Source organism: Mobula birostris, chromosome 2 (genome assembly GCF_030028105.1).
Source record: "Mobula birostris isolate sMobBir1 chromosome 2, sMobBir1.hap1, whole genome shotgun sequence".
Taxonomy (NCBI): Eukaryota; Metazoa; Chordata; class Chondrichthyes; order Myliobatiformes; family Myliobatidae; genus Mobula; species Mobula birostris.
The window spans coordinates 226,254,121-226,326,209 of NC_092371.1; the positions used below are offsets into that span (position 1 = coordinate 226,254,121).

The window sequence follows — 72,089 nt, forward strand, 5'->3', positions numbered from 1 at the left end:
ATAAACGGGGACGATATAAAACAAGTAAACGGGGAAGATATAAAACAAGTAAACTAGTTAGGAAGCTGGGTGACATCAGATGGCAGGTGCAACATGCACATCAAAAGAAGAATAGGGACGGCAAAAGACACCTTTAAGAGAATGAAGAGTATACTGACCAATACTAAACTAGGCATGACAACCCACCTCAGGGTACTGAAATGTTACGTTTATCCAGTTATGTTATATGGATCAGAACGTTGGACAATATCTAGTAACATGAGGAAACAAATTGAAGCAGCAGAGATGTGGTTTTTGAGGAGGATGCAAAGAATATCATGAACGAAACGAATATTTAACGAGGATGTCATGAACAGAGCAAGCACAAAAAGAAAAATAATGTATGAGATCATGAAAAGGCAACATAACTTCATTGGAGCAACACACATAAAAGTTGCTGGTGAACGTAGCAGGCCAGGCAGCATCTCTAGGAAGAGGTACAGTCGACGTTTCGGACCGAGACTCTTCTTCAGGACTAACTGAAAAAAGAGCTAGTAAGAGATTTGAAAGTGGGAGGGGGAGGGGGAGATCCGAAATGATAGGAGAAGACAGGAAGGGGAGGGATGGAGGGATAGTTGATTGGCAAAAGAGATATGAGAGGATCATGGGACAGGAGGCCTGGGGAGAAAGAAAAGGGGGAGGGGGGAAGCCCAGAGGATGGACAAGGGGTATAGTGAGAGGGACAGAGGGAAAAAAAGGAGAGAGAGAAAAAGAATGTGTGTATATAAATAAATAATGATGGGGTACAAGGGGGAGGTGGGGCAGTAGCGGAAGTTTGAGAAGTCAATGTTCATGCCATCAGGTTGGAGGTTACCCAGACGAAATATAAGGTGTTGTTCCTCCAACCTGAGTGTGGCTTCATCTTTACAGTAGAGGAGGCCATGGATAGACATATCAGAATGGGAATGGGACATGAAATTAAAACGTGTGGCCACTGGGAGATCCTGCTTTCTCTGGCGGACAGAGCGTACGTGTGATGAGGAAAAAGGAGTTAGAATGTACGGTAATTATGGGAAAGATTGTAGGGAAGAAAGCAAAGGCAAGACAAAGACAAATGATGATGGAGACAGTAGCCAGAGAACTGGAAGTGAATACCAATGAATTGATCCACTTGACCCGAAACAGGAGTGTGTGGGCCATGGCAGTCAAAGCTCAATCTGGGCATGGCACCTGATGATGATAATGATATGGCACAAAATTTGTTGATTTTGTGGCAGCAGTACAATACAATACATAATAACAGAGAAAAAAGTTATTAAATAAGTAGTGCAAAAATAGAAATAAAGAAGTAGTGAGGTAGTGTTCATGGGTTCAATGTCCATTCAGAAATCTGATGGCAGAGGGGAAGAAGCTGTTCCTGAATCATTGAGTGTGTGCCGTCAGGTGCTGTACCTCCTTCCTGATGGTAACAACAAGGACAAAGTATGACCTGGGTGATTTGGGGGGAGGGGGTTCCTTAATGGCAGACGCCACCTTTTTGGGGCATCACTCCTTGAAGATGTCCTGAATATGAAGGAGGCTAGTTCCCATGATGGAGCTGAATATGTTTACAATCTCTGCTGCTTACTTCGATGCTGTGCAGTAGCCACCACCACCCCTCCCCACCCCATGCCAGGCAGTGATGCAGCCAATTAGAATGCTCTTCATGGTACTTCTGTAGAAATTTTCAAGTCAAAGTCAAAATAAATTTATTGTCAAATTATATACGGTGTATGTTACCATACGCTTTCTTGAGATTCATTTTCTTGCAGCCATTTACAGGACAATGACTTAAATAAATTAAATGACTTACCACAAGATAAAGAGCTTTAGATACAGCATTCCTTCCACAAAGGATGTGACATGCCTGTCAGAGAATTATAAAACAGCAATCCAACTGAGTATTTGAAAAGGTATTTTAATCCATGAGGGCGAAGCTCAGTTTATCATTTCCAGCTGAACTTAAATGTCAGCGTGTACTTTTAATCAAGCAAAAGAAATAGAACTTAACACAATTTAACTCTTCGACAACATCTTCAAATACAAACAGGTAATTCAGAGAAATTCACAATGATACAGGAAAGTTTGAATCCACTTTCCACTTCGGAGAACATGCAAAATTTTTAGTATTCACATTCTACCTGCAGCAAAGAATACAATTTTATCTTGAACTCCTATGCTCAGAAATATGAATGCAGAAATCAACTCCATGGAATTCTCAGAATGCAACAGTTAAAATAGATGCCTTCAAGTTGTAGAACTGGTTTCAATAGTCTGAATTCATCAGCAAATGGTTCTGAAGAGAACTACCAGCTGTTTTCAGCTCTTCACATCTGGGATCTCCGCATGAACATTGTGAAAGGAGGAAGACCAAGATGAGTTGGAAGTCAGTTGTTGGCACATTCGACAATCCATCCTGTTACTGGACCATCCACTGAACCCATCACCAGAGCAGCGACAGAGTTAAGAGACGCCTGGACATCAGCTGGGAGGAAGACCATTCCATCCATTTGTTGAAACATCTTATCCTTGACCTTCCATAGAAGGTAGTTACTTCATTTTGATGTTTTAAATATTAATTTAAAAGTTTAATAATCATCTTTAATACTTCTAAAATACTCAAAGATTTTACCTTCATTACTTAAATCACTTGATTGTCTGTTTTTTAAACATTACCCACTATCTGAGACATCTTGAGAAAGCAGTGATCTGTTGAAGGTTGTAAGTGAACTTCAGGGTGCACTAGCTGGGATTGATCCATCACTCAGATCTTTTCCCCCTCACAGGATGACTCTTCCAGTGCAAACGTTTGGCTCAATTGGCTTCCACATAAAGGTAAGTGGGCAAAGCAGGAAGCGGGATTAGGTACTGGGCTAAATACACTGGGCAATTAAAACCATGCTTGCATACTATTCTTTTTAAAACATGATCTTAAGGTGGAAAAACTCACCTGGTGCATTGGTGGCATCATTTAAGATTTATTTTAAAATGCAATCACCAAGTACTCTACTTTTCCTTACGGTTATGGGATCACATTCCAGGATGACACTCTTCTGTGGCATACATCCAAATAAAAAATGGAACTTATTACACTACATTTGTTTTTTTTTTAATTTTTGGTTTGAACATTTGTATTGCCATTACTGGAATCACTCAATTTTTATTTCCCTACTTTTTCAAAAGCATCTCAATAAAAATAAATTTTGAAGAACTGAAGCTCTGCTTACACACAGGACAAAATGGCAATTCCTTTTAGTACTAGAATATTGGAAGGAATCACTGTTATGGTATATTGGCTATGATGTCATTGCAATTCTAGGTGAAGGTTAAAATACTCTTGGAAATGTGTGTGTATTTTTTCTTATAATTACAAACTCCTTAAATGCAAACCATTTGTCACTCAGAAATCTTCTTCAGTAGCTATCATCTTTCCAGTTTAATTTAACTGGTAATATTTTAAGAACATTAATACATTAAGGATTTACTGGAAATAATGTTTAATTCAGAAAGGATTCATTTTAATAGAGAATTTGAATTGACCACATAGATTTTCATGACAAACTGTCAAGAAAAGACAGTTTTAGAGAAGTCCAATTTATCACAGGAATTGCATGACATGATTCTCTCAATGTTATTAAAATGGTTCTGAGAAAGGATTAGTTATTCAATAACCACGATAACCTCAACCAGAAATTCTAATTCTACTACCATGCAACAGTCCTAATAAAGTTAGAACTTAAATAAGTCAAATGGTAAAAATTGCTTGCATAAAATAACATTTTGTCAACACTACATTCTCCTCTATTGTAGGTTTACAATTGCAGTCTGTGATTAATTGCATTTTTTGTAACTTTACTCTTTACTGAGTCTTATTTAGACATTTAATATTGATATTGCCAAGAACCATTCCAGATACATTACATACCTTATAAGTCATTTCATGTTCATTTTGGCATGTAGCCCTTATTTGAAAAGTGTAACAAAATTAATTTTGTGTAATTTTGTATTCCAAATGGGAATTTTACACAATTGCACAACATTCAGTAATTAACAACATATAATATTCTTCAATCCTTCAAACATTTAGATTGTTGTTTAAGTAACTATGGATATATTTTCAAAAATACAGGCTCTAGTATTTTAGTTGTCTATTCCCCCTGTGATGTTGCACACTGTGAGATGGCGTTTCCTTTTAGCTATATCACATTCAGAAGAACGACGCAGTTAACATTTTGCCTTGCCTCACTATATCTAAAATGGCAGCAGTCTTAGTTTGAATAAAATATCTTTACCTCTGATCAGGACCTAGGTTAGGGTATGTGAAATGATGACCTACTACATAATTTAATAGCAAGGCCCAGAAGCTATCCTTAACTGTGGGTTTCTTTAAAGCAACATTATAGAAATATTATCTGTTGCATAGCAAAGAGCCTTACTTCTTAGGAGGCTGCTTATCTAAACGGAAATTGAAGTGTTATGCCTTGGGGAGAAAGACATCCAAGGGAACTCCGATAGAGCTGACAAATTATATGATCATGGCAGAAATCTTACCTCAATAATTTCACATTCTATGATCAGCATAAAGCAGATAGACTGGAGATATAGAGTTGTAGAATAATACAGCACAGAAACAGGTCCTTCAGTCCTACTGGGCAATGCTGACCATTCTTAGTTGCCCACATTCGATCCATAACTCTTCAATATCCTCCCCTCCAATCTATCCATTCAAATGCCTCTTAAATGTTACAACCTTACTTTTCCTCAGCAGTTCATTCCAAGTACTCACTACCCTCTGTGCAAACGAGTTACAGCTCAGGTCTCGTATATTTCTCCCCTTTTATCCTGTATCTATGCCCTCTAGGCTCCCCAGCCCTGGGGAAAAGACAATGAATGTCTGTCTTGTCTATACTTCTTGTTATCGATTCTGTACATCTTGTCAGTGCAGAAATGGGGGATTGACGCTTCTCTGGAATAAAATCAAAGATACTCAAAGGTTCAAGATATATTTATTATCGAAGTGTGTACACAGAACACTTCTCTGAGATTCGTTCTCCCACAGGCAGCCACTAAACAAAGAAACATCATGGGACCCATTCAAGAAAACACCAAGCACCCAATGCGTAAAAAGTGCGTAAAAGTTCGAACATCAAACTGCAATTCCAGTCGTACTCAGTTTAGTTCAGTTCAGTGCCGCACCACTAGTGCACTGCAGACTGCTGGGCCATTCTTCGCCAAAGTGCCCCAGCCCACATTCATCACCCTGATCAAACTACTTTAAAACAACACAAACAAAGAGTAACTAGAGTCCAGAAACACATGCCACGTTAACCTCAAAGTCCCACAAGATACCTCCACAACCTTACAGATCAATCCTTGTAACATGGTTTCCAAGACTCCTCCATTTTCCTCCGACAGCAGCTAGTGAGAGGGAGAGGAAGACCGGTCGAAAACAGGCAGATGACACCCAAAACCCGGGCTGCTCTGCTCCCGTCTTTGTTGACTTTAAACTTGCTCGACGCCTCAGTCAGAGAGAAGCAATGAAATCGACCCATGGTCTCGTGCCCTCGTCTCCAGGCCACACAGTCAGCTCCAGACCTCACAGAACTCCCTCAGAGACAGTAAGGTGTCAGATCATTTAATTGGTTCCAAAACACACCATCAAAATGTACATCACAGGTTCCAGTTGCACACAGCCTCATGGCGGAATCATGTTTGAAAGAAGAAAAGATATCACCCGCAGTGAAAAAGGAGTGATGAAACCAATTGTTCGAAGGCTGATATTATGAGTGAATCAAAATCACAACAGGATTATTGAACTCTCAGTGTTTTAGTTGCCCGGGATAACTAGAACACGGGTACATCTTCAAAAGGGTAATCCATGGAATTTGACAATTGTATTTGAATCCCACAAAATCTGATGTGCTCGCCAGCTAATTATGCAGCTCTATATTCTTCAATGATGAAACAGTGGATAATGAATATTGTCTGCAGTAAGACAAGACTAATATTAAAATTAAGTTTATTTATTCAAATAAGTCCATTATATTTCACTGAGTATTAATTTGTTACCTAATTGTTCTTTCTCTAAGAGGGTTCTGATTCAACAACATTCAGCAGTTAAGCAGTATCGAGCTCAAGTAGTCAATGTAACAACTTAGATAATCAGTGTCAATACAATCTTAAGAAATGGACTAGATCACACTGGGCAGGACGGTGCTTCTCCAGAGAAACCCCAACCAGCTGCAGGACCGACATCAAGGATCAACTTGACCCGCTGTAACCATTTATACATGCTAGGAATTTGCTGTGGTGTGTTGGTCATGACATGACATGGCAACAAAAGACAACATTCAATAATTATAGGGAATAAAGAATTATATAACAATAAAGTTAGAGGTTAAAGGATAGATATGGAATAAAATGGAGATACATACACAAAATTCCACCATGTGTTTACAATGTAAGTAACATTATAAAAAGTGGTCTGAAGTGTCTACAGTGCAGCGCAGTGATGGGCTAACTAGAATAAGCTGATCAGATTAACTGCCTGAGGGAAGAAATTTATAAAATGGCATAACTTTTTTTTTGTTTTAATAGTCCCAGAACACTTTCTAGAAAGGAGCTTTTGGAAAAGGCAGTTTGCAAGGTGGGCAGTCTCCACAATGATTTTTCCTGCCCATTCTCAGCTCCTGGTTTCTGTAAATGTGGAGTCAGGGCATTGTGAAACACGGTGAATCAAGGAGCCAGATATATTTCTCAAGTGGCCCTCAGCTAGCACATCTAGTATGGATATAGTATCGAGCATATCTGGCATATCTAGTGTGGCTCCAAGAATACTGCTGTCAAACGTTTTCAAAAGCTGCATGAAGATTAATAACACACACATGTTGCTGGAGGAACTCAGCAAGTCAGGCAACATCTACGGAGGGGAATAAACTGTCAACACTTCAAGCCGAGACCCTTCATTCCCACCATTGGCTGCATCTCTTGTGTTTGTGAAGATAAATAACTCAATAGCTTAATAGTTCCATTTAATATTGGAGAATTTATACAATATGCAACCCAAAGTTCTTTTTCTTCCTAGACATAAATAACTTGCTTTTTAACTTTATTTTAACTTGCATTAGTTTTTATAACTAATTTATATCAACTGGTATGGGAACACTAATGCCTTTGAGCAGAAAATCCTACAAAAGGTAGTGGATTCGGCTCAGTATATCATGGGTGAAGCCCTCTCAGCCATTGAGCACATCTACAGAAACGTTGTTATAGAAAAGCAGCATCCATCATCAAAGATCCTCACCACTCAGGCCATGCTCTTTTCTCATTGCTGCCATCAGGTAGAAGGTATTTGAGGTGGTACACTTTGGAAGGACAAACTCCAAAGCAGAGTACAAGGTAAATGGCAGGATACTTGGTAGTGTGGAGGAGCAGAGGGATCTCGGTGTACATGTCCACAGATCCCTGAAAGTTGCCTCACAGGTGGGTAGGGTAGTTAAGAAAGCTTATGGGGTGTTAGCTTTCATAAGTCGAGGGATAGAGTTTAAGAGTCGCGATGTAATGATGCAGCTCTATAAAACTCTGGTTAGGCCACACTTGGAGTATTGTGTCCAGTTCTGGTCACCTCACTATAGGAAGGATATGGAAGCATTGGAAAGGGTACAGAGGAGATTTACCAGGCTGCTGCCTGGTTTAGAGAGTATGGATTATGATCAGAGATTAAGGGAGCTAGGGCTTTACTCTTTGGAGAGAAGGAGGATGAGAGGAGACATGATAGAGGTGTACAAGATAATAAGAGGAATAGATAGAGTGGATAGCCAGCGCTTCTTCCCCAGGGCACCACTGCTCAATACAAGAGGACATGGCTTTAAGGTAAGGGGTGGGAAGTTCAAGGGAGATATTAGAGGAAAGTTTTTTACTCAGAGAGTGGTTGGTGCGTGGAATGCACTGCCTGAGTCAGTGGTGGAGGCAGATACACTAGTGAAGTTTAAGAGACTACTAGACAGGAATATGGAGGAATCTAAGGTGGGGGCTTATATGGGAGGCAGGGTTTGAGGGTCGGCACAACATTGTGGGCCGAAGGGCCTGTACTGTGCTGTACTATTCTATGTTCTATGTATTGGTGCCTCAGGACTTGCACCGCCAGGTTCAAGAACAATTACTACCCCTCAACCATCAGGCTCTTGAGCAAAAGGGGATAGCTACACTCCTTTAAGGACTCCATTATATTGTTATTTCATGCTCATTGTTTATTGCTATTTATTTATACCTGCATTTGCACAGTTTGCTTACAGTTTACAGTTACTGTCCTATAAATTTGCAAGGTATGGCCGCAGAAAAACAAACTCAACGTACTCTGATAATAAGTTTACGTTGAACTTTGAATATGTTTACAAGTTAATTATTTTTAATTGTCTCTAAGTGCCTCTCATCAGGCACAGTTAACTTGATTCCACAAGAGGTCAGGCTATTAGAGTTGTCTGCACCTAGGACTACACTTTTGACATTTCTCACTCCCCCCACTCCTCACCTTATAGGTCAAATGAAACAATAATGATGGCAGCATATAGCCACAGACTGGGTCAAGTGTACTCCAGCCCTTTGTAATGGTAGCATCACAGCCAAACATGAAACAAACCTTGTCCAGTCTCCACAACTTCTCAAGTTCTGGTAAGGTCAATAAGGCAATATTAGATCATTTTCCTTTCTCTAATCAAAATGACCTGTGAAGCAAGATGGCGACAATGACCAACGCTACCAATGGTGACGTCCTGCAGACAGTTCACAAAACAAGTACTTTTTCTTCTTCTTTTAAATATGCTTCTACTACTACACTGTGCGCAATTTGAGCCTGTGATTTACATTTTGATTAAGTGCTTTGCGCTTTCTGAGTCATCTGGCACTTTTGTTGTCTCTGGGGGAATTTGACGAGGTTGAGAGCAACGTGAAGTAATGGTGGAGCGCAAACCCATGATTGGCTCCAACACTCCTTGCCGATTAAAGCGTCAAGCAAGATCGAAATAGACAGGACAAGAGAGTGTTCAGCGATATCTGCCTGCATTCAACTGATCTCCCTCTCCCTCTCACTCATTGCTGCCAGAGGAACGTGCAGGAGTCTTGGGTCTCACAGTGCAAGTTTGATCAGTGTTGCTTAAGGCTGTGGACATGTTTTGGAGGACTCTGGTTCATGTTATTTGGGTTTCTGGGTTACTTTTTTTTGCTATTTTGCCTGATTTGATTGAAGACCTTAGGCGCGGATTGGCTTTGTAGTCAATGACCTACACAGCTTTAACCTGAACTGAATGGAGCTAAACCGAAAACTCTTAGATTGTTTCAAGGACTCTGCGGTTTGATGTTCAATATTGTGTGTGTTGTTTTTTGCATTTTTGCATTTGGGCAATTTGTTCTTTTCTTCACGTTGGGAGTTTGACATTTTCTTTAAATGGGTTGCAGGGTGTTTCTTCACTTCATAGCTGCCTGAGGGAAGATGGATCTCAGGGTTGTATTCCGTATACATACATTGATAATGAATGTACTTTGACGCTTTGAACTAATGACAAAAATCCTCAAGGTGGCAAGGCAGCCACCTCAGTAAGCTAAGGATCCCAAAAAGGGACTCCAAATATTCAAAGCAACTAAATGTGGAGAGTGCAAGAACTCTCATTGTACAAGAAGAAAATGCAACTGTTAGTATTTGCAGAGAAGGTTCTAGAGATATACCATAGAGAAATGCATCAATTAAAACTGTACTCTCAAGAGCAAAGATGGACTAAATGGGAATCCCTTGAGAAATGGTAATACTGATTGAGCTTCTCTTATCCGAAATGCTTAGGGCTGGAAGTGTTTTGGACTTCAGAGCTTGGAATATATGCATCTACATTGTGAGATACTTTGAGCATAGGACCCAAGTCTAAACACAAAGTCCACTTACATTACATATACAGATGGCGTGAAGCTCACAAAATGAGCAGTCTGCGCAGTCACCCGCTCCACAGCAACTACAACAAGAGAGGAGTGGGTAGTTTTATATAACATTTTTTTAAATTTTGTGCATGAAACAATTACATCAATTTTCAGTTCTTTATGATAGATCTTTGCTTGTTTCATGAACAGCATAACATTAAGCAGCATATGTTCACTGCGACGCTGATTCTCTTTCAGTACACAATTGAGACCTTCATTTTTCACTTTATGCAGTGCATTTTCTATTTTTCATTACATATGTGAGGACACTTCTCAGAACTGTCTGCGTTTCGTAGAGACCTGCACATCGCCTGGGAACTTTCCCAATGCCTTGTGGAATTTTCTATTTGTGACATCATCTCAAAAAAAATTCAAATTTTTGACTTCTTCAGATTTTGGAATTTTGGATAAGGGGTATTCAACCTGTACCAAGATACTTCGGTTTAGGAACCAAATCCTTTCAACACCCTTTTATGAATAATTACTTGCATTTGTATATCTGAAAAGTGAAATTGTTGCATCACAACTAACAGTGTAATTGGCTTAGTAAGTCTCATGAGAACAGAATTACTGTTAAACGTAAGAAATATAAGAAGTAGGAGCAGGAGTAGGCCATCCGGCCCATCGAGCCTGACCTGCCATTCAGTTAAATCGTGGCTGATCTGTCCGTAAACTCAGCTCCATCTACCTGCCTTTTCCCCATAACCCTTAATTCCCCTATGTAAAAATCTAACTAACTGTATCTTAAATATTTAGTGAAGAAGCCTCAACTGCTTCCCTTGGCAGAGAATTCCACAGATTCACCACTCTCTGGAAAAAACAGTTTCTCCTCATCTCTGTCCTAAATCTTCTCCCCTGAATCTTGAGGCAATGTCCCCTAGTTCTAGTCTCACCTACCAATGGAAACAATTTTCCTACTTCTATCTTATCCATCCCTTTCAAAATTTTGTATGTTTCTATAAGATCCCCTCTCATTCTTCTGAACTCCAGAGAGTATAGTTCCAGGCGACTCAATCTCTCCTCATAGGTCAACACCTTCATCTCTGGAATCAACCTGGGGAACCTCCTCTGCACTGCCTCCAAAGCCAGTATATCCTTCCTCATGTATGGAGACCAGAACACTGTATAGTTGCAGCATTACCTCCCTGCTCCCTGCTGTTGTTCATATCCTCAGACTATCTACATCTGAGGTGTTTGCTTGGAGCATTGTCTGAACTGGGATCATTGCTCTACATGCTGTTTTCAACTAGGGGAATTTGCATCACACATTATCTGATCTTACAGCTACTTGAAATATGCACATCTGAACACTTGGGAGAGCTAAGACTGTAATGCAAGCATGGCTACCATCTCTGCATTATCAGTCAGAGCTTGTAGCCTTCACTGCCTGCCATCAGTGTGGCAAAGATGGTCAAGTTGTAGTTCTGCAAGTAAGTTATAGAGACAAATGTTGTAATCATTTATGCTATAACCAAGCACTGTTTGTTCTCCTTGCTCTAGAGCAGAATGAAGTACACACTTGTGTTCTGAAGCTCTTAGAGTTTTAGAGTTCTTTGGGAATCATGGCACACTCACCCCTCTCACAGCTCCTTTTCCCATTTCAAATGCACAGAAACAAGTGATAAGGATTATTCCCAACATAAACACCCAACATAAACAAAAGAAATTCTTCAGATGCCGAAAGTCCAGAGCAACACACACAAATCGCTGGAGGAACTCAACAGGTCAGGAAGCATCTATAGAGAAGAATAAAGAGTTAACATTTCAAACTGAGACCTCTCACGCTGATGAAGGGTCTCAGTCTGAAATGCCAGCTGTTACTCCTCTCTATAGATGCATGCCAGCTTTGATGGGAAAAATTGTTTAAACAAAACTTGTTGTGCCACCACTCCTTCAAAGTCACTGCAGGTCTGTGAGGAAACGTACCATGGTTATGAACCAGATACGGCCGCTTCGCAACTTCTGCGTGAGGTAGTGGATTTGCCACCTGCCTCTTGGTCTCCAGGTTGTACGCTCCGTTTGAAACCTCACCGAGCTCCCTCGGAGACAGAAAGGCACTAGGTCACTCAATCGGTCCAAAAACACAACATCAAAATGCAAATCACAGGCTCCAATAGTAGCAGAATCATACCTGAATGAAGAAGGAAAAGAAATAGCTTTGTGAACTGTCTGAAGGATGTCACCTTTGTTTGCTGGCACCACCTTCAATCAAACACCCAACGTGTGAAAAATATAACAAATCATGCAAACAATAGAAGTTAAACAAATAACATTAACTGCAGAGCCCCCAAAAGTGATGGCTGCATAGTTAAGCAACACACATCAAAGTTGCTGGTGAACGCAGCAGGCCAGGCAGCATTTCTAGGAAGAGGTACAGTCGACGTTTCAGGCCCAGACCCTTCGTCAGGGTCTCGGCCTGAAATGTCGACTGTACCCCTTCCTAGAGATGCTGCCTGGCCTGCTGCGTTCACCAGCAACTTTGATGTGTGTTGCTTGAATTTCCAGCATCTGCAGAATTCCTGTTGGCTGTATAGTTAGTTCAGTGCTGTAGTGCCCAGATCAAATCGGAAAAATAGTAAAAAAAAACATGAACTGCAGAGTGCCTGAAGCAAGTCCACACTGTGAAGTGCGTTCAATGCCGAGGCAAGCCCATTCAGAAGACCAATGTTTGCAAGTAATACTACTCCTGAAGCCGATGCGTGGGATTCAAGACTTCTGCACCTTCTCCCCACCAACAGGAATGAGGCAGACCAGTCAAGTGCAGGCAGACGATGCTGAACATTATCTGCTCTTGTGCTCAATAATTTTAATCTTTCTGGATGTTTTAATCGGGGCGGAGTAATGGAGCTGACTGCAGGTTCATGTTCTGCCATTAGGAATCAACATAGAATCTCATCCACATCAAATCGCCCAGGAGATCGCAGCTTAATGTGAAAACGACTAAGGAGCTGGTGGTAGACCTGAGGAGAGCTAAGGTACTGGTGACCCCTGTTTCCATCCAGGAGGTCAGTGCGGACATGGTGGAGGATTACAAATACCTAGGGATACGAATTGACAATAAACTGGACTGGTCTAAGAACACTGAGGCTGTCTACAAGAAGAGTCAGAGCTGTCTCTATTTCCTGAGGAGACTGAGGTCCTTTAACATCTGCCAGACGATGCTGAGGATGTTCTACGAGTCTGTGGTGGCCAGTGCTATCATGTTTGCTGTTGTGTGCTGGGGCAGCAGGCTGAGGGTAGCAGACACCAACAGAATCAACAAACTCATTCGTAAGGCCAGTGATGTTGTGGGGATGGAACTGGACTCTCTCACGGTGGTGTCTGAAAAGAGGATGCCGTCTAAGTTGCATGCCATCTTGGTCAATGTCTCCAATCCACTACATAATGTACTGGGTGGGCACAGGAGTACATTCAGCCAGAGACTCATTCCACCGAGATGCAACACAGAGCGTCATAGGAAGTCATTCCTGCCTGTGGCCATCAAACTTTACAACTCCTCCCTTGGAGGGTCAGACACTCTGAGCCAATAGGTTGGTCCTGGACTTATTTCCTGGCATAATTTACATATTACTATTTAACTATTTATGGTTTTATTACTATTTATTATTTATGGTGCAACTGTAATGAAAACCAATTTCCCCCGGGATCAATAAAGTATGACTATGACTATGACATGACTAGAAGTGCCAGATCATTCAGTCAGCTCAAAAATAGATTCCTAAAAGGGAAATTATGGGCTGCAATGGATTGTAGTTCAAAAGAAGAAGTAGTACATTAAGAAGAAGAGTATTTAGTAGAATACTGAATATTCTATATTTAATATAATAAATATTATTATATTTATAATAAATATAAAGAAGAGTATCTAGTAGAATATTAAAGAAGAGTAAGCTGTCTGCAAGATGTCGCCATTGGACACTGGTGCCATCCTGCCAGAAGAGATCATGCACTGTAACAGATTTGCCTGTGGTCTAAATAATGAAACTTTCCAATTTAAGGTATTAAGTAAAGAACCCTATGTTTGATATGGCCTGTTGAATGTGATTACAAATGAAAAGGAAGCCAAAAATGCCTAAGAGATACATTTTTCTACTAACCACTAGTATAACAGTGTGCCATAGTTGAAAGTCAACACACAAACCTTTATTGCTGAAGAAAAGGCATCAGCATGTGAACTCACACCTGTAGTGAAAAACATTAAAGCACAAAGTGGGAAAGGGCATAATGTTAGGATGATTGCAGATAATGAAAAGTATAATCAATGTTATGTCATTTGTGATAGATATGCCCATGAAAGTAAAAGTGGCAGGCCGACAAATCCAGGGCAAGCATCAAAAAGGGCCACTTTTCAACATAATTGTATAAGGGCTAAGAGAGTTGTAAAAGAGCGCCTGAAGGCTTTGTGTGTCAATGCAAGGAGCATTTGTAACAAGGTGGATGAATTGAAAGTGCAGATTGTTATTAATGATTATGATATAGTTGGGATCACAGAGACATGGCTCCAGGGTGACCAAGGATGGGAGCTCAACGTTCAGGGATATTCAATATTCAGGAGGGATAGACATGAAAGAAAAGGAGGTGGGGTGGCATTGCTGGTTAAAGATGAGATTAACGCAATAGAAAGGAAGGACATAAGCCGGGAAGATGTGGAATCGATATGGGTAGAGCTGCGTAACACTAAGGGGCAGAAAACGCTGGTGGGAGTTGTGTACAGGCCACCTAACAGTAGTAGTGAGGTCGGAGATGGTATTAAACAGGAAATTAGAAATGTGTGCAATAAAGGAACAGCAGTTATAATGGGTGACTTGAATCTACATGTAGATTGGGTGAACCAAATTGGTAAAGGTGCTGAGGAAGAGGATTTCTTGGAATGTATGCGGGATGGTTTTTTGAACCAACATGTCGAGGAACCAACTAGAGAGCAGGCTATTCTAGACTGGGTTTTGAGCAATGGGGAAGGGTTAATTAGCAATCTTGTCATGAGAGGCCCCTTGGGTAAGAGTGACCATAATATGGTGGAATTCTTCATTAAGATGGAGAGTGACATAGTTAATTCAGAAACAAAGGTTCTGAACTTAAAGAGGGGTAACTTTGAAGGTATGAGACGTGAATTAGCTAAGATAGACTGGCAAATGACACTTAAAGGATTGACGGTGGATATGCAATGGCAAGCATTTAAAGGTTGCATGGATGAACCACAACAATTTTTCATCCCAGTTTGGCAAAAGAATAAATCAAGGAATGTAGTGCACCCGTGGCTGACAAGAGAAATTAGGGATAGTATCAATTCCAAAGAAGAAGCATACAAATTAGCCAGAAAAAGTGGCTCACCTGAGGACTGGGAGAAATTCAGAGTTCAGCAGAGGAGAACAAAGGGCTTAATTAGGAAGGGGGAAAAAAGATTATGAGAGAAAACTGGCAGGGAACATAAAAACTGACTGTAAAAGCTTTTATAGATATGTAAAAAGGAAAAGACTGGTAAGAACAAATGTAGGTCCCCTACAGACAGAAACAGGTGAATTGATTATGGGGAGCAAGGACATGGCAGACCAATTGAATAATTACTTTGGTTCTGTCTTCACTAAGGAGGACATAAATAATCTTCCAGAAATAGTAGGGGACAGGGGGTCCAGTGAGATGGAGGAACTGAGCAAAATACATGTTAGTAGGGAAGTGGTGTTGGGTAAATTGAAGGGATTAAAGGCAGATAAATCCCCATGGCCAGATGGTCTGCATCCTAGAGTGCTTAAGGAAGTAGCCCAAGAAATAGTGGATGCATTAATGATAATTTTTCAAAACTCGTTAGATTCTGGACTAGTTCCTGAGGATTGGAGGGTGGCTAATGTAACTCCACTTTTTAAAAAAGGAGGGAGAGAGAAACCGGGGAATTATAGACCGGTTAGCCTAACATCAGTGGTGGGGAAACTGCTGGAGTCAGTTATCAAAGATGTGATAACAGCACATTTGGAAAGCAGTGAAATGATCGGACAAAGTCAGCATGGATTTGTGAAAGGAAAATCATGTCTGACGAATCTCATAGAATTTTTTGAGGATGTAACTAGTAGAGTGGATAGGGGAGAACCAGTGGATGTGGTATATTTGGATTTTCAGAAGGCTTTTGACAAGGTCCCACACAGGAGATTAGTGTGCAAACTTAAAGCACACGGTATTGGGGGTAAGGTATTGATGTGGATAGAGAATTGGTTAGCAGACAGGAAGCAACGAGTGGGAATAAACAGGACCTTTTCAGAATGGCAGGCAGTGACTAGTGGGGTACCGCAAGGCTCAGTGCTGGGACCCCAGTTATTTACAATATATATTAATGACTTGGATGAGGGAATTAAATGCAGCATCTCCAAGTTTGCGGATGACACGAAGCTGGGCGGCAGTGTTAGCTGTGAGGAGGATGCTAAGAGGATGCAGGGTGACTTGGATAGGTTGGGTGAGTGGGCAAATTCATGGCAGATGCAATTTAATGTGGATAAATGTGAGATTATCCACTTTGGTGGCAAAAATAGGAAAACAGATTATTATCTGAATGGTGGCCGATTAGGAAAAGGGGAGGTGCAACGAGACCTGGGTGTCATTATACACCAGTCATTGAAAGTGGGCATGCAGGTACAGCAGGCGGTGAAAAAGGCGAATGGTATGCTGGTATTTATAGCGAGAGGATTTGAGTACAGGAGCAGGGAGGTACTACTGCAGTTGTAGAAGGCCTTGGTGAGACCACACCTGGAGTATTGTGTGCAGTTTCGGTCCCCTAATCTGAGGAAAGACATCCTTGCCATAGAGGGAGTACAAAGAAGGTTCACCAGATTGATTCCTGGGATGGCAGGACTTTCATATGAAGAAAGACTGGATGAACTGGGCTTGTACTCGTTGGAATTTAGAAGATTGAGGGGGGATCTGATTGAAACGTATAAAATCCTAAAGGGATTGGACAAGGCTAGATGCAGGAAGATTGTTCCCGATGTTGGGCAAGTCCAGAACGAGGGGTCACAGTTTGAGAATAAAGGGGAAACCTTTTAGGACCGAGATTAGGAAAAACTTCTTCACACAGAGAGTGGTGAATCTGTGGAATTCTCTACCACAGGAAACAGTTGAGGTCAGTTCATTGGCTATATTTAAGAGGGAGTTAGATATGGCCCTTGTGGCTACGGGGATCAGGGGGTATGGAGGGAAGGCTGGTGCAGGGTTCTGAGTTGGATGATCAGCCATGATCATAATAAATGGTGGTGCAGGCTCGAAGGGCCGAATGGCCTACTCCTGCACCTATTTTCTATGTTTCTATGATGTGAAGCAACAGAATTTAATATTATTGCCCAGGTCAAAGCAAGTCACTGATAATAGTAGCCTGATACAGTGGCAGATTGTTTCATTGTGATAGCTTCAGTCACCTATCTTTCACAAAGTGCACAGTCAATCTCAAAACCTATCCAAGAGAGGCTTTGGCGTAATTAGAGTAGAAACAATGCCTGGTATTCTATAATAGCCAACGTCTTACCTTAATAATAGTTGCAGTCAATTATATTTAACAACCTGCTCTGATAGGCAAGGTTTAGCTCAAATGGAAGAATGCAATTTAGCTTCCACACAGATATCCTAAAAACACTTTTGGAATCTATTGTGCAAATACAATGTCATTGTCAAACTTTCACAAGACATGCTGCACTTAGATAAACCCAAAACTTAAAATTTTCCTGACCTAAGAATATAATGTTATATTATTGGATGGCGACTTTACTCTATCCAAATCTTTCTAAGAACTTTTGATTCTGAATTTTTAGGATACTTGACTGATAACATCAAAAGGTAGATGAAGCTGCAATTCTTTTTGATGGATAAATGTCTTGCAGGGGCAAGAGAACATAAGGAGATAATTAGAAACTAAATAAGCAAGGGGGTAATTTTAGTCAATAACTACATTCTAAGATTCATCAACTTGCAAGTGAACTGCCCAGGGTAGAGGTTGTTACCTCTTTGAACAATTCAAAAGGAAAGCAAATTAATTCCTCAGTTAGTAAAGAATTAAAATATGCAGATTCGGTATAGAATCTTTTTCCAGATGTTTAGATCCTGAAACATGATTTGAATGGACATTAATAAGTCATGTGTGTGGGCCAGAATAAAGATTTCCATGTTTTTGAATGACCTTAAATAACTAAATATGATGAAATAATTAAATGGCTGTTTTCCTTTCTTGACTATGTGCAAATGTACAAGTAAGTCACCTCTATATCCTTCATGGCAATAATTCTGTTATGCTCTTTTGATGCAGAATTGTAACTGTTGTCATACTTGATAAGAATGCTCTATGGTATTTTCTCAAAAGTTTAGTTATATATCAGCTCAGAATTAATGTATGAATAAAAATGAAGCCAACTTGTCAGAATCAGAATTACTTTATTGCCAGAATGTGAAACATACCAGAAATGAGTGTGATTCAGTGTCAGGCATAAAACATGGGGTAATACCATCACAGACAATACAACAGTAAGCAACAATCTACAAAACAATAGTGCAAACAGCCACCAGCGATCAACAATTAGCAGAATGGTCACATGCACAAACATCAATAAACAAACTTAAATAAATGTGAACATATGAATAGACTCTAGAATTATCAACAGAACAAGGGGAGCAGGAAAGACCATTTAACAGATATTGTGCAGGGACTTGCATTACACCTGAGTGAGTTTTACTGAGAAGCTGGATAGCTACAGGAAAGAAGCATTGAAGTTTACATGTAGTCCTGGTGGTGATGGACTTGTAGCATCTCCTTGATGACAATTTAGTGAATAGGTGACTGCTAGGGTGGGTGGAGTCAGCAGTAACTTTTTCAGCTCTTTTCTTTACTCTGGCGATAAACAGGTCTTTTAATGTCGGTAGCTGACAGCTAACGATCTCCGCTGAGTGGAATTTGAGACAAAGGAGGCTGCGGGAAGCCAAAGGGCGATAGAGGTGATCACAACACCCACAATGATGGCTGAGTGAAAATTTCTTCAGGATACACCCCGAGATGTTACATTTCCTAAGCTAGCATAGGAAGAACAATCTCTGCTGGGCTTTCAAAAGTTCAAATTTCCAAAAGATGTAGGTGCAGAATTAGGCCATTTGGCCCATCGAGTCTACTCTGTCATTTCATCATGGCTGATCCAATTTTCATCTCAGCCTCAATCTCCTGACTTCTCCCCATAAACCTTCATGCCCTGACTAATGAAGGAAATTTCAGAGTAATTTATTATCAAAGTACATATATGTCATCATATACAATAGGGATTCATTGCTTTGCAGGCTTACTCAATAAATCCATAGAATTAAAACCATAACAGAATCAATGAAAGACTGCACCAACTTGGTGTTGTGTCATAAGTTAAAAACTGTTCACAGATCCAATAGAAATAAGCCTTGCACACACAATGCTGCACACAACACACTTTATTGCTAAGTTATCTCAGAAGTGCACCTGAGCCTGCTAAACCGCAGCAGCCGGTTCCAATCAATCACAACCTAACCTGTGGTAAGCCAAAATCCAAGAGACCTCACTACTGGTGTAAACACGAGGAATTCTGCAGATGCTGGAAATTCAAGCAACACACATCAAGTTTGCTGGTGAACGCAGCAGGCCAGGCAGCATCTCTAGGAAGAGGTACAGTCGACGTTTCGGGCCAAGACCCTTCATCAGGACTAACTGAAGGAAGAGCTAGTAAGAGATATGAAAGTGGGAGGGAGAGGGGGAGATCCAAAATGATAGGAGAAGACAGGAGGGGGAGGGATGGAGCCAAGAGCTGGACAGGTGATTGGCAAAAGGGACATGAGAGGATCAGGGGACAGGAGGAGTGCCTCCAAACTGATGGCATGTACATTGACTTCTCTAACTTCCACGAATGCCCACCTCCCCCTTGTACCCCATCCGTTACACACACATTCTTTCTCTCTCTCTCCTTTTTCTCCCTCTGTCCCTCTGACTATACCCCTTGCCCATCCTCTGGGTTTTCCCCCCCTCCCCCTTTTCCTTCTCCCTTTGCCTCCTGTCCCATGATACTGCGTCCGGTGCTCCCGATGTAGCCTTTTATATATTGGCGAGACCCGACGCAGACTGGGAGACCGCTTTGCTAAACATCTACGCTCTGTCCGCCAGAGAAAGCAGGATCTCCCAGTGGCCACACATTTTAATTCCACATCCCATTCCCATTCTGACATGTCTATCCACGGCCTCCTCTACTGTAAAGATGAAGCCACACTCAGTTTGGAGGAACAACACCTTATATTCCGTCTGGGTAGCCTCCAACCTGATGGCATGAACATCAACTTCTCTAACTTCCGCTAATGCCCCACCTCCCCCTCGTACCCCATCTGTTACTTATTTTTATACACACATTCTTTCTCTCTCTCTTCTTTTTCTCCCTCTGTCCCTCTGAATATACCCCTTGCCCATCCTCTGGGTCCTCCCCCCCTCACCTCCTTGTCTTTCTTCCCGGACCTCCTGTCCCATGATCCTCTCGTATCCCTTTTGCCTATCACCTGTCCAGCTCTTGGCTCCATCCCTCCCCCTCCTGTCTTCTCCTATCATTTTGGATCTCCCCCTCCCTCTCCAACTTTCAAACCCCTTACTCACTCTTCCTTCAGTTAGTCCTGACGAAGGGTCTCAGCCTGAAACGTCGACTGCACCTCTTCCTAGAGAGGCTGCCTGGCCTGCTGCGTTCACCAGCAACTTTTATGTGCGTTGCTTGAATTTCCAGCATCTGCAGAATTCCTGTTGTTTGCGTTTAAATAATTAAAGTGAGGTAGTGTTCATGGGTTCAATGTCCATTTAGGAATCAGATGGCAGAGGGGAAGAAGCTGTTCCTGAATTGCTGAATGTGTGCCTTCAGGCTTCTGTACCTCCTTCCTGATGTTAACAGTGAGAAAAGGGCATGCCCTGGCTGCTGGAGGTCCTTATTAATGGACGCTGCCTTTCTGAGACACCGCTCCCTAAAGGTGTCCCAGGTACTTTGTAGGCTAGTGCCCAAGATGGAGCTGACTAGATTTACAAACTACTGCAGCTTCTTTCGGTCCTGTGCAGTAGCCCCTCCGTACCAGACAGTGATGGAGCCTGTCAAAATGCTCTCCACAGTACAACTGTAGAAGTTTTGTACAACTGTAGAAGTTTTTTAGTGTTTTTATTGACATGCCAAATCACTCATCTCTAGTTAAATACTGGATCTTAAGTTGCTGCTTATTATAAAGACATCAGTACCTGTGTTTTAATACTGCACATTCAGTAAAGATTGCATAAAGCTGGAAAAAAAATGGTTGTTGCTGATCTCATAGGCTGAAAGCTGAGTTGTGACAGTCATTTGCTAAAGTTGCTGATAAAAAAGGCTGATCTTGCTGAGTCAGATGATCCTTAAATGGCAAGAACATCTGAGGAGGTAACTAAGTCACATGAACGGACCACAATAATGTTTTGTTGTGAAACTCCTTGGTAGGTCTTGACAAGTTTCTGAACATCTCTGAATCAACTAAGTGTAGTGAAATAATTAAAGACATAAAAATGTAAATAATTTATTTATGTCTTTAATTATTTCACTAAATTTAGTTAATTCAGAGATGTAATAAAAAAGTGCTGTCACCTACCTATGAACAAAGCCTACTCCCATTTGGATAAGCAGGGCAGCACTGTGAGGATCATGTTTTTTTGATTTCTCAAGTGCCTTCAATAGCATACAGCCCTCATTGCTAGGGGAAAAGCTCTGTTCAATGCAGGTTGGCACTTCCATTGTATCCTGGATAATGGACTACCTGATTGGCATACCACAGTTTGTGCAGCTTCAGAGCTGTGTTAGACATGGCTATAAGCAGCACTGGGGCCCCATAGGGGACTGTATTGTCTCCCTTCCTGTTTATCTCAGACCTTAGATATAACACTAAGTCATGTCATCTGCAGAAATTCCCTGATGACTCAGCAATAGTTGGGTGTATAATGGGAAGACGGGAGGATAAATACAGGGCCCTGGTGGAGGACTTGGTCAAATGGTGCAAGCTGAATCATCCGTAGCTCAACAAAGTAAGACAAAGGAGATGTGTTCCAAGGAATAACGTTTGAACCTGTTCAATCTTTCCTTACAACTCAGGTTCTCCAGACCTGGCAACATCCTTCTAAATTTTCTGTGTACTCTTTCAACTTTATTTACATCCTTCCTGTAGCTAGGTGACCAAAACTGCACACAATATTCCAAATTAGGACTCACAAATGTTTTATAGTTGATGGTGACAATTTTATACTCAGCTTTGGAAACCGGAGAGAGAACAAGGCTGTGGAGCCTCACTCCAGTAAGTACAGCCCTTCCTAAATTTTCTTTCAAATTCTGTATTTTACTTTAGTGTTATATCTTCATCAATCTTTCCATCTGAAATCTTGTCTGGTGTTAAGGCAATAATGTTCAGAATTCAAGGTTACTTCTTCACTCAGAAAAGCAAATTAGATAAACTTCTTTCTCAAACCCATTTTAGAAAACAGTATACCATTAGTAGTAGATATGATCCAGTCAGCTTAGCACTATAGAGAAGAAAAAGCACTTCACTGCTTGACTATTCCATTGCCATTTTAGTAGACAAATAGAGTAATAGTTATAATTAATAATCAACTCTATCATTACATTTTTATGACTACCAGGATTGTTAAGACATGGCAATTTCCATTGAGAAAGTTTTTATTCTTTCTTATGATGGATGGAACTGCTGCTTTATTATATAGTGTCAAAAATATTTGTACATTTCACTATACACCGTGCTTTCATTCAGTAAATACTCCAAGGGGAAAATAGAATTCCCACACACAATTGGACTATTTGATCCTTTTAAGCTTTTCATACGTTGCAATGTATTTCTTTTTCTCACTCAGAATAGCTTTTCATATTGATAAATCCCTCTGCACACATTGATGATGTATCACCATTGTTGCAAACATCGCCACACCATTTTCTATTTGCTTTCCCAACACGTTATGGCATACATATGGTGCAATCTAAAGCAAAATATTCAGGTTTGGAGCATCACCCACCTTGAGGTGTGTCATTGCACAAATTCACTCACCCCCGCACCACCCCCATGAGAGACCTGGAGGACCTCAGCAGCCTCTTCAAACTCTGTCTGTCAATGCATAACCCAGGTACATGAACACACCTTTAAAGGTTCTTCCACCCTTCTTACAGTGCACTGCCAGATTTGGTCATAGATGCAAGTTTCTGCGCCAAGCTGGAGTCTGAAATGTCATGCATGAAGAAGAATTGAGCTTCAGCATTCATGCATTTTTAATGAGTTGTGCTTTAAGTCACTTCACTGTTTGAAATGGGTGAAGAACAACAGAGGGTCTGTGGTGTTTCACACAAACTTAGCACTACAGTAAACAGAGAGCATTCACACAAAGTTTAGATTTGCCTATAAAAGTAAATCATTTGTCAACACATTTGCGATCTGATAACTGAGGGACCACTTACAGAAAAGAGTAAGTCACATAATAGAAAAATATTATTCAATGAATGATAAAAGAACACCCAAATCAAACTAATTTTTTAAAACCAAATACAAAAAATGGAATTACTCTTTATCAAAATATTTTTATTACAAATTACCATCAAAGCAGAATCAGGAAAGCCATGGATTTAAGATGATAGCAGAAAGAATGAATCAAGACCTGAGGGGCAAATTCTTCACACAGAGGGTGATGCATATACTGAATGAAATGATCTGACAAAGAACGTAGATAGGTAAGTAAAATAATGATGTTTAAAAGACATTTGTATAAGTATGCACATAGGAGGAGTTTAGAGGAATTTGGGCCAAATACAGCCAAATGATACTAGCTTGGGCCTAGCACCATGGTCTGCATGGACGAATTGGATTGAAGGGCTTGTTTCTATGCTATATTACTCTGCGACTCTGTCAAATATTTCAACAAGTAAATGAAAGTTACTGGAGATGCTGGAAATCTAAAAATATTGAAAATGCTGTAAATATTCAACAGGTTGGTTACATTGAACAGAACTAATGCTCACATGTGCTTCATGCAGATCTCCCAAAGGCAATGCAAGGATAAATCTCCATTGAAGTGGCAGTGAAGCACTAAGCAGTGACTGGCCCCTCAGAACAGTAAAATCATCATGACAGTGTGTGTTTGCAGGGACGATTGGAAAATGGGTGTGAGATGATGTTCAGATTGTCCAAGTCAGATTGCAGATGCAGAAAGGCACCTTGAGGTGCAGTTGATCAAGTTTACAGGCCACATTCATTCAGAGTATTGTGATGTGTGGGTGTACCCTACATGTGGGTGAAGCCGAAAGTCAGGTCCAGGTACACTAAAAGCACATAAGGTCATGACCAATAAACAATCTAAGAGCCATGGATGCATATTAAGACTTGAATATCTAGATAAGGCATAACATACCTTAAACTACTTCAAGAATATTTCTCAGACAAAACTTTAAAATAATAATTAAAGATAACAGTTTGGTGACTTTTAGTTATTCAATTAAAATAATTTATTTCCTGAAAACGTCTACCAACTAGAGCCAGATTACACGTTCAAAGCTATTTGGCTGAAAATAAGTTGATAAATTTAGCCACATTCACCAAAGTGGTTAACCATATAAAAGGGAGTGTTTTCAGATCATAGAGTAACTCCTTGTGAAGTTGCACTATTCTTTCCTATTGATTTTTAAATTTCAGCTCAGTTTCGCACCATTAGACCACAAACCGATTTCATTTTTGAGTGGTTGATTTCTCAGGAGGAACATTGCAACCAGTAGCTCTCTCCATGATAAAGAACTAGATTCAGCAACTATGTCTAGTATATGCTATCAGATGCAGAGATCAGAAAGATGCTCTACCAACTGCCCTTCTATTCCATGAACATTGTCAGTGTATGACTCAGCATTCAACAACACAATGGATATGAAGGTGCAACACTTAGACACCAATTATAGACAATAGACAATAGGTGCAGGAGTAGGCCATTCGGCCCTTCGAGCCAGCACTGCCATTCACTGTGATCATGGCTGATCATCCACTATCAGTATCCAGTTCCTGCCTTATCCCCATAACTCTTGATTCCACTATCTTTAAGAGCTCTATCCATCTCTTTTTTGAAAGCATCCAGAGACTTGGCCTCCACAGCCTTCTGGAGCGGAGCATTCCATATATCCACCACTCTCTGGGTGAAAAAGTTTCTCCTCAACTCCATTCTAAATGGCCTACCCCTAATTCTTAAACTGTGGCCTCTGGTTCTGGACTCACCCATCAGCGGGAACATGCTTCCTGCCTTCAGCACGTCCAATCCCTTAATAACCTTATATGTTTCAATAAGATCCCTTCTCAGCCTTCTAAATTCCAGAGTATACAAGCCCAGTCGCTCCAATCTTTCGTCATATGACAGTCCCGCCATCCCGGGAATTAACCTTGTGAACCTACGCTGCACTCCCTCAATAGCAAGAATGTCCTTCCTCAAATTTGGAGACCAAAACTGCACACAGTACTCCAGGTGTGGTCTCACCAGGGCCCTGTACAGCTGCAGAAAGACCTCTTTGCTCTTATACTCAATTCCCCTTGTTATGAAGGCCAGCATGCCATTAGTTTTCTTCACTGCCTGCTGTACTTGCATGCTTGCTTTCAGTGACTGATGTACAAGAACACCTAGATCTCGTTGTGCTTCCCCTTTTCCTATCTTGACTCCATTTAGATAATAATCTGCCTTCCCGTTCTTACCACCAAAGTGGATAACCTCACATTTATCCACATTAAACCAATCCCACTAATCACACCAGAAAAAGTTAGTCTATTTATTCTGAACAATATGAACTTGTAATAGCATGATAACTCTTACTATTGAACAATCATCTTGGTATGGAAAATTGCAACCCCACATTTCGTTCTTTCGATTTTTAATTAATGTTGAGAATTTTTTAAACATTATATTTTTCCCTATTTCTTTCTCTTTTACCTGAATTTCTGCATGATTTTAAATAGAATATTCTAACTTAAGCTTGCTCTTTTAGACTGCATTCCAAAGATTTCTACAAAGCCAATTATTGGAAATTGTGGAAGTCTGCGATAAAAGTAAGAAGTATTTGAAGTATTCAGCAGGTCAGGTACTTTTTGTGGTGTGAGAAACAAAGTTAATAATCTTTTTATCAGAATTCATTCTCTTAATTGAAGATACACACACATTTATCCTCTAGATAGGATAAGACAACTGATAAGATTTACTGATAAGCCTACAGTAGATATGTGACTGTTCTAAATATATTGAAAGGCAAAGAAAAATTCTTCAGCACTGAGCACTGAGTGGAAACACTGGGTCAACAAAGGACAGGGTTACTATAAGCAGAATTCCAGATGACAGTACAGGCACAGCCATTTGGCTCATTAAGTTGTGGAAGAAATTTCTTCCATACCACCTAATCCAATCCCGGTCTCTTGTTCATTCTTCATACCTACTATTATTTCCTCCAAAGAGCTTATTGACTGTGCAGCATATAGCTGCAACATTCTAGTTAACTAGTACGTTATGAAGTCACCATTAATTTTGTCTTCTCAGGATTTCCTCGATAACCAGCAGTAAATTGCACTCATCAGTTAATAAATTTCTCATCAAGATTAGTTTTTAACTCCTTACTGTCTCAGGTTCTGGTATCTCTATTCACAACAATATCATGTCATGGTTTGTAATAATTGTTGCATTGTTCTATATTCCTATCATAAACAGGTGCTCAAAACTACATAATACTCTGTATCTAACAACAGTGAGATATGGTATTCTATTTCTTAAGAATTATGCATTCTCTTTGAAAATTTTATGAGTTGATCCACCTGAATACACAAGGTGCTACTGTTCCTTTATTAAGATAATGGGCATTTAATTTCCTCATTATGTACAGGACCAGTCTGTTCTGAGAAAATTAATCAATACCAACAATCTCTTTAGTAGCCTAAAAACTTTCCCCTGTAATACCATGTAGAGTTAATCCTTTCCTTTGAAATAAATGCAATTTAGATAAAAGCATGATTAAAGAGCATGATATAAACTGAATGTAGGAAAAATGTGTTTGCTGCATTGAAGTTTATAACAACTTTTTCTTTAAAGAGTTAAAAATCCTTTTATCATCCATTTAAATATGCTTGTGCTAAACATAAGCATCACATGACCTCCAAAAATTTTCCTGTAGGAGTGTAATCAATCTTCAGAGATAATGGAAAGCTGTTCAATGCTCCAGAATCAAGGTGACCGAAATCTCAGGCATAGTTTACATTTATACACATTCAATGGTCAAGCTTCAAGCCGTCACTGAAGCAAATGAGAACATTACAAGCCGAAGTCCTCAGCTAATCTGCTCATTCTGCACCATGCTACCAGATGACAATAAAGACTATGCAACCCCCTGGAAATCTGTTTACTTCCCAGATCCCAGCAGCCAAAAACAGACACTGGTGTTGAAACTCATCACCACTTTCAAGATGTCAACACAGTTTTTTGTTGTTTGCGGAAAGAGTGTGAAGATCAAGTCCTCAAACCTGGCACAAGGGTCATGATCAATTGGGCTGCAGCGAAGCTGCAGGAATGGAATGATATGTATATTATGCAGGTAGGTAGGATTAGTTTATTAGGTGTCATTAGTCGAATTGGTTTGGTATAAAATTGTGAGCTGAAGAATCTGTTCCTGTACGGCACCATTCTCGTCCTACAATATAAAATGGTTATGAAGGATGAACATCGTATTTATATCAAAATAATTTGCAGTTTTGATCTGATTTGTGAATTGATTTTGTTTTTATTCTTGATCCACCTGTTACCCAAGACTTACTGATCAACTAATTTTTTTCATTCATGAACAATTCTCAGAGCAAATTGGTAAAGGTTGAACACAGAACTTCAGCAAAACAATCTATCAATATCTTGCACACACAGTCCTTTTATGAAATTTACTACAATGTAAACCATTACAAAGATATACAGTATATATATGTATTGAAATAAATCTCAAAATGTGTTGCAAGTAAAAACCCAGAGTGCCAGAATTGAATCCAGCTGCAAAATTCTACATGTCAGTGCAGTCTGTAAAGGGCTTTTCTTTATACAATACTACAACCTATTGCAGATCACTAGAGTATTACCAAATGCCATATGTTTGGCATCACGTGCAAAGCATCTGGTATTCTTTAACAAACAACAAAAAATTTAAAATACAATAAAACAACTGTCAGTCACATAACGTTTACTTTCTCATGTTTCAAATAGTTGATTTGCATTTGAAAGTTTATACATAAAAATAAACAAGTGTCAAAAACCCAAGTCCTATTTTCGCACACATTATTCACTGCCTCACCTTTTGGCTTCTTGCTACTGTAGGCAAACTTTGAGAGATGTATACCAAATCAAAAGGAAAGTATAGTCAAGAACAGTGTTTTAAACTGTAAGACCCAGCTCCGTTGTCTATCAGTATTGTAGTGCTTTTCCATCCACTAAAAAAAACAAGACAACAAAATTGTTGAAAGCTGTCGTAAATATTTCTGTACTGGAGAAATTAATGGTATCTTTGATAATCTTAAATATATTGTATATTTTAAAGCTATCTACCATAAAGCCATAATATTTAAAGCTAAGATGAAATTAATTACAGGCATAAGCTCTAATTTATGGAGCTAGCTGACAGAGGCAGCAAGGATTGGAAAGATTTAGAGGGATGTTGGCCAAATGGGACAAGCTTGTGTGGCCATCTTGGTCAGCATGGACAGGATAGACTGAAGAGCCCATTATTCCATAGGTCTTACTTGAAGACTGTTAATTTAAACAATTATATAAATGTTAGATGTAACCTAGGGTCATCAGGTGTTTCAGGTCTTTCAAATCAGACAGTCAGTCAGATTGACTAGGCCCTGGCTTGTGTCCTAGCAGCACTGTTCCACAGCTCACACCTCTTGATCCATAGCCATCTGGAGGCTCACTCAGCAGATTCTGTGATGGTCTTGATGGCTCTTTTCTTTACAGCCTCAATAATTCCAAGGTGAGAGTAGGTTCTGCACAGCGAGCAGTCAGCTAAACCTCTACATTGTAGAATCTACAACCCACCACTATAGGCTTGCAAAACGTTCTCCACTCCTGTCTTTGGCAATTCTCCACCAGCTCCTGGTAATTGGCTTTTTTACATTCAAACATCTCCTCAATAATAATGCATATTAAAAGTGTTTTAACTGAAGGTATCTTTGTGCATACAGCTTTAAGCACACAGCTTGTACATCTGACAATAAACTCAAATTTTGTCCCAAACCAATCACTGAAGATACAAGAATTTAAACTCTGTGCAGGTGTAAATCACATGGTAGTTGATGAAAGCCCATTCTCTTCCAGGACTAAACGATTGTGTATGTACAAACACTTAATTTTCCTCTTATTCAGACTGCCATTCTTTTTATCTACACACTTTAAAAACACAAGTTTACATTAATGATCATTTTCCCTTACGTGAAGATAATTTTGTCTTTTGTCCATTCAATCTTCTCTTGATATTTTGATTATATTGTTGATAGTTTGTACCTTAAATCTACATTGTAACCTTTATGCTGCATCACATTATAACCTTAATTATCAACAATTGACTGATCTCACTCCAGCTGACCCAACAACTATAACCTTTTGGGAGAGAATTGATTTTACGCCTCTGGACGGTTTATAATTTCCATGGTAGTAATTGTCACAGAGAACTTCATAGGAATATATTCAAACAATAATTGATGCAAAGTTCACATTCAAAGCTTAAAGGCATATTTCAAAAACAAAGAAAAGAACACCTGGAAAATTTTAGCACCTAGACACACTGAAGGAATGGCCATCAATTCAGAACAATTAAATTCAGGAAATAACGTACCTCATTATTCATTCAGTTACTGTGTCCAAATTCACCCCTTGTTGTCAACAAACTACTCTGTAACCTCAAAGGACCTGAATCAAAATGTGGGTTTAAGTACATAAATTTATTTTCAAGTAGTTAAATACTGTATATGAATGCTTCATTTAAAACTGAACAACTTCATTAAATGAGACAAGGGCAAACTTGTCTTAAGGAAGAGAAACATTCTTAATTTATATATATCAGGGATTACAGAAGTAAAGGATGACAGAAGTTAAAAGAATAAAATCTTTGTGGTGATATGTGTGAATGATGACTCAGTAAGCGGTTTAAAATTTCCTTAGCAGCACTTGTTTGATATTTTTAAAAAATCATATCATTGCAAAATATTTAGTAATCTGTTTCATTTTGTATACTGACTGAAAGCAGAACCAAAAACTAAAATGATCTTCTATGATAGTGAATTGCTGTGGGCAAACAATTTAATCAGATACATTCATTTTAGCTTCAAATTCAGAAGAGAAAATCACGTGATTACCATTCTGCTGTACAATGCACTACATATATAGACCAGGTATTAGAATTAATGCAAACCAGATAGTTTTTTCGATAGTTGATGCAAAATTATCTCATCTATGAAATGTACTAAAGGTTACGACGGTTCCACATCAAATCGTGGTTGATTTAAGGTAATTTTACACTCAATGACTTACCAAGTACTGCAGATGATTTTCTCAGAACCATTTAAATGTCATCTTGCATAAAATTGTTCAAAAGTTTGAACCACCTATTTGTTTACATTTTGAGAGCTGGTGCTCTAAAGATTTTATGTGTTGGGAATAGATTTTAAATCACTTTGAATGTTCAAAAAAAGGTACAATGTTTTAAATATGGTTGTGTTGCTTAGGATATAGGAAATCAAACTGCACTGCATACTTGTATGATATGTTCCTATCTTTCTAGTTGTCCTTAAATAACCTGAAAGCTTTTTTAGATTGTTGCGACTAGCATTTGAGTTTGAGACACAATAATGCCGGTGGATGTGAGAACTCAGTTGAGGAATTGGGTGCTGGTAGTGGTTAACAAACTATATCTTATATAGTATGGCCCTGCAAAGCTCAACCAGGTGTGTTATTTTGAGGGTATTTTCCATTCTACATATTGTAGACATTGATACATGCATGTAACCATAAAAATACAGCCATTTTCTTCCTAGCCTTGAGCAACATTTTGAATTGAGTTTGTGGTTCGTAAGCCAACACAAGGTCTTTATAGAAAGGGAGTTTACTTAAATGCGAGGCTAGGATTTGAGGACATAGCCCATTACTTGAATCAGTTACATACCTGTATTGCTAATGTCACAAATAAGGTGGGAGATGACAGTTCCTTGAAAGCTATCCTGCTAAATGAAATACCAAGATTAATGCCATTAAGTCAGTAATCACTGTTAAGTAAAAATCAACTCCCACCACTGCCTACTACATCTATGAAGGAATTTTCAACTGTGGTATTTACAATACATTGAACATCTTGGCATCAATAGGCACAACCCATAAAAATCTGGGTTTATGGAATAGTCACTGGTCCTGCACTCCCAAATGGAGTTGTACCAATTGAGCATGTGGATTTATCTCATTTCTTACACTCTAATTATTATGAAAGCTGTTTAGGTTAAAAATAACATTATGTCATGTTACATCCCTCCCTTTCTTAGCTGCTACCTAAAAACTTAACTATTGATATTGACAGATGAGTATGGAAAAAAACACTGAAATGACACGGTAATCATCCATTGATCATTTTTGCTTCAACAATGCAATGGAACAGAAAACATTTTCAACACTTAACAGCTAGAGGTATCACGAACGCCCCTTTTGTTTGACCCTTCCTTGTTTTGGATGTTGATGATACTAGCAAAGCCAATCTTATACCTCCTTAATTGCCCTTAAGACAGTGATGAACGAAACCTTCCAGTAAGTTCTAAGGTTTACATCCAGCAACAATGATCAATACATGAATAATTTCCAAATCAGGATGACATGACACTTGGAAGGGAAGCAGCAACTGGTGGCGTTCCCTTATCCTTGAATAAACATTTACTAATAAAAAAAGGGAAATACTGTCCCAATTTTATAATATTTCCAGTGGGGAAGATAAAATACAATTGTGACAGGAAAGGATCTTTGGATAGTGAAAGGGAATATTATAGTATTTCCTTTGTCATATCACTGACATAATGTTGTACACATTCAAATGATATTAGACCAGGTATCCTAATGTAGTACCTACCAACATCTGCTGTAAAGTCGAACCATTCTTTGTGCTTGACTATAAGCAGTTTTCAAGGCTCCTCACAGCAAGCACAAATTGGATTGAAAGTCAACTAATTGGTGTAAACAATACAGTAACCATGAGCCTTTGATTAAGTACAGCCTTTTAAAAACAGCAAACAAATATGTATTTTTTCTTTAAGAAATTTTATTTATGAACAAGATAAATATACTGATCATCAAATCATTTTCCTTCATACAATTTAGTATGTCAAAACAACTCTAAACCTTCAGCAAGTCAACTCCTTGGATTAAAATGTGGATTATCCATATGACCAGTTTAACAGAAATATGCAGTCTATTTTTGTAAAAGCTGCATTATGCTGTAGGAAAGTACTTCATTTTCTCTCTTCCCCCCCCCCGCCCATCATAGTAAAGTACTATAAATGTACCAATGAAATATCATACTGAAACAAAATACCACATGTAGCACGATTTTAGCAAGGATCTTTTGTCTCTTCAAAATTTAGTATATTTTCTAGACTACATGCAGTTCAGTACTTTAAGATAGCATTGATTTTATCATATTCGTTAAATACAAAAAATATAATGTGTGCAGTTTCCTTTCAGCCTCTACTCTTCTTCAAAACAGTCTGCAAATTCAAAAGAGAAACATTCTTTCAGTGGTTCAGTATGTTTTATGATCTATCTTAAGCTTTGAACACAATGAACTGAGAGCAGGTTGTCATGCCTTAACTCAGAAGGTCACAACAAATATCTACAAGAATAAATTTTACGTAGTTGGAAAACCATCAAAGAAGAATTATAACTGCCTGGAATTGTGTATACAAGGTAGATGCACATTTTAAATCAGAAAAAAAAAACATTTTTATAAACATTGTTTTGTTTAACATCTTAAAACTAATCTACCAAAAATGATCTACCTGATTATCTTGAAAGGGAGATCAGAAGTGCAATTATTGTGATTCACAAATGAAAAACATTACTTCAGCTTAGATTTTCACATTTCCTCCATCACTTCCTAAAAAGGCATTCCTATCAAAGAATGTGCCTACATTTAAAATTTGATTAAGCTGGTGTTTCAACCCGGTGCTTTTGAGATTTATATCTGAATTGCCATCTTCAAGGCAAAAGGTTTAATAATTTCATTAATAACCTTGAGTATTCAGACAGACAAATAAATTCCAGTCCACCAGTAAAACAGTCAAACTCATTAGGCCTTGTACCACATTTAGTCCTATTTTCAAAAATACAAATTATGCATATTTAGGCAAAAGTGAAAATAAAGTTGCCTTGTGTTCTCTGTGCTTAGCCAGCAAATGAAAGCTCATACCTAGAGCATGCTCTGCCTTTGCTTTACTAATTCATCAAATACAATAGTCCCTGATAAGGTCTTTATTTATTCCATCCACAATTAAATAAATTCTATCATAAGGAGTCAAAAGGAAGATCAGCCGGATCACCTATTCAGCACTTCTGGATGAAGACAATTCCAAATATTTCAGCCTTGTTTTTAGCACTGTGAGAATGAACTGAACTAGACCGCATTTCCAGATTCAGATAAATCGCACAGACTCAATGCCATTCTAGGACAGGAATGCATCACTGCCACTATTACAACTATAGCAGCAGATGAGAGTAGTAGCAATTTACAACATACAACCTATATCATTCCCTCACTGGAACACATATTAATAAATGGCCTTTCAAGCTTCTTTGTCTAAAAGTACAAAATACCTCATCCAAATCCTGTAGCAAGCAAATACTTAAACAATCACTAAGAAATTTTGCCCAAGTTTCCTCCTCCACCCTATAGATAACACTATAAAAACATTTGTTAAGCAACATTTGAGATTGAGATATGTAATACATTCAAGAACAGATTACTAAAGTGACCAGATAGTACAGTATCCTGGTTGTATCCTAATTTGTGTCAAATCATCTATCATGATCCCACTGCTCTTGTATTCTATGTTTCAATGCTGCATATCTTAACTCATCCACCTGTTCTGTTAGTTTAAGGGATCTATAGACTTATACTTGAATGCCCCTCAATCTCTCAATGATACATGGCTCATTTATTGCATACTTTCTTACTTTATTTGCTTTTGCCACACACCGTTAGACTGAATGATTTGCTACTTTTTCACCCATCTAACTACTTCATTGATATCTTTCTAAAGACTATGGTTTTCTCATCCATATCAACAGCATGGCCAATGTTTCATCTTTTCCATTATCTAAGTATTGCTAATAAGAATACATTTTACTGATGACATTTAAAGATTCGTGAAAATTATAAAGTTGCACCACTAAAACAGATGTTCACTGGATTTTTAATATACACAATTTCTAAAAACAATAAAGATGACCACACTAATACTGAATATAATTTTTACCTTTGCCACATCTTGGATATGGTTTGGTTGAATGGCAGAACATTTTGCTTCAACAGCTTTAATCCTTGCCTCTTGCGCCAAACGTTGTAGGAACAAGAGACAGTTTAAATGGACCTACAATTCAAATAAAAGAATACTTCTTCTCAGCATCAGATATCATTATTTAACAGAACAGGGGCTGGAGGGGGAGAGGAGAAAGTAGAAACATTCTGTCCAGAACCAAGCAATTTCCATAGTCAGCACTACTGAAACAGTTGAATAAATTATCATTGTCGCTTTAGAGGCAATTAAGCATTATAAGAACCCTGAACAGATGATAGACTTGAATCAAACCAAGAAAGGGTAGAACTAGAGGGAAAGAAAGGATGAGCAGAACAACAAGTGTACAAGCTAAAATGGAAGACTTGAAAAATTCATGATGAAAAGGGATCACAGCAAAGAGGATAATAGGGCAAGACATACAAAACCAGAGGTATATTAGAATAATTATCTAGTTCAATTTACGTAACAGTAAAGAGGCTGGAAATTTTATTTTCATCTCAGCCTATTGACAATCACATGAACTCAATGCTAAATGTAATACACAACAGATACTTTTGAAATTAGACAAATTTACTGTATACAGAAGGCAATACTGAAGACATTTTTCTAATTCAACCTGCAAGACCACCAAAGCAATATTAATTTTGATTACGAGGCCCTGAAGTATAATAGTCAGAGCCTTTGAGCCGCGGCACCCAATAATCCCCAGATTTAATGTCTGAGTCTAATCACAGGACAATTTACAATGACCAATTAACATACCAACCGGTATGTCTTTGGAATGTGGAGCAAACCGGAGCACAGAGATGAAACCCACATGGTCACAGGGAGAATGTACAAATTCCTTACAGGCAGCGGCTGGAATTGAACCCAGGTCACTGGAACTGTAAAGCTTTGTTCTAACCACTATGCTACCGTCTGGAGCTTTTGATGAAACATCCTGAACAAGACTTCATTTTTGACGCTACGTAATACATACCAATATAGAGCCTTGAAACGGATAAGAACCAGACAAGACTTGACCATTTTTTACACTGATATAAACTCAAAGCAAATGCAGTAAGTAGGATAATTATACATACCATCAAGTGCTCTTTATGCATTTTTTTTTAAGAATACCACAGTTCTACTATCATTATTCTATCCATACACAAATTGAGATAATTTAAATCTCTGGGCGATTGGTGCAGTAATTTTTGCCATCTGAAATGATGGAAGCAACCTGAAAGATCTTAAATGTTCTTCTGTAAACAAGTTTCACAAAGTTTTTACTGCTTCTAACCATAGCAGAAAAGAAGACAATACTGAGATAAAAGAAATCAGTGAAACACATCGCCAAAGCTTTAAATTAAAATGAAATATGAGAAAACATTCAAGTAAATGATTAATTATCTCCACTTCACAAAAGGAAGCACAATCAACCAGCTTAAGAAAGTTTGCTGCAGTGTATCGTGGAAGACGTCCTGCCTCGTCCCTGTGCCGAAGACGCCGCGCCCCAGTGGCCTCAATGACTACAGACCAGTGGCATTGACCTCCCACATCATGAAGACCCTGGAGAGACTTGTTCTGGAGCTGCTCCGGCCTATGGTCAGGCCACACTTAGATCCCCTCCAGTTCGCCGACCAGCCCCGACTAGGAGTTGAGGATGCCATTGTCTTCCTGCTGAACCGTATCTACGCCCACCTGGACAAGCCAGCGAGCACTATGAGGGTCATGTTTTTTGACTTCTCCAGTGCATTCAACACCATCCGCCTTGCTCTGCTGGGGGAGAAGCTGACAGCGATGCAGGTGGATGCTTCATTGGTATCATGGACTCTTGATTACCTGACTGGCAGACCACAGTACGTGTGCTTGCAACACTGTGTCCGACAGAGTGATCAGCAGCACTGGGGCTCCACAGGGGAATGTCTTGTCTCCCTTTCTCTTCACCATTTACACCTCGGACTTCAACTACTGCACAGAGTCTTGTCATCTTCAGAAGTTTTCGGATGACTCTGCCATAGTTAGATGCATCAGCAAGGGAGATGAGGCTGAGTACAGGGCTACGGTAGGAAACTTTGTCACATGGTGTGAACAGAATTATCTGCAGCTTAATGTGAAAAAGACTAAGGAGCTGGTGGTGGACCTGAGGAGAGCTAAGGTACCGGTGACCCCTGTTTCCATCCAGGGGGTCAGTGTGGACATGGTGGAGGATTACAAATACCTGGGGATACGAATTGACGATAAACTGGACTGGTCAAAGAACACTGAGGCTGTCTACAAGAAGGGTCAGAGCCATCTCTATTTCCTGAGGAGACTGAGGTCCTTTAACATCTGCCGGACGATGCTGAGGATGTTCTACGAGTCTGTGATGGCCAGTGCTATCATGTTTGCTGTTGTGTGCTGGGGCAGCAGACACCAACAGAATCAACAAACTCATTCGTAAGGCCAGTGATGTTGTGGGGATGGAACTGGACTCTCTCACGGTGGTGTCTGAAAAGAGGATGCTGTCTAAGTTGCCATCTTGGTCAATGTCTCCCATCCACTACATAATGTACTGGGTGGGCACACGAGTACATTCAGCCAGAGACTCATTCCACCGAGATGCAGCACTGAGCGTCATAGGAAGTCATTCCTGCCTGTGGCCATCAAACTTTACAACTCCTCCCTTGGGGGGATCAGACATCCTGAGCCAATAGGCTGGTCCTGGACTTATTTCATAATTTACTGGCATAATTTACATATTACTATTTAACTATTTGCAGTTCTATTACTATTTATTATTTATGGAGCAACTGTAACGAAAACCAATTTCCCCCAGGATTAATAAAGTATGACTATGACTTAAGTGCTGGAATATCGACAATTCCTTTCCTCCCAATAGATGCTGTGTTCTTTCAGATCGTTTGCTGCTCCAGATTCCAGCATCTGCAGTCACCAGCATAAGTACGTACTATAAACGATTCCGAGCCTTTCACTCATCCTTTTGCTCTACTACAACTGTGTCTATTCCTGAAGCTGCTGGTTAGATGCATTAAGTCTCTAAGAACCCCTGGCTCTGTTAGTTTCACTCTAAATCTATTGGTCTGTTAGCTTTTGCTAATTTTGTTAAACTTGCTAAACCCGATCACCTCTTTAACACATGGCTGTTCTTTGTCTCTCACCTCTCACTGAATGTTAACGAAACCAAAGAGCTGATTATCAACTACAGGAGGAAGAAGCCAGAAATCCATGCAGCAGTCGTCATTAGGGGATCGGAGGTAGAGAGGGTCCATAACTGTAAACTCCTCAGTGTTATATCAGAGAATCTATCCTGAGATCAGCACATTAGTGCCAATAGAAAAGTGGCACACCAGCGCCTCTAATTTCTTAGAAGTTTGTGCAGATTCTGCCAAAACTTTGTCAAACTTCTACAGAAACACAATGGAGAGAGTATCCTAATTAGTTGCATCACACCCTGGTATGGAAACACCTTTGCCCAAAGCCTGCAGAAACTGGTGGCTAGCCCAGTCTGACACAGGCAAAGCCACCTCCCACCATTGAGTACATTTACATTAAGTGGTGCAACAACAAAGTAGCATCCATCATCAAGGACCCCACCATCTAGGCCATGCCCTCTTCGCACTATTACCATCAGGCACGAGGTACAGGAGCCTCAGGTCCCACACCACCAAATTCAGGAATGAACCTTACCACCAGGTTCCTGAACTGTTTTAAATAACTTCACTTACCACAACTCCAAACTGATTTCACAACCTACAGACTCACTTTCAAGGACTCTACAACTCATGTTCTCAATATTTATTTTTATTTGCATAATTTATCATTTCCTGCACATTGGTTGTTTGTCAACCTTTCTTTATGTATATGTATTTTAAAATGCTATTGTATTACTTTACTTTCCTGTAAATACCTACAAGAAAATGAATCAAGGCAGTATATGGTACCAGGTGCGCCGAGATGCAGCTCCTAAGGGACCACATTAGGGAACTGGAGCTGTAGTTCGATGACCTTTGTCTGGTCAGGGAGAGTGAGGAATTGATAGAGAGGAGTTACAGGCAGGCGGTCACACAGGGGCCACGGGGGGCAGACAAGTGGGTCATGGTTAGGAGGGGGAAGAGGAAGAGTCAGGTAATAGAGAGTACCCCGGTGGCTGTGCCCCTTGACAATAGGTACTCCTGTTTGAGTACTGTTGGGGGGGACAGCTTACTTGGGGGAAGCGACAATGGCCGTGCCTCTGGCACAGAGTCCGGCCCTGTAGCTCAGAAGAGTAGGGAAAGGAAGAGGAGGGCAGTAGTAATAGGGGACTCGATAGTAAGGGGGTCAGATAGGCGATTCTGTGGACGTAGTCCAGAGACCCGGATGGTAGTTTGTCTCCCTGGTGCCAGGGTCCGGGATATTTCTGATTGCGTCCAAGATATCCTGAAGTGGGAGGGTGAGGAGCCAGAGGTTGTGGTACATATAGGTACCAATGACATAGGTTGGAAAAGGAAGCCACTGATTTGTCCATGCTAGAATCTTTCCTGTAATACCAATGGGCTCGTAGCTGGTTAAGTAGCCTCATGTGTAGCACCTTATCAAAGGCCTTCTGAAAATCCAAGTACACAACATCAATTGAATCTCCTTTGTCTAACCTGCTTTATTTCTTCAAAGAATTCCAACAGATTTGTCAGGCAAACTTTTCCCGTGAGGAAACCATGCTGACTACAGCCTATTTTATCATGTGCTTCCAGGTACTTGAAACCACATCCTTAACAATTGACTCCAACATCCTCCCAACCACTGAGGTCAGACTAACTGAGGTGACATATACATTCAGACCTTTCAGTTTCCCAAGAACTTTCTCTCTAGTAATGGTAACTTCACACACTTCATGACCCTTGACACCTGGATCTTCCACCGTACTGTTAGGCTACGTCCACACTACCCCGGATAATTTTGAAATCGCCAGTTTCAAGTAAAAACGACAGACGTCCACACTAAGCGTTTTTCAAAATATCTCTGTCCACATTAGAACGGATATTTGGGCGCGTCTCCTCCTACTGGGCATGAGCAGTGCACACAGAAAACAGGCAAAGAGGAAACTGTATACTTGTTGCGCGTTTGTCCAGTTACAGAGCAGAAAAACTTAAAAGGAATTGCTCTTGGCTCTTGCGCAGGAGGACTTAAAACTGAAAAAAACACAAATACTGGAGCGTATGGAGGCAACCGACAGGGAGTTCACGGATAGTATGACCCGGCTGACGATGATCATTGAAAAACTGACTAACTCTGTTGCATTAATAAAGCACCTTGTAAAATGTATAAAACATGTCTGCATCAGTGTTATCTTGTACTTCAATACAATGTTACATTAGGCTGTTACACATCTATTGTCAGAGAAGTACTTGCATAAATAGGTTAACCACCTTCATACAAGCAAGGCCAGAAAACAGGGCAAAGTGAGTATACTTATTTATTCAGTAAGCTATGGGTCAAAGTACTTGGTGAGTACATTTCTAACTCTTCTGGTTAACTCTTCTGGCTTCAGTCTCGTTGCCTTCTGTTCTGAAATTGTTAGGTTCTGCAAAGCGCAGAATCAAATATCGCTGTGATGATTGTACGCTCTAGTATCAATTGTTTGGCGACCATAATAAGAAGAAAACAATGAAATGCTGCGCTGCCGCCATCTGTTCCGGCATGTCATGACAGCGGTTTTAAAAATCTCCAGTTATCCTGTCCACACTGCAATGGATATTAGGCGTTATCAGATTTATTCACTCTGGAGACAGTTTCTGAAAATCTCCATTTTCAGGGGATGAAAACGCCATTTTAGTGTGCACGGAGGGTCAAAATGAAGAGAAAAAGCTTCGTTTTCAAAATTATCCGGCGTAGTGTGGACATAGCCTTAGTGTCTTCCACAGTGAAGAACAATACAAAATACTTATTCAGTTCATCTGCCATTTTGTTGCCCCCCCCCCATTACTACTTCTCCTGCATCATTTTCCAGCAGCCCAATAGCTACTCGTCTCGCTTTTACACTACATGTATCTGAAGAAACTTTTGGTATCCTCTTTAATATTATTGGTTTACTTACTTTTGTATTCCGTTTTTACCTTCTTAATGACTTTTTAGTTGCTTCTATTGGTATTTAAAAGCTTCCCAATCTTCTAGCTTCCTACTAATTTTTTTGACTTCCCTTGTTAGCCATGGTTGTGTCATCTTGCCTTTAGAATACTTCTTCCTCTTTGGGATGTACATATCCTGGGCCTTCTGAATTGCTTCCAGAAATTCCAGCCATTGCTGCTCTGCTGTCATCCCTGCCAATGTTCTTTTCCAATTCTGGCCAACTCCTCTCTCATACCTCTGTAAGTTCTTTTACTCCACTGTAATACTGATACATCTGACTTTAGCTTCTCCTTCTCAAATTTCAGAGTGAATTTTATCATATTATGATCACTTGTCTCCAAGAGTTCTTTTACCTTAAGTTCTATATCAATTCTGGTTCATTGCAAAACACCCAATCCAAAATAGCTGATCCCGTGGTGGGCTCAATCACAAGCCGCTCTAAAAAGCCATCTCGTAGGCATTTTAGAATTCCCCCTCTTGGAATCATGCACAAACCCGAGTTTCCCAATCTACTTGCATATTGAAATCCCCCATGATTATTGTAACATTGCCCTTTTAGCATGCATTTTCTATCTCTCATTGTAATTTGTAGACCAAATCTTTACTGCTGTTTGGGGGTCCTTGTATAACTCTTTTAACCCTTGAAGTTCCTTAGCTCTATCAAGAACGAATCAACATCTTCCAACCCTGACACCCCTTTCCAATGCTATAATTTCATTCTTTTACCAACAGAGCCACACCACCCCCTCTGCCTTCCTGCCTATCCTTTTGATACATTAAGCTCTCAGCTATAATCTTCCTTCATCCATGATTCATTGATGCCTACAATATCATATTTGCCAATCTGTAACTGTGCGACAAGTTCATCAACCTTATTCTGTATGCTGCATTCACCTTTTTCAATTTTATCCACCTTTTACATTGCAAGTGATCCTGTTGACTGCAATTTTGCCCTATAATCAGCCTCTCCTTGCTTGGAGTCTCATTGCACATTGCCTCTGTTTGTAAACCAACTACCTCATCTTCTGCACGATCACTCCTGTTCCTATCCTTCTAACAAATTAGTTTAAACCCACCCAAACAACTCTAGGCCTTAAGCCTGGAGAATCTCACAGGCAGCTGCTCTGGTGTGCTAGAAATGATATACAAAATTGACAATTTCCCCTGAAGAACCATCCCTCGGAACTTTTAATTACCATCTCAGAACAAGTGTGAATCATAATTTTGAAATCAGAATCTCTCTGCTGGGCCGGCTGGTGGCACAATGACATTGGCGCCAGACCTGGGAGCGGAGGTTCCCAGGTTCGAAACTAGTCAGGACCGCCCCCGCGCACGCTTTCCATCCAAGCCGGGTTAAGTGTCGAGATCGCAACTCGACCTCGTAAAACAAAGAGAAAATACTGCGAAGGATGTCTGTGTGGGAGGTGGCACACCACACAATCTCTCTCTCTCTCACTCTGCGCCTTGGAAAAAACCATGAAAAATCCATCATCACAGATGCACGCAGACGCACAGTCTCGCATGCAAACACACGCCAAAAAAATCTCTGCTAATAACACAAGGTTGTGTTTAAGCAGTGGTCAAAATCCAAAGTGGCCATTGATATATAAAAAAATACAGAGCATCAATTTTTTTTTATAGTCAACTTTTGCCAACACTTCGAAAGGAAGTTAGTTCTCATAGGTGGTGGCATTCATAACTCACATGATTACACACCATAGGGTCAATGTCTGACCCAATTAAGTTTATGGACCAAAACCTGCTGCCTCAATTTTATTGCTGCTGTGGTTGGCATATTTGTCAGCCAATAATTTATACGGTGATGCTGAACTTCATTAAAATTTAACATAACTTTTTGTTTTTTACCACTCCAAATTTAATATGTATTTAACCAAATTGTTTTAAATTAAAATTCTACAATTAACTTTTTAAAATACTTCATAGATGGTTATCACAACACTTTACAGTACCAGCGACCTGGGTTCATTTCCCGCCGCTGTCTGTAAGGAGTTTGCACGTGGGTTTCCTTTGGGTGCTGTGCTTTCCTCCCAGTCCATAAACGTACTGGTTGAAAGGTTAACTGACCATTCTAAATTGTCCTGTGTTTAGGCTAGGATTAAATCAATGGATTTAATCCTCTGTAACTGGATCCTTGGCTTCCAAACTGGAAGACCACAAGCTGTGCTGATTGGAAATAACATCTCATTGACAATCACCACAGGGATGCGTGCTTAGCCCACTGCTCAACTTTCTCTATACCCACGACTGTGGCTCAAATGCCATCTATAAACTTACTTACGATAGAACCACTGTTGGCAGAATCTCAGATGGTGACGAGGGCATATAGGAGTAAGCTAGTTGAGTGGTGTCATTCAATACTCTGGGGTAACAACAACCTTTCACTCAAAGTTAGCAAGACCAAAGAGTTGATTGTGGACTTCAGAAAGGATAGGATGAGGGAACACAAACTAATCCTCATAGAGGGATCGGAAGTAGAGAAAGTGAGCAATTTCAAGTTCCTGCATGTCAATATCTCCAAGGACCTAACCTGGTCCAAGGACTTAATGTAGTTGTAAAGAAAGCAAGACAGTGCTATGCTCCATTAGGAGTTTGAAGAGATTTAGTTTGTCACCTAAAACACTCAAACTCCTACAGAAGTATCATGGAGAGCATTCTGACTGGCTGTGTCACCATTTAGTATGGGGTGGAGGTGCAACTGCACAAGATAGAAGTTGCAGAAAGTTGTAAAATTAGTCAGCTCCATCATGGGTACTACTGTCCATAGTATCCAAGGCATCTTCAAAGAGTGGTGCCTCAGGGAGGCAGTGTCTGTCCATCATTAAGGACTCCCATTACCCAGGACATGTCCTCTTCTCACTGTTACCATCAGGAAGGAGGTACGGAAGCCTGAAGCCACACACTCATTCAGGAACAACTTCTTCCCCTCTGCCATCCAATTTCTGAATGGACACTGAAGCCAAGAACACTGTCTCATGATTTTTTAAAAATTTGTTTTTGCACTACTTATTTAACTATTTAATAAACATATAGTGTATTTTTTTCCTATATCTATCACGTATTGCATTGTAGTGCTGCCCTAAAGTTAACAAATTTCACGACATTTGCTGGTGATATTAAACCCATTTCTGATTGTGGGAGGTACAGCTCAAAGGACCAGAAGAGCTTAACCCTCACTACATCTCAATTAATAAAAATAAATAATTCTTCAACAACAACAGCACAAGCTATCAGAAGATTATCAGTGAAGCATCCATCAACTAGTTGTTTTACTTTATGGTCCAGCCAAGGTAGAATCAGAATCAGGTTTATTATCACCGGCATGTGACGTGAAATTTGTTAACTTAGCAGCAGCAGTTTAATGTCATACATAATCTTGCAGAGAGAGAAAAAATAAAGTATAATAATAAAGTAAATCAATTACATATATTGAATAGATTAAAACACATACAATAACAGAAATACTGTATATTTTAAAAAGTGAGGTAGTGTCCAAAACTTCAATGTCCATTTCGGAATCAGATGGCAGAAGGGAAGAAGCTGTTCCTGAATCGCTCAGTGTGAGCCTTCAGACTTCTGTATCTCCCACCTGATGGTAACAGTGAGAAAAGGGCATGCCCTGGGTGCTGGAGGTCTTTAATAATGGATGCTGCCTTTCTGAGACACTGCTTCCTGAACATGCCCTGGGTACTTTGTAGACTGGTACCCAAGATGGAGCCGACGAGATTTACAACCCTCTGCAGCTTCTTTCAGCCCTGTGCAGTAGCCCCTCCATACCAGACAGTGATGCAGCCTGTCAGAATGCTCTCCATGGTACAATTGTATAAGTTTTTGTTGACATGCCAAATCTCTTCAAGCTCCTAATAAAGTATAGCCACTGCCTTGCCTTCTTTATATCTGCATCGATATGTTGGGACCAGGTTAGATCCTCAGAGATCTTGACACCCAGGAACTTGAAACTGCTCATTCTCTTCACTCCTGAGGATTAGTATGTGTTCCTTCGTTCTCACCCTTCCTGAAGTCCACAATCTTAATAGTCATTAGAATTAGCGTTAAAAGGCAAATGTAAATGTTATTGTAAAAGGCATTGTAATAGCACAACGGCCACCCATTACGTGATAGCAATATCATGTGATACAGTATGTCCTCAAAAGTATTACTAAGTTAGAACCATTTGTTTCCGTGAGGGAACAGACTTAGTCTTATAGACAGGGCATCCCACTAACACCGTAGGTTATCCCTCTGTACTGCACAGGGAGCACTTACAATGTTTTATTTTGCATTCTGGAGTAGAACTTGGATCATCTCCTCACTCCCCTCCTCACCTGCCCCCTCTCCTCCTCACCTCCGGACCTGTCTCCTTTGCCTTTTCCGCCAACCCCCAGGAGACTTTGCACCCTCCTCTTCCGCCATCCCGCAGGACGCTCTGACCCCTCTCCTGTCCTGTCCTGTCCTGTCCTCTCCCGACCCGCACGCCGCCCAGCCGCCCAGCCACCCCCCGGCCCCGCCGGCCTCACCATCACGTGGACATCCTTGCTGAGCCGGAGCTGCGGCTTGTGCCGCCGAAAGACGGCACGCAGACTCTCGCGGGGCACCGCGCGCTTCACCATCGCCGTCCGCCGCCTTCAAAATCCAGCGCCGACCTCCCACCGGGCGCGCGCTGCCAACGGCAGGGCACGTTCTGTGGCGTAACGCGCGAGCCGCCAACGGCAGGGCACGTTCTGTGACGTAACGCGCTCGCTTCTCCGGCTCCTGTCAGGCGCCTTTGTGCTAATCCTGTCGTCTGTCGGGTCAGGTCAAGTTCGCTGTCAATTAAATACATGCACGTATACCGCCAATATATCGTTTGTCGGTTAAATTCTTTACCTGTCCTCCATAAATTAACTGTGATAATTGTTATTTTGCAACGGCTCTGAAAAAAGCACCTCAAATGTTTCCTGCCGCTTATGTTGGATGCAATGTTACTCCAATTATACTGATATTTAATAATAGGAGACCTGCAATCATAAGTAATAATATGTTTGAACATAGAACAATGCAGCACAGTAATGCCCTTCGACCGCGATGTTGTGCTGACCCTTTATCCGACTCCAATGCCAATCTAACGCTTCCCTACCACATAGCCCTTCATTTGTCTTTCATCCGTGTGCCGATATGAGAGTCTCCTAAGTCATCCCTGCAGCACGTTCCAAGCACCTATCATCCTCTGGGGAAAATAACTACCTCTGACAGCCCCCATGCTTTCCTCCCAACACCCTAAAAGTTATGTGCCCTGGAATTTCTGCCTTGGGGGGAGGGAATTAAAAGATTGACACTGAAGTATTTCATGAGGACATAGGAGACTGCAAATGCTGGAACAAAAAATAACTGCTGGAGCATTCAGGGGTCAAGCAACATCTGTGATGGCAAAGCAATGGTTAATGCATAAACATCGATTTCTCAAACTTCTGGTATTGCCCCTCTCCATCATGCCCATCCCCTTTTCTCTTTCTCACCTTACCCCCTTGCCTGCCCATCGCCTCCCTATGGTGCGCCTCCCCCCCTTTTCTTTCTTCCATGGCCTTCCGTCCTCTCCTATTAGATTCTCCCTTCTCCAGCCCTGGAAGAGAGGAGGAGAGGATGGCGGCACGACACAGCGCACACAGCCACTCCGAAATGATATCATATTTGTAAGTAGGTACCGTGCACAGTCCTGATTTGATGGAGACAGATGTGAGAAGCACGGACGAACATCTGGAGAAACTTCTGAAATGCCCGCTTCACTGCCGCTGCTACTGTGCAGTCGAGAATCTCCGGAGGGGAAGGCCCCGAATCCTCGGCTTTGCCTATTGCCTGTTGCCGGGGCCAGGGTCAAAGCGCTCGGCAGAGATGGTGCTCGGTGCCTGGTGTCAGAGGGCTGGTCGGAGACTCGAAGTTTTCAGACAGACTCAAGAGTCGGCTGTGGTCAGGGTGCTTCCAGGGCGCTGCATCGGCAAGTTTGCGGCACTGGAAGCTCATGGCAGGGAGAGTTTTTCTTCCTTCTACCATCTGTGTGAGATGATGGGACTTTCGAGAGACTTTGAGACTTTTTTACCATGCCCATGGTCTGTTCTTTATCAAATTATGGTATTGCTTTGCACTGTTGTAACTATATGTTATAATTATGTGGTTTTTGTCAGTTTTTCAGTCTTGGTTTGTCTGGTGTTTCCGTGATATCATTCTGGAGGAACATTGCATCATTTCCTAATGCATGCATTACTAAATGACAATAAAAGAGGACTGTGTGTCCTCATAATCTAATCTAATCTCTCTCACCAATCAACTTCCCAGCTCTTTACTTCATCTCTCCTCCTCCAGGTTTCACCTATCACGTTGTGTTTCTCTCCCCCCCTCCCCCCCTCCCCCCAGACCTTCTTACTCTGACTCCCGACTTTTTTTTTCTCTGATGAAGGATCTCAGCCCAAAACGCCTACTGTACTCTTTTCCATAGATGCTGCATGGCCTGCTGGGTTCCTCCAGCGTTTTGTGTCTGTTGCCCCAACTCAAGGTCGGTGGTTGTGAATTACGTACATTTCCACCAATTACACAGGCCTCCCCAGAATTCACTGAAACCGCCATTGAGACCCTGTCCAGAGCTCGGACGAGCCACCCAGCTTGGGTCCTATCTTCCATGGGTGAAGGAACAGCGGGTGCCTCTGGCTCATCCAGAGCTGTGTTGACACGCTCATGGTCTTGCCATGATGCCTGAAGCATATTAGTGGAATCCCTCCAAATGTTAGTGGGCTTGTTTAAGGCGATCTACCAAAATACATTCAGGCTTACCCCTCTTATCCATGACAAAAGTCTTTTCCCTCCATCCCAAAACACGGAACAAAACATCATAAGTGGGCCGAAGGAGATGTTGGTGTGCATCATGATGGACAAAAACAAACAAGGTGGAATGTAGGTCAACAGGAACCCAAGAGTGCAGTATGCCATGATGGGAGGTAGGAATAGGTGAAAAAGAGTTGAATTTACTGAGGAGGGTGGAACGCCAATGAGAAGCCAAATAGGAGGTCGTAGCGACAGGAAGGAAATCACCTGGCACTTGTAACGGCTGTCTGTATACCAACTCAGCCACGGACAACTGCAGGCCCTCTTTTGGAACTGCCCTGGACCCCGGCAGGACTCACGGGAGACTATCATGCCAACACTCGTTGGTCAGGAAAGCTCTCAGAGCAGCCTTTAAGGAGTGGTGAAACCACTTGCAGAGGCCATTGGACTGTGAGTAATACATGGTGGCATGATGTAACTAACACCAAAGCTCTGCACTATCACAGCCCAGAGGTCTGATATAAATTATAACCATATAACAATTACAGCATGGAACCAGGCCATCTCGGCCCTTCTAGTCCGTGCCAAACTCTTACTCTCACCTAGTCCCACCGACCTGCACTCAGCCCATAACCCTCCATTCCTTTCCTGTCCATATATCTATCCAATTTAACTTTAAACGACAACATCGAACCTGCCTCAACCACTTCTGCTGGAAGCTCATTCCATACAGCTCTGAGTAAAGAAGTTCCCCCTCATGTTACCCCTAAACTTTTGTCCTTTAACTCTCAACTCATGTCCTCTTGTTTGAATCTCCCCCACTCTCAATGGAAAAAGCCTATCCACGTCAACTCTATCAAACCCCCTCATAATTTTAAACACCTCTATCAAGTTCCCCCTCAACCTTCTACACTCCAAAGAATAAAGACCTAACTTGTTCAACCTTTCTCTGTAACTTAGGAGATGAAACCCAGGCAACATTTTAGTAAACCTCCTCTGTACTCTCTCAATTTTATTGACATCTTTCCTATAATTTGGTGACCGGAACTGTACACAATACTCCAAATTTGGCCTTACCAATGCCTTATACAATTTCAACATTACATCCCAACTCCTATACTCAATGCTGTTGATTTATAAAGGCCAGCATACCAAAAGCTTTCTTCACCACCCTATCCACATGAGATTCCACCTTCAGGGAACTATGCACCATTATTCCCAGATCCCTCTGTTCTACAGCATTCTTCAATGCCCTACCATTTACCATGTATGTCCTATTTTGATTTGTCCTACCAAAATGTAGCACCTCACATTTTTCAGCATTAAACTCCATCTGCCATCTTTCAGCCCACTCTTCTAACTGGCCTAAATCTCTCTGCAAGCTTTGAAAACCTACTTCATCATCCACAACGCCACCTATCTTGGTATTATCTGCATAGATGGTGGACATGGCGCATAGACATGGTGGAAGATTACAAATACCTGGGGATACGAATTGACGATAAACTGGACTGGTCAAAGAACACTGAGGCTGTCTGCAAGAAGGGTCAGAGCCATCTCTATTTCCTGAGGAGACTGAGGTCCTTTAACATCTGCCGGACGATGCTGAGGATGTTCTACGAGTCTGTGATGGCCAGTGCTATCATGTTTGCTGTTGTGTGCTGGGGCAGCAGACACCAACAGAATCAACAAACTCATTCGTAAGGCCAGTGATGTTGTGGGGATGGAACTGGACTCTCTCACGGTGGTGTCTGAAAAGAGGATGCTGTCCAAGTTGCATGCCATCTTGGACAATGTCTCCCATCCACTACATAATGGACTGGTTGGGCACAGGAGTACATTCAGCCAGAGACTCATTCCACCGAGATGCAACACTGAGCGTCATAGGAAGTCATTCCTGCCTGTGGCCATCAAACCTTACAACTCCTCCCTTGGAGTGTCAGACACCCTGAGCCAATAGGCTGGTCTTGGACTTAGTTCATGGCATAATTTACATATCACTATTTAATTATTTATGGTTTTATTACTATTTCATTATTTATGGTGCAACTGTAACGAAAACCAATTTCCCCTGGGATCAATAAAGTATGACTATGTCTATGACTATACTTACTAATCCAATTTACCACCCAGATCATTAATATATATGACAAACAACATTGGACCCAGTACAGATCCCTGAGGCACACGATTAGACACCATCCTCCAATCTGACACACAGTTATCCACCACTACTCTCTGGCGTCTCCCATCCAGCCACTGCTGAATCCATTTTACTACTTCGATATTAATACCTAACTATTGAACCTTTCTAACTAACCTTCTGTGTGGAACCTTGTCAAAGGCCATACTGAAGTCCATACAGACAATATCCACCACTTTACCCTCGTCAACTTTCCTAGTAACCTCATCAAAAAATTCAATAAGATTTGTCAAACATGACCTTCCACGCACAAATCCATGTTGACTGTTCCTAATCAGACCCTGTCTATCCAGATAATTATACATAACATCTCTAAGAATACTTTCCATCAATTTACCCACCACTGACATCAAACTCACGGGCCAATAATTGCTATGTTTACTCTTAGGACCCTTTTTAAACAATGGAACAACATGAGCAATACGCCAATCCTCTGGCACTGACCAGTCCAGCACGTGATTACGAGTATTGCCTTTAAGTGCTCTATACATGGGGAGTATAAGTTCTGCAGCTTGCAGATGATGTGGTGATAGAAATTCACCATACCTAGAAACTCCTGTAGTTGTTATTAGTGTAGGGGAGATGGGGAAGCAAATGACCAAAAGTCCTTGACATCCACAATCCAGCAGCTCTTAAGCTTGACTAATAGTCCTTGGGCACACAGAAAATCTGCACCAAGTAGAGGTGTAGCTGCTTCAGCCAAGAGCGTCACCTGTCATGTCCCATAAGTCTAGATCCTGCTTCCATTGGCAGCCTCCGGTGAGGCTCTGACACTTTTTGCTGAAGCACACAGGAAGCATCATCCCGAAAGGTTGTCCATAAAGAACAGTAGACGACTCTGGCAGCTGGAACCCATGGTTTTCTCAGACTGCTGATGTCCCGAAGTGCTGGCACAGTCAAAGCTTACAAGGCGGGCGGCACTTCCTAGCATTCATACCAAAGCGAACATGGTAAAAGTTCAGGCATGGTATCATCTGTTATGCAGGCGCGGGCATCCTTATGTTGGGCCCTTGCTGACTGGGCAAGGAGTTATGCACCTCTACCTGGCTGAGTGCAGACTATCAGCATTTTAGCAAGCTTCCTATGGTTTTTCATGGGTGCATTAGCAAGGGTTACGTGAACTTGATCAGGCATTTGCTGCATGAAGATTTCTTTAAAAATAAAACAAGGATGGTGATTACCATTAGTGCCGATGGCTTAGCATCGCCAAGGCTGAGCAAGGAGAGCAAGTATTAGGTGTGCTCAGAATCCGACGGTCCAAAAGTTTGTAAAAGGTGAGTTTTCAGCAATCGGTATTTATCGAGTTCAGGCGGGTGTTCCAGTAAACTCACCAGTTTGACAACCGTGGAGATACTAAGCAACGCTACCACATAGAAATATTTGGTGCTGTTGGCAGAGGTTTCTCAAAGTGCGTATTGGGCCTCAACTTGTATGAACCAAGCAATGGCACTTTGCTCCCAAATCTCCAGCAGTGGGTTCAAAGCAATTGCATTGGCCAACATGTTCAATAACTCTGGAATCGTCCCAGAGCATCGGGGTCACCAATGTAGGTTTTCACAAATAATATGATGTGAGGCATTTTATGTTTAAGGAAAACCATAACATACGTATTTTATTGAACTCCAAAACCTGAACACAAAAGCACGCTCAAAAAACCCTTCACATCATTTTTTAAAAATCTTTTTATTAATTATTATTGAAAATCAACAACAAAAGCATACATTAAAGTAATCCTTCACATAATTAAGTTATTACATCAGACCAGCCTCAATGTTGGTGGTTGTGAATTATGTACACTTCCATCAATTACACCACCCTACAAATGTTTGGAGTGACTCTGCATCAGGATTGACAGTGTGGAGGGAGGGGTGAGATGGACTGGGAGGAACTTCATGACAATGTAGATGATCCTGTGAAAGATAAAGGAATAAACAGGTTTGCTAAAATGAAGAAGTGTTGGGAAGAAGCTCAGTACAGCATAAACATTAAGAGGTGCCATTTAGACACATATACTGATTCTGTGCAATGTATTTCATATATAGCAATGATAGGATAGCTGAAAGAAATGCTTGAAAAGCAAATGTTTGTGATGGCATGGGATTTTTGGGCCTACCTTTACACATTCTACAGCTGGCAGCATAATAGACTGTAAAATCTCAGTATCAAAAGCATAGCTCTGCCATATTCATAACACATCTCCACTCCTACCTGCTTCCCGAGCAAGTAGATGCTCCAATCCAATTGTTAGTGGCATCATCCTTTCTTAGAGATGCCAGCTCCTCCCATCTTAAAGACACAGTTTCAGACCACTCAGTTTAGATATAATTACAGGAGGCTGAATTGCAACTTCTTTCTCAAAGTCACTCTCTCTCTTTATGTGCCTTGCGCGTTACACGCTTGGGTGATCATGGCTCTCCACATCGAACGCTCCCTCGCAGCATCAAAGATATCTCGCACACTTAGATCTGTTAGTTCTTTCACAGTGTCCGTATACTTTTTTCTTTGCCTTCCTCTTCTGCGTTTCCCAGGCATACGGCTTTGTAATGTAAGGCATTCTATTTCTCCCTTTCATAGAAACTAGAAACATAGAAAATAGGTGCAGGAGTAGGCCATTCGGCCCTTCGAGCCTGCACCGCCATTTATTATGATCATGGCTGATCATCCAACTCAGAACCCCGCCCCAGCCTTCCCTCCATACCCCCTGATCCCCGTAGCCACAAGGGCCATATCTAACTCCCTCTTAAATATAGCCAATGTACTGGCCTCAACTGCTTCCTGTGGCAGAGAATTCCACAGATTCACCACTCTCTGAGTGAAGAAGTTTTTCCTAATCTCGGTCCTAAAAGGCTTCCCCTTTATCCTCAAACTGTGACCCCTCGTTCTGGACTTCCCCAACATCGGGAACAATCTTCCTGCATCTAGCCTGTCCAATCCCTTTAGGACTTTATACGTTTCAATCAGATCCCCCCCCAACCTTCTAAATTCCAACGAGTATAAGCCTAGTTCATCCAGTCTTTCATCATATGAAAGTCCTGCCATAGCAGGACTCAATCTGGTTAAACCTTCTTTGTACTCCCTCTATGGCAAGGATGTCCTTCCTCAGATTAGGGGACCAAAACTGCACACAATACTCCAAGTGTGGTCTCACCAAGGCCTTATACAACTGCAATAGTACCTCCCTGCTCCTGTACTCGAATCCTCTTGCTATAAATGCCAGCATACCATTCGCCTTTTTCACCGCCTGCTGTACCTGCATGCCCACTTTCAATGACTGGTGTATAATGACACCCAGGTCTCGTTGCACCTCCCCTTTTCCTAATCGGCCACCATTCAGATAATAATCTGTTTTCCTATTTTTGCCACCAAAGTGGATAACTTCACATTTATCCACATTAAATTGCATCTGCCATGAATTTGCCCACTCACCTAACCTATCCAAGTCACCCTGCATCCTCTTAGCATCCTCCTCACAGCTAACACTGCCACCCAGCTTCGTGTCATCCGCAAACTTGGAGATGCTGCATTTAATTCCCTCATCCAAGTCATTAATATATATTGTAAACAACTGGGGTCCCAGCACTGAGCCTTGCGGTACCCCACTAGTCACTGCCTGCCATTCTGAAAAGGTCCCGTTTATTCCCACTCTTTGCTTCCTGTCTGCCAACCAATTCTCTATCCACATCAATACCTTACCCCCAATACCGTGTGCTTTAAGTTTGCACACTAATCTCCTGTGTGGGACCTTGTCAAAAGCCTTTTGAAAATCCAAATATACCACATCCACTGGTTCTCCCCTATCCACTCTACTAGTTACATCCTCAAAAAATTCAATGAGATTCGTCAGACATGATTTTCCTTTCACAAATCCATGTTGACTTTGTCCGATGATTTCACTGCTTTCCAAATGTGCTGTTATCACATCTTTGATAACTGACTCCAGCAGTTTCCCCACCACCGACGTTAGGCTAACCGGTCTAAAATTCCCCGGTTTCTCTCTTCCTCCCTTTTTAAAAAGTGGGGTTACATTAGCCACCCTCCAATCCTCAGGAACTAGTCCAGAATCTAACGAGTTTTGAAAAATTATCACTAATGCATCCACTATTTCTTGGGCTACTTCCTTAAGCACTCTAGGATGTAGATCATCTGGCCCTGGGTATTTATCTGCCTTCATCCCTTCAATTTACCTAACACCATTTCCCTACTAACAAGTATTTCGCTCAGTTCCTCCATCTCACTGGACCCTCTGTCCCCTACTATTTCTGGAAGATTATTTATGTCCTCCTTAGTGAAGACAGAACTAATGACATGGCCCAGGAATTTAAGTTTCCTCTCATCTAATGTTCTCATTAAAGATCTTTTTGTATGGGCACGTTGGAGTACTGTCTCAGTTACCCTATCGCTGTATGATATTTTCAGCATTCTTCTAAGAAACCACATTTCTGGTGCTTCGAAGTTTCTTTGGAGTTCTGGTATTATAGTCCATGTTTCAGAAGCATACAGCAAGATTGACCAGATGTAACATTTTAGTAACCTAAGCCTTGTTGTCATAGAAATGTGTCTGTTGGTAAAAATGGGTTTCATTTTTTGGAAGTTGGTTTTGGCAATGGCAATTCTTTTTATTTCTACTTTACTTCTAGCATGTTGTGATATAAAACTACCAAGGCAATTAAAGCTGGTCTTTTGTTCAATCTCTTGGTTACAGATGTACAATTGGCATTTGGACAGTGATGGTTAGACCAAAATCTGCACTTCAAAAACGCTATATGTTTTAAATGATTATTCATATGGAACAAAGTTTGATACGTAGTTAAAACCCAGACAAAGAGTGTAGCTTTTCAATTCATAGTTTGGTCTCTGTGTTATAAATCTTTAATATTTTGCCAAATGTAAATATCTCAAATATACACTCTTGACCTCTCTATTTCTGTATCCTTTGAAAATGGTTCTAATTCTTTACCCTACAGCTATTTTCACAAACAAAACTTACTGAAGGAACCTTTGAAGAATAGGCATTAAGAGCAAATTTTTTCAGGAGAACATAAGAAATATAAATAGTTGATATAACTCCTTGTAGCTGCTCTATTATTTAGTAAGATCATGTTTTTTTTATATATCTCAGCACCACATCACTGAACTGTTCCCACAACCTATGGACTCACTTTTAAGGAATCTTCATCTCATGTTCTCTGTCTTTATTGCTTATTGCTTATTATTATTTCATTTTTTTCCTTCTCTTTGTATTTGCACAGTTGGTTGTCTCTTGCATACCGGTTGTTTGTCAGTCCTTGTTTGGTGCAGTCTTTCATTGATTCTATTGTGTTTCTCATATTTATTGTGAATGCCCACAAGAAAATGAATCTCAGGGTTGAATATGGTGACTTATAAGAGTTTCAACAGCTCTTCTGGGTAATAATTCCCAAAAGATGCACCGCATGCAATGTGAAGAAATTCTTACTCATTGTTGTCCTGAATGCCCATCATATTTTCTTTGAGATTGAGATTACAGACCACCATTAGGAGAAACATCAGATCTGCACCTATTCTGTACAACTCTTCAAATTCGGTATCAAAATAACCGCAGATGCTGTAGGTTTGAAATAAACATAGAAACATAGAAAATAGGTGCAGGAGTAGGCCATTCGGCCCTTCGAGCCTGCACCGCCATTCAGTATGATCATGGCTGATCATCCAACTCAGAACCCTGCGCCAGCCTTCCCTCCATACCCCCTGATCCCTTTAGCCACAAGGGCCATATCTAACTCCCTCTTAAATATAGCCAATGAACTGGCCTCAACTGTTTCCTGTGGCAGAGAATTCCACAGATTCACCACTCTCTGTGTGAAGAAGTTTTTCCTAATCTCGGTCCTAAAAGGCTTCCCCTTTATCCTCAAACTGTGACCCCTCGTTCTGGACTTCCCCAACATCGGGAACAATCTTCCTGCATCTAGCCTGTCCAATCCCTTTAGGATTTTATACGTTTCAATCAGATCCCCCCCCAATCTTCTAAATTCCAACGAGTATAAGCCTAGTTCATCCAGTCTTTCATCATATGAAAGTCCTGCCATAGCAGGACTCAATCTGGTTAAACCTTCTTTGTACTCCCTCTATGGCAAGGATGTCTTTCCTCAGATTAGGGGACCAAAACTGCACACAATACTCCAAGTGTGGTCTCACCAAGGCCTTGTACAACGGCAATAGTACCTCCCTGCTCCTGTACTCGAATCCTCTTGCTATAAATGCCAGCATACCATTCGCCTTTTTCACCGCCTGCTGTACCTGCATGCCCACTTTCAATGACTGGTGTATAATGACACCCAGGTCTCGTTGCACCTCCCCTTTTCCTAATCGGCCACCATTCAGATAATAATCTGTTTTCCTGTTTTTGCCACCAAAGTGGATAACTTCACATTTATCCACATTAAATTGCATCTGCCATGAATTTGCCCACTCACCTAACCTATCCAAGTCACCCTGCATCCTCTTAGCATCCTCCTCACAGCTAACACTGCCACCCAGCTTCGTGTCATCTGCAAACTTGGAGATGCTGCATTTAATTCCCTCATCCAAGTCATTAATATATATTGTAAACAACTGGGGTCCCAGCACTGAGCCTTGCGGTACCCCACTAGTCACTGCCTGCCATTCTGAAAAGGTCCCGTTTATTCCCACTCGTTGCTTCCTGTCTGCCAACCAATTCTCTATCCACATCAATACCTTACCCCCAATACCATGTGCTTTAAGTTTGCACACTGATCTCCTGTGTGGGACCTTGTCAAAGCATTTTGAAAATCCAAATATACCACATCCACTGGTTCTCCCCTATCCACTCTACTAGTTACATCCTCAAAAAATTCTATGAGATTCGTCAGACATGATTTTCCTTTCACAAATCCATGCTGACTTTGTCCGATCATTTCACCGCTTTCCAAATGTGCTGTTATCACATCTTTGATAACTGACTCTAGCAGTTTCCCCACCACCGATGTTAGGCTAACCGGTCTATAATTCCCTGGTTTCCCTCTCCCTCCTTTTTCAAAAAGTGGGATTACATTAGCCACCCTCCAATCCTGAGGAACTAGTCCAGAATCTAATGAGTTTTGAAAAATTATCACTAATGCATCCACTATTTCTTGGGCTACTTCCTTAAGCACTCTGGGATGCAGACCATCTGGCCCTGGGGACTTATCCACCTTTAATCCCTTCAATTTACCTAACACCACTTCCCTACTAACATGTATTTCCCTCAGTTCCTCCATCTCATTGGACCCTCTGTCCCCTACTATTTCTGGAAGATTATTTATGTCCTCCTTAGTGAAGGCAGAACCAAAGTAATTATTCAATTGGTCTGCCATGTCCTTGCTCCCCATAATCAATTCACCTGTTTCTGTCTGTAGGGGACCTACATTTGTCTTAACCAATCTTTTTCTTTTCACATATCTATAAAAGCTTTTACAGTCAGTTTTTACATTCCCTGCCAGTTTTCTCTCATAATCTTTTTTCCCCTTCCTAATTAAGCCCTTTGTCCTCCTCTGTTGAATTCTGAATTTCTCCCAGTCCTCAGGTGAGCCACTTTTTCTGGCTAATTTGTATGCTTCTTCTTTGGAATTGATACTATCCCTAATTTCCCTTGTCAGCCACGGGTGCACTACCTTCCTTGATTTATTCTTTTGCCAAACTGGGATGAACAATTGTTGTAGTTCATCCATGCGATCTTTAAATGCTTGCCGTTGCATATCCACCGTCAATCCTTTAAGTGTCATTTACAAGTCTATCTTAGCTAATTCATGTCTCATACCTTCAAAGTTACCCTTCTTTAAGTTCAGAACCTTAAAGACAAAGTGCTGGGAGCGATCAGCAGATCAAATATTCCCGATGGAAGAGTCCCTGTTATTGGGTTAAAATGCAGCGAGGGGGAGAGGTGGAAAGAACAGAGAGAATGGTTCTGAGAAGGTACAGACCTGTTATCAAGGTAGGAATTACTTTAAAATATATCAATGATAGACAAAATTTGAAACTGAGACGTACAACTAGGTCTGAGAGAGAGAGATAGATAGAGAGAGAGAGAGAGAGAGAGAGAGAGAGTGCGAAAAGAGGCGCATGTTTAAATGCTAAGGTAATTTACCTGAGTGATATGAGGGTCTCATAAAATATGGAGTGAGAGATGGGGAAGGTTTGACGTTCTGTCATTTGGTGTCACATGATTGTTATATGTACCAAGATATAAACTTTAGCTTCCATGCCACCTAGACAGATCATTCCATACGTTGAATAGTGCAAAAGGAAGAGAAAACTGCATACAGTATTGAAGTTACAGAGAAAGTTCAGGTAGATGAGTAAGGTGCATGGCTCCTGACAAGGTAGATGGAAAGATTAGAAGTTCTTCTTTAACATATAAGAGGCCTGTTCAAAAGTATTATGCCGACAGGATAGAAGCTGTCCTTGAGTCTGGAGATACATGCTCTCAGGTTTTGTATCTTCTGCCCAAAGTTAAAGGCAAGATGAGAGAATGACTGGGATGGGAGGGATCCTTGATTATTTTGTCCGTTTTCCTGAGGCAGTGGAAAGTGTAGACACAGACAATGAAGGGAAGTCTGGTTTGCCTAATAGATTAGGCTACGTTCCCAACTCTGCACAATTTTTTGTGGTCTTGGGCAGAGCAGTTGCCATACCTAGCTATAAAACATCTGAATCTTGAATGTAATAGTTTTAGTACTAATGACCAGATTTAATATATGTAAGGTTACGTGACTGAATATTGTTTAACAGCAAATTGGCATGCTGACCATTTGATAGAAGTACAAGACAAATGCTAAAACATTATGTTTTAAAGTTTACCCAAAATAGAAATAGCACAATTTTAAGATCTTAGTCTGGAAGTCTTTAACTGAGTGAAGCTTGTTTAGTGTTTTGAGGCCCTGCATTGCTCAGGGTCGACTATAGACGTTGCATCCACGCTGTGTATGTGGTAAGCAACCAGGCCAGTGAAATTTGGAGAGAAAGATACTGTGTGGAGAGTTGTTCCCCCTCTCCACACAGCTGATGAATCCAAAGGAAACGGCAGAGACCGATACAATTTGGCACCAGTTGTGTTGCTGGTCAGTGTTGAACTCCACATAGGACTGCCTTAAGGACTCCATCTCTGGATTTTTCCTCGTGGTTTACTCTCAAAGCCTTTCCCATGGGTGGGTATAGACTCAAGGCAGCAGAGGTTGGAGATCAGATTTTCCTTCTAGATGAGCTGCCAACCATGGCTGATGAGTCCCATCTGCCTGAGGCTACTGATTTTAAGATGCCAGTAGCCCACCTTTGCCCCATCTCCTGTCAGTTCTGCCAGGCTTAGCAGCTAAACAACACATGAAAGCCAGGAACACACATAAAAGTTGCGGGTGAACGCAGCAGGACAGGCAGCATCTCTAGGAAGAGGTACAGTCGACGTTTCGGGTTGAGACCCTTCGTCAGGACTAACTGAAAGAAAAGGCTTTTCTTTCAGTTAGTCCTGACGAAGGGTCTCGGTTCAAAACGTCGACTGTACCTCTTCCTAGAGATGCTGCCTGGCCTGCTGCATTCACCAGCCACTCTTATGTGTGTTGCTTGAAATTCCAGCATCTGCAGACTTCCTCATGTTTGCATGAAAGCCAGGAGCTGGATTTGTTTAAGATGCATGCCATTGGGAGCACTTAATATGTAGTGGGAGCTTACCCCACTACCACCCCCAGCTATGACAACCTTAAGTGTTTTATAAATCCTATAAACCAACCATATTCACCATTGTCTCAGTTGCATTCTTCATTAAAGTAACGCCATCAGAAGATTTGAATTATGTCTGAAGGCATCAGATATACTGTAAAATGAATAGATTGAAATGGGTTGCCACAACAAAATTAGTTTGTACAAGAAATGCCAAAAAGAACACCTGTGCTGTTTTTTTTCCCCATACATTCAGCGCATCTTGTAAAGATTAGCATGCAGTGTCAGAAACATTTCTGTATCTGGCAAAACATGCTGATTTAAAATTGACATGTTTGGAGAAAGCCTGCATGAAAAAGATATTGACTTCAATTGTAATGAATGGCCTGGACAGATTAAATAAAAATATTTAGAATTCACCATAAGTTTAGTCAAGGTAAAATGGTGTCAAACATCTGAAATACATCATTTTCTCTTCAACAGCCTCAGGATAATTTATTTCAAGGATGACTGTAGTATTGGAATGGGAATGTTTAAGATGAGATGAAAATTTAGCTCTGTTGCATCTGCTGGTGTTAAGAATGCCTTTATGATTCCAACATGGCAGCTATAGACCAACAACTCGTGAGGAGCATCATCATGTGCTCTCAAATGGTGAACGTATGCAGCAGAGACAAGTCATGACGACAGTCATTGTACAAAGTATGACTTAGTGCCAACACTGCCAGATTGGACTTCAATGCCCTAATGTTTAGTTCTCATAACAGCAGCAGGAATGACTCTCTCCCACTGCCTTCAGCCTACAATATCTAAAGAGATTTCTTTCCAATTTGTCATTAATACATTTACACAGTGTGATATATATGCGCGAAATGCTTCTGATCTTATGCCAAGATTTGATGCCAAGAATTGTGTTATTTCTTCAAAATATCAGCAGAATAAAACCAGAAGACCATAAGACATGAGAAGAATTAGGCCATTCAGCCCATTGAGTCTGCACCATCATTCCATCATGGCTGATTTTTTTTCTCCCTCTCAAACCCATTTTCCTGCCTTCTCCCAGTAACGTTTGACACCCTTGCTAATCAAGAACCTTTCAACCTCCGCTTTAAATATACCCAATAACCTAGCCTCCACAGCCATCTATGGAAATTAATTCCACAGATTCACCACTGTCTGGCTAAAGAAATTCCTTTTTATCTCTGTTCTAAATAGACAATCCTCTATTCTGAGTCTGTGCTGTCTGGTCTTAGACTCTCCCACCACAGGAAACAACCTCTCCACATCCACTCTACCTAGGCCTTTCAATTTTCGATAGGTTTCACTGAGAACCACCACCTCGCAGCCCCCATTCTTCTAAACTCTGGTGTGTGAAGGCTCGGTGCTATCAAACACTCCTGATACCTTAACCTTTTCATTCCCAGAATCATTTTTGTGAGCCTCCTTTGAACCTTCTCCAATGCCAGCACATCTTTTCTTAGATAAGGGGCCCAAAACTGTTCACAATATTCCAAATGTTGTTTGACCAATGCCTTATGAAGCCTTCGCATTACATCTTTGCTTTTATATTCTGGTCCTCTTGAAATGAATGCTAATATTGCATTTGCATTTCTCACCACCGACTCAACCTGCAAGTTAACCTTTAGGGAGTTAACCTCTCAAGTCCTACATGAGTTCCCAAGTCACTCTGCACCTCTGATTTTTGAATTTTCTCCCCATGAAGAAAATAGTCTGTGCCTTTATTCCTTCTATCAAAGTGCATGACCATACACTTCCCTGCACTATATTCCATCTGCTACTTCTTTGCCCATTCTCCCAATCTGTCTAACTCCTCTGTAGGCTCCCTACTTCCTCAACACTACCTGCCCCTCCGCCTATCTTTGTATCATCCACAAACTTGGTCACGAAACCATCAATTCCATCATCCAAATCATTGCCATATAATGCGAAAAGAAGCGGTCCCAAAACTGACCTCTGTGGAACATCACTAGTCAGCCAACCAGAAAAGGCTACCTTCACTCCCACTCTTTGTCTCCTGCCAGTTATCCAATCCTCTATCCATGCTAATATCTTTCCTGTAATAAGAGGAGAGGAGAGGAGAGGAGAGGAGAGGGGAGGGGAGGGGAGGGGAGGAGAGGAGAGGGGAGGGGAGGGGAGGGGAGGGGAGGGGAGTGGAGGAGAGGAGAGGAGAGGAGAGGTAGACATAGACGTAGACGTAGTGCTAAGGGGAGTCATTGCTCTAAAAGAAATAGATCCATACATTACATACCTTATTCCTTACACTGTGTGTATTCAAATATAACACCTGTAGTCCTGTATTCATCACATTTTTTGTTTCTGCCCCCATGTTACAATTTAACTCATCTGGCTAACTGCAACTTTGCCCTACCGTCTGCCAGTCCTTCTTCAGTATCACTACACACTGCATCTACTTGCATACCCACTGCCCTTCCTGAGCCCTATCACTCCAATTCCCACCCCCCTGCCAAATAAGTTTAAACCCTCCCCAACAGCTCCTGCAAACCTGCCTGCGAGGACATTAGTCCCCCTCAGGTTCAGGTGTAACATATTCCTTTTGCACAGGTCATACCTTCCCAGGAGAGATCTCAATATTCCAGAATTCTGAAACTCTGTCCCCTGCACCAATTCTTCAGCCATGCATTCATCTGCAAATGGGAAGAATGAGAAGAGGCTACACAAAGCAGGTGTATTTTGTGATTAAAGGAAGAGGAGCATAGAAAGAGAATGGCTAACTAGTGAAGGTCTTCAATTCTTCTCACCGCAGGTTTTCAGAAGGCTCTACTACCTTAAAAAGATGCAGCAAAGTTAATGCTGGAACAAGGCAGGTTTGGAATTGTCAGCTATTGTTCAGATCACTGAGGATCCGAAAAGCAAAATATTGAAATACTGAAGATATGAAGCGAAAACACAATTTTGGATAATCTCAGGCAGTGTCTGTTGGGAGAGAACAATAAAATTAATGTTTCAGGCCAGTCAATGACCTTTCATCAGTGGTTATCAACTTTTACAGTTCTTATTTATTTCAGGCTAGAACTTGTGACAGCTCCAATATAGCACAGTTTACGATATAAAAGAAGCCATTAACAACTTGGAAACTCTTAAAATATGGTATTCACCTCAATATTCACCTAATAAAATGCGACAGCAACGCTTGGATTTGTGATCATTGCAGGGCACTCCTCACTGATGCATATTGCACTGAGGGCACCACCTGTGAATTAAGAAATTCACTTTAACTGTTTCCCTCTTTAGCAGCTGAATATTTTTTACAACTTGATTTAGTTTCTATTACAGATTTCATTCATCTTCTGTTTTTGCTTTTCAATTGCCATTGCATGCTTTAAAGTTAAAAGTGGAGAAAGATGGACTGCTAAGTGTACAGCACAGAGTTAAGTGATAAGTACTAGATTGTTGAAACAAAGATCCAAGAGAGACAAAATGGGTAACTAGTCTGCTTCTGTACTCTAAACATCCATCATCTATGTTTGTAAACTAGTTTCATAGAGTAATCTTTTTGGTCTCTGCTGAATTTGTAAGTTATGAAATAAAGCAAAGTACTTTAAATTAACAAGAATAATTCAATATAAATTTATTGAGACAAATACTCAATACAATTTAGCTTTATTTCAATCCCTATAAGGTAACAACCAGATTATACTCAAGCCATTTTGAACTTTAATGGAACATCTCATGATATAGGAAATTTTACTTTTAAAAATAAATCTTGCTGTTAGACTTTTCCATTTTTTACACTTATTGTTAACTAAGTAAACTAGTTTCTTTGTCTCCATATAATTAAAAATACTTCGTAGTTTCAGAACTTTACGTTTAATAAATTAAGCTGCTACAAAGGTAATCAACACCAGTATACATTGTCTGTGGATTTTCACTGTTCCAAATTTTTTTCTAATGTAGATCTGATTGGTGGGTTGTACGTTCATTGTGTACCGTGTACTGATTGGAAAACAAATAATAGCTAACTTCATATATCAGACTCACAAAGGAGAAAGTACAAGTGAGCTTATGTTCTTGCATTGTGCAATGCTGGAGTTGAAAGTTACAAGAAAACAAACATAGCATGAAACTTAATACTAGCTACAGTTAAACCCAAGGCTAAACAGCATAAGTGTTGTAAGGATTTAATACAGGGACAAATCTTCTTGCATACTTGTTTTGAATTTAAAACAATTTATTTTCATCACGACACAAATAATCCAGTTAGTTCAGAGTTGTGAAAGTCCTAAGATGCTAATTGATTCATCATTTGCCTCAGATAAAATACTTGATCTCTGTCTTCCTGTTATTCTTGAGAACATTATGGCTTTGTGTACAAAACTGGCCACAGAAAGTGGGGACTCATACTTCATGGCATGAGTACAATTCTAATGATGTGATCACTATCAAACAATGCCACTAAACCTCTCTAGCACAGGAAAATAGCAACTTAATCTGGAGCCTCACCAGGATAACTGCACCTTTTATTACCTTTCAGTTCATCCCACTTTTTAATTACTTTATCTTCCTTCCATCTCTTGCTGTTACAGTACCTACTCAGATATCCTCGTTCACTCTCATTCCTCATTTTCTTTCTCAAAGTTGATTGGTTAAAGGTTGTTGATCCTGATTTCCAGCATTTGCAATCTCTCTCGTGTCTTGATTAAAGAATTTGACTGCTGGTCCCATGATTTACTAACATCCCTGTTGTCTCACTGTCCTTGCAAAGCAGCCATCAGGACATATTTCCATGTTATGGTGCAAATTATGTTTGATTTGAAATGTGAGGACATCTTGCTAATATTGTATGCCATGCAGTTCCCTGTTCATTTAAAATTTAGTCCAATGATTTCATACTTGCAGACACGAGAGAAGAACGAAGTATGGGATTATAGTTTGAATAAATACAGGAAGTTTGTTTTCAACTGAGTTTTGCTTCAGCAAATTTTGTAAAGGTACTTAGCGAATTATATTGGTCAAAAACAAAAAAAAGTCAGTTTACAATTCAGAAGTAGGCCATATTTACAAGGTTTATCTTTTTTAATTTAGAGATACAGCACCGATCAGGCCTTTCCAGTCCAAAAAGCTGCTTTGCCCAGCAGCCCACCTATTTAACACTAGCCTAATCACAGGGCAATTTACAATGACCAATTCAACTACTACTCCGTATGTCTTTGGAATGTGGGAGGAAAACAGAGCACCCACAGGAAACTCATGCACTCACATACAGACAGCATTGGAATTGAACTCCAAACTCCAGAACACCCCGAGCTCTAATAGCATCCTGCGAACTGCTATGCTACCCTGGCGCCCCAAAGTTGTGAGTATAAAACAATAATTTCAGGGAATAATACTTTTGTATAGAACTTGAAAGGATTTGATATTTACAAGGAGGCAGATGAACCATTTCCAATACTAGCAATTGGTTCCACATCAATTAGACTTTCTGAAATCTGAAATGATATTATTCGGCACTACTGATTAACTTTTAAAGAACATAGTTTCCAGAGAGGTATCTATGCATATCACCAGGAGCTTACAGGATCTTTTCTGTAAAGCACATTATTTGTAGATTATCATATTAATGCTAAACTCACTGTTACAGGTGGAAGTTCCCATTTGCTTCAAAAAGACAATTATACCAGTGCCTAAGGAGAATAATGTGAGCTGCCTTAATGACTATCACCCAGTAGCACTCACATCTACAGTGATGAAATGCTTTGAGATGTTGGTCATGACTAGACTGAACTGCCTCAGCAAGGACTTGGACCCACTGCAATTTGCCTGTCGCCACAATAGGTCAATGGCAGATGCAATCTCAATGGCTCTTCACACAGCCTTAGACAACCTGGACAATACAAACACTTATGTCAGGATGCTGTTTATCGACTATAGCTCAGCATTTAACACCATCATTCCCACAATCCTGATTGAGAAGTTACAGAACCTGGGCCTCTGTACCTCTCCCTGCAATTGGATCCTCGACTTGCTCACCAGAAGACCTCAATCTGTGTGGATTGGTGATAATATCTCCTCCTCGCTGATGATCAACACTGGCGCACCTCAGGGGTGTGTGCTTAGCCCAATGCTCTACTCTCTCTATGCTCATGACTGTATGGCTAGGCATAGCTCAAATACCATCTATAAATTTGCTGATGATACAACCATTGTTGGTAGAATCTCAGATGGAGACGAGAGGGCGTATAGCAGCGAGATATGCCAACCAGTGGAGCGGTGTCACAGGAACAACCTGGCACTCAACATCAGTAAAACAAAAGAGCTGATTGTGGACTTCAGGAAGAGTAAAATGAAAGAACCTCATAGAGGGATCAGAAGTGGCGAGAGTGAGCAGTTTCAAGTTCCTGGGTGTCAAGATCTCTGAGGACTTAAACTGGTCCAAACATATCGATGCACCTCTAAAGAAGGCAAGACAGTGACTACACTTCATTAGGAGTTTGAAGACATTTGGTATGTCAACAACGACACTCAAAAACTTCTATAGATGTACCATGGAGAGCATTCTGATAGGCTGCATCACTTTTTGGTATGGGGGGCTACTGCACAGGACCAAAAGAAGCTGCAGAGGGTTATAAATTTAGTCGGCTCAATCTCAGGTACTCACCTACAAATAACCCAGGACATCTTCAACAAGTGGCGTCTTAGAAAGGCAGTGTCCATAATTAACGAACCCCCAGCACCCAGGGCATGCCCTTTTCTCACTGTTACCATCAGGAAGGAGGTACAGAAGCCTGAAGGCACACACTCAGCATTTCAGGAACAACTTCTTCCCCTCTGCCATCTGATTCCTAAATGGACATTGAACCCATGAACACTACCTCACTTTTTAAATATATATTATTTCTGTTTTTGCATGATTTTTAATCTATTCAATATACTTATACTGTAACTGATTTATTTATTTATTTATTTATTTATTTATTTTCTCTCTCTTCTAGATTATGTATTGCATTGAACGGCTGCTGCTTAGTTCACAAATTTCACGACACATGCCGATGATAATAAACCTGATTCTGATTCTGATTCTGCTTCTAATGGCATGAAATGGAACGTAATTTTTGTGAGAGTAATCTAAAAAATGGAAGCTGAAACATTCAGAGTTGTAGAGTCTAATTTTTAGCCTTGGACAATCGTTTGTTTAAAGAATCAAGAATGATGAGTCAGGTGACTGAGCTTACAGCCCATCATAGCTGGATTCCTGAGAAACCACATTGCTCCAAATTAATATGTGTTTACAACACACAATTTTTCTTCCTCATTACATCCCACCCTATCTGAACAGCAAATTTGTAAATACACTTCAATATGTGGTTTTCTGACGAAGTTCATTGTTTTGTTAGAATCTGGTATGAGAGAATAAAATAGATATTGGTATTATTTTCAACTACATTTCAAACAGCATTTCTACAATATTCAACAAAGTAAGCCATAGTTTGCCAAATTCATGATGTAATTTTTGAGATAATACATTTTTTGAGATATTCAATATAAATATTGAATTCTATTTAACATGCTTGCAGATCACTCTGTTAATTGCTGACATGGCATTGCACAACAAGGATCTGAGCCAGCCATTTTCTCAAGAACATTTTGATTTATTTGAACTAATCACGCAAGTTACATATTTTTTTCTCAATGCAGCCAATCCTAAGTGACTGGGGACTATTTGGGAGAAAGTAAAGTTTTCTTAAAGCAACTTTTTCACTTTTTTACAGCCTGATTTGTTGCATTGAGGTGCTAATATTGATGAATGGTATTTCTGTTTCAAATCTTAGATTCCAGTCAAAAGTAATTAAAAAACTGCAGGTTTTCAGCTGACGTATAATGTCCATATGGCATATGGATAACTAATTTGCCACTATTATTACCACGGTACACACTACTTCCTTGTACTGTTTAATCAGAGTGCAGAAATACATCTAAAAAGCAGACTTCATAGTTCTGTTACACTTATTGCAATAAAATCCAAAATGTTTATGGTTCTTAATTTTGGCCTTTTTTGTGCTACTAATGGCATCCACTCTAAGTTTTATATAATACTTTGGCTACTGTTTCACCAAAGGAAATGTTGGTATGGCACTGTTACCACACCTGCAATACAAAGACAGCTTATAATAGATGTGCATAGTTTTCAACAATGAAAGCAAGTTAGCAGCTTCTGTACCCTGAGCCAATAGAAGCCGTATTGCCAATCAGTACACGGCATCGATTTTCACTCCATGCTGTGCTATGTACCAAGAGACAAATATATTCAAGCATGACAAAACAAATCTAGTGTATTAAATAACTTTGGCCTTCTAATAAAACAATCCCATATATCATATTGTCAACTCAAACAGCAGTTTGAAAACCAATCTTCTGTCAATCAAAACAATTCTGTCTACTAAATTGACAATAGAGGCATCTATTAACTGCTGTATGAACACTTAATCTAACAAGGAGAATCAAAGCTATGAAAATTCTTAGCATGAAACAAGCTTTTGCTTGCATGAAGAACTAGCTTGCAGAGCCTGGTGTCTGAAATATTGTACAGTTATTGGTCTTATATAATCATTTAAATATTTAGATTTAGATTATGAGGACACACAGTCCTCTTTTATTGTCATTTAGTAATGCATGCATTAAGAAATGATACAATGTTCCTCCAGTGTGATGTCACAGAAACACAAGACAGACCAAGACTGAAAAACTGACAAAAACCACATAATTATAACATATAGTTACAACAGTGCAAGCAATACTGTAACTTGATAGAAGAACAGACCATAGGCACAGTAAAAAAAAGTCTCAAAGTCTCTCGAAAGTCCCAACATTTCACGCAGACGGTAGAAGGAAGAAAACTCTCCCTGCCATGAGCTTCCAGCGCCGCAAACTTGCCGATGCAGCATCCTGGAAGCACCTGACCACAGTCCGACTCTGAGTCTGTCCGAAAACTTCGAGTCTCCGACCAGCCCTCCGACACCGGACACCGAGCACCGAGCACCATCTCTGCCGAGTGCTTCGACCCCAGCCCCGGCCGCCAGCAACAGGCAAAGCCGAGGATTTGGGGCCTTCCCCTCCGGAGATTCTCCATTGCACAGTAGCAGCGACAGCAAACCTGGCATTTCAGAAGTTTCTCCAGATATTCCTCTGTGCTCCTCACGTCTGTCTCCATCAAATCAGAATTGTGCATGGCATCCTACTTACAAATATGATATCATTCACTGCAGAGGCCGCGCATGCTGCGTCGCGTCACCATCTTCTCCTCCCTCCAGAGGTATATAATATCTCAACTGAAGCTTGAGATATATATCTCAACTGTATCTCAACTGATACACTCTGGTATGTTTCAAAATTAGATAGTGATGGAGGTTTCCTGTAGTGGGCGAATCTAGGACCAGAAGGCACAGTTTCACAATACAATTACGTTCCTTTAGAACAGAGATAAGGAGGATTTTTTTTAGCCAGAGAGTGGTGAATCTGTGGAATTTATTGCCACAAATAGCTGTGGAGGCCAGGGTACTGGGTATATTTAAAGTGGAGGTTGATAGGTTCTTGATTAATCAGGACGTCAGAAGTTATGGGACGGAGGCTGGAGAATGAGGTTGAAAGGATATTAAATCACCCGTGATAGAATGGTAGAGAAGACTTGATGGGCTGAATGGGCTAATTTTGCTCCTATGTATGTCTCGTGCTCTTAAGGACTACTGATGGTACAATTTTATAAACAATTGGATGGGGTGAAATGTTTATAAGCTTGAGATATTTGAGCAGATTTGCTAAATTAGTGTGCTTAGGCTGCTTTTTCAATACAATATTCAGTAAAGAGGGAATTTGTCAAAGCAGTACAAAGGGAACCCACCAAGATGAGTGAGAGAACTAAGTTGGAAAAAAGGATATGAAAGCTTAGAGTGGATGCCATTAAAGGAGATAATCAAAGAGATAGAAAACCTTAAGGATGTGTGCTTACTCACTGCTCTACTCTCTCTACACCCACAACTGTGTGGCTAGGCACAGTTCAAACTGTCTGTCTGTCTAGGTACCATATCCGATGCGGACTTTGGTGACCACGGTTTTCAATATAGATCTATCCTTCGTTTTTTGGATGACTTCCATTTCCTCAGTGTGTAGCTACCTGGCTATGCTTTTGATGTACATAAGCCGAGGTCTTCCTCTAGGTTTACTGCCCTCAATCTTTCCAGAGAGTATGAGTTTTTCCAGTTCATCTTTCCGCATTATGTGTCCTAGGAATCTGAGTTGTCTTTCTCTTATTGTCAGTATGAGTGATCGAACTGCTTGGGCTCTTCTGAGAACTTCTTCATTTGATGTGTGTGTGGTCCATGATATTTTTAACATTCTCCTGTAGAACCACAATTCAGCTGCTTCTAGTCTCTTTTCCATTGCTGGAGAAATGGTCCAGCATTCACTTCCATAAGTCAGGATAGAATAAATGTAGCACTGTAGTATTCTGTTTTTAGTGTACATGCTCATCTTTCTGTCTGTTAATATGGTCTTCATTTTTTGGAAAGCTTCTTTAGCCATTGCTATTCTGTATTTGATATCAGTGTCGCATCTGCCATTACTTGTTAGTAGGCCGCCAAGATATTTGAATTTGTTGACTTGTTTGATGTTTGTATTTCCAGACAGTCCTTCCAGGTGAGGTGACACTTCACCTGTGAGTCGGCTGGGGTGATATACTGTGTCCGGTGCTCCCGATGCGGGTGATAGCACAGGACAGTTAACATCTTAGTCCATGTGTATTTTGTAACTCTTGGCGAGACCCGACGCAGACTGGGAGGTCGTTTCGCTGAACACCTAAGCTCTGTCTGCCAGAGAAAGCAGTATCTCCCAGTGGCCACACATTTTAATTCCACTTCCCATTCCCATTCTGATATGTCTATCCACGACCTCCTCTACTGTAAAGATGAAGCCACACTCAGGTTGGAGGAACAACTGGATAGCCTCCAACCTGATGGCATGAACATTGACTTCTCTAACTTCTGCTAATGCCCCACCTCCCCCTCGTACCCCATCTGTTATTTATTTATTTATATACACACATTCTTTTTCTCTCTCTCCTTTTTCTCCTTCTGTCCCTCTCTCTATACCCCTTGTCCATCCTCTGGGCTTCCCCCCTTCCCCTTTTCTTTCTCCCTAGGCCTCCTGTCCCATGATCCTCTCATATCCCTTTTGCCAATCAACTATCCAGCTTTTGGCTCCATCCCTCCCCCTCCTGTCTTCTCCTATCATTTCGGATCTCCCCCTTCCCCTCCCACTTTCAAATCTCTTACTAGCTCTTCTTTCAGTTAGTCCTGACGAAGGGCCTCGGCCAGAAATGTCGACTGTACCTCTTCCTAGAGATGCTGCCTGGCCTGCTGCGTTCACCAGCAACTCTTATGTGTGTTGTGTGAATCCTTTGATGTCTTTGATACTTCTCAAGATATTTTCACTATACAGGTTGAATAAGTCTGGCAAAAAGACATAACCTTGCCTGACTGCTCTCATGATATTCACATACTCCAAATGGCCGACTACTGCTCCTTTGTCTTATGGTCTTATGGTCTTACTCCACTCACTTCTCCTTCTATTCTGATGGTTGCTGTCTGGTCCCAGTATAAGTTTCTTAAGAAACGTATATCTTTTCCATCTATGTCAAAATCTTGAAGCATTTCCAGAAGATCTTGCTGTCTGATGGTGTCAAAAGCTTTTGTATAGTCAATGAAACATAGGTAGATGTCTTTTTGTACTTGGATGGCTCGTTCACAGATCATCTGTAGCATGAAAATTGCATTTCTGGTTCCAGAGTTTTCCACAAAGCCGCATTGTTCTTTACTGATTTCTGGTTTGAACAGCTCAAACACCATCTATAAATTTGCTCATGACACAACTATTGTTGGCAGGATTTCAGATGGTGACGAGGAGGTGTACGGGAGCAAGATAGATCAACTGGTTGAGTGGCATTGCAACAACAACCTTGCACTCAACTTCAGTAAGACCAAGGAATTGATTGTGGACTTCAGGAAGAGGAAGTTGGGGGAACACACACCAGTCCTCATCGAGGGACCAGCAGAGGAAAGGGTGAACAGCTTCAAGTTCCTGGGTGTCAAGATCTCTGAAAATTTATCCTTGGTCCAACATATTCACACAATTAAAAAGAAGACACGATAGCGGCGATATTTCGAGGAGACTTGGTACATCACCTAAGACGCTCGCAAATTTCTACATGTTTATTGTGGAGAGTATTCTGACTAGTTGCATGACCATCTGGTACAGAGGAGCCACTAGCTGCAGGAAGTTGTAAACTCAGCCCGCTCCATCACAGACACTAGCCTCACCAGCAGCAAGGGCACCTTCAAAAGGCAATGCCTCAAGAAGGCAGAATAAAGGACTCCCATCACCCAGGACACACCCTCTTCTCATTGTTACCATCAGGGAGGAGGTACAAGAACCTGAAGATACACACTCAATATTTCAGAACAGCTTCTTCCCCTCTGCCGTCAGATTTCTGAATAGACAATGAACCCATGAACACTACCTCACTATTTTTCTTCTCTTTTTGCACTATTTACTTGATTTTTTACATATATATTATTGTAATTTATAGCTTTTAATAAAATTATTATGTACTAAAACGTACTGCTGCCACAAAGCAACATATTTCACAACATATGCCAGTGATATTAAATGTGATTCA

At 40.7% G+C, this 72,089-nt stretch overlaps 1 protein-coding gene and 1 long non-coding RNA gene across 3 annotated transcripts; both read right to left on the minus strand.

Annotated features, from left to right (window-relative positions):
* Positions 1-12,040: 12,040 nt before the first annotated feature.
* Positions 12,041-31,269, minus strand: LOC140210244 (uncharacterized). 2 transcript variants are annotated; one of them, XR_011889190.1, is made up of 4 exons: positions 31,209-31,269; positions 29,883-29,956; positions 28,344-28,479; positions 12,041-12,112 (listed from the first exon to the last, which is right to left on the minus strand). It is a non-coding gene; the product is annotated as an uncharacterized lncRNA (long non-coding RNA). The 2 variants fall into 2 exon arrangements; XR_011889185.1 differs by lacking the exon at positions 12,041-12,112 and having other exon boundaries at positions 27,898-28,479.
* A 1,087-nt stretch (positions 31,270-32,356) lies between these two features.
* On the minus strand, positions 32,357-45,381 carry cenpw (centromere protein W). Its single transcript, XM_072279134.1, has 3 exons — positions 45,219-45,381; positions 34,555-34,668; positions 32,357-32,787 (listed from the first exon to the last, which is right to left on the minus strand). Exons 1-3 carry the CDS (start codon positions 45,309-45,311, stop codon positions 32,761-32,763), a joined length of 234 nt encoding a protein of 77 aa, XP_072135235.1. The 5' UTR covers positions 45,312-45,381; the 3' UTR covers positions 32,357-32,760.
* Between the last annotated feature and the right edge of the window lie 26,708 nt (positions 45,382-72,089).

What these genes read in the sequence shown, in the direction of transcription:
- cenpw (XM_072279134.1), bottom strand. Translation starts at nt 45,311, where the DNA reads ATGGTGAAGCGCGCGGTGCCCCGCGAGAGTCTGCGTGCCGTCTTTCGG. An exon ending in GCAAGGATGTCCACGTGATG is followed by an intron (nt 34,669 to 45,218) that starts GTGAGGCCGGCG and finishes TTTGAATTGTAG; the next exon opens with GTCCATTTAAACTGTCTCTT. An exon ending in ATATCCAAGATGTGGCAAAG is followed by an intron (nt 32,788 to 34,554) that starts GTAAAAATTATA and finishes TTGAATTTGCAG; the next exon opens with ACTGTTTTGAAGAAGAGTAG.